The sequence below is a fragment of the Lycium barbarum genome, chromosome 2, assembly GCF_019175385.1.
Source record: "Lycium barbarum isolate Lr01 chromosome 2, ASM1917538v2, whole genome shotgun sequence".
NCBI lineage: Eukaryota > Viridiplantae > Streptophyta > Magnoliopsida > Solanales > Solanaceae > Lycium > Lycium barbarum.
In genome coordinates, this window is record NC_083338.1 from 125893601 (window position 1) to 125965689 (window position 72089).

At 38.7% G+C, this 72089-nt stretch overlaps 1 protein-coding gene across 3 annotated transcripts; it reads left to right on the forward strand.

Annotated features, from left to right (window-relative positions):
* Positions 1 to 462: 462 nt before the first annotated feature.
* LOC132627109 (probable ubiquitin-like-specific protease 2B) lies at positions 463 to 24505 on the forward strand. Of its 3 annotated transcripts, none has more exons than XM_060342232.1 (16): positions 463 to 833; positions 7797 to 8077; positions 8169 to 8256; positions 8350 to 8399; positions 9089 to 9289; positions 9380 to 9455; positions 10213 to 10327; positions 11048 to 11122; positions 13799 to 13930; positions 14198 to 14398; positions 14478 to 14533; positions 14609 to 14705; positions 17414 to 17504; positions 20464 to 20586; positions 22270 to 22677; positions 23672 to 24505. In XM_060342232.1, the coding sequence occupies exons 1-16, from the start codon at positions 737 to 739 to the stop codon at positions 24278 to 24280; spliced, it is 2700 nt and encodes an 899-aa protein (XP_060198215.1). In that variant the 5' UTR covers positions 463 to 736; the 3' UTR covers positions 24281 to 24505. The 3 variants fall into 3 exon arrangements, with proteins under 3 accessions (XP_060198215.1, XP_060198214.1, XP_060198216.1); XM_060342231.1 differs by having other exon boundaries at positions 465 to 833; positions 7788 to 8077; XM_060342233.1 differs by having other exon boundaries at positions 466 to 833; positions 7788 to 8077; positions 10228 to 10327.
* The last annotated feature ends 47584 nt before the right edge of the window (positions 24506 to 72089 follow it).

Here is a 72089-nt window from a genome sequence, read left to right on the forward strand (position 1 = left end):
AATCAAGAAACGGAAACCACAATTTAAATATCTCGAATTATTCATTGATTTGATGCACGGAGTTGTAACTATGGCTTATTTTCTAGTATGAATTTAGGGATCCAAGTATATTCTAGACATGTTTAAAAAATGAAATCGGGTTATTTTTTAAAATTTCTGTTAAGACAGGGGTATATTTGAAAACTTTAATGACACGAGGGGTATTTTTGACCCTTTTTCCTATCATGCAGACCTTATGTCTACCTTAAGAGGTCGATGAGTCATTTCCAGTAGACCCTCGACACAAAGACAAAGAGATAATATGACAAAAAAAGATTCTTTTTCACTTTTTAAGGAAAAGCAGATAATATGAGCAAAGAAAATAAAATTTCTTTTCCACTTTCCAACGTTTTACCCTCTCTTTCCAAAAGAAGGTTTAAATCCAAATTCCAAACGTCAAGGCAACAACATTATTTACTTGAAAAACTCCGTTTTTTTTCTATTGGCCATGCCGTTGTCGAAGTGATATAATTATAAAATTATAATAAACGTAAAACCCCTTTTCCACCAAAAAGTCACGGCAGCACAGCTCGATCAATCAAACCAAACCTCTCTTTTTATTTATTTTAAAAACCCTTCAATTTCACCCAATCTCTCTTTCCCAAATTTGGAAACCCTTATTGTAATCAAATCAATGCTACATTAACCCCCCCAATTTCTACAAACCCTAGTTTGATCCTCCTTAAATTATTTGTAAATGAACGATTCTACTGAAGCTATGGATGTTTTTGAGTTCAAAGCAGAAGAACAACCTCCAGAAATCGAAGCTAATAAGTTTTGCAGCACTCAAAATGGTAAAATTTTAAATAAGTTTTTCCTTTCTTTTGGGTTTTGCAGCATTTTCTATGAAAGCTTAAATTGTAGTTTGCAATATGTTTTATTTTGTACTTTTTGGTTAATGGGTGTGTAGTAACCTTTAGTTTGTGAATTGTTTCTTTTTATTTTTTTATCTTGTTGTTTTTAGCTCATTTTTTGAACGTTTAGGTTGTGTGATATACTCCGTCGTCCCGATTTATGTGACTTGGCACAGAGTTTAAGAATGAAAGAAAGACTTTTGAAACTTGTTGTCTAAAACAATGCCATAGATATTTGTGTGTTTGTATTTACATTTCAGTAAGGGTAAAAGGGGAAGTTTAAAAGCAAATTGTTACTTACTAAATATATAAAGGTGTCATGCTTTTCGGGATTGACTGAAAAGGAAACAGTGTCACATAAATTGTGACAGAGGGAGTAGTGTTTAACAACAACTACCTCAATCACAAGCTAGTTGGGGTCATTTGTATGAATTTTCAATATTCATTTCCTTTCATTTAGATCTGTTTCACTCCATTACTGAATACTTTCGTTCCAATACACAATAATTTGGGTTCCCCGAACATTAGACGTTCTTTAAATTTTCTATTGACATGCAAATCTTAAAAAAGATTCTGTTAGTCAGTGCCTGAGCTGAGTTGGTTCAGTTTATGTTTGAGAATATATTAAACTCATGATCTTTGGTACATGGAATGTAGTAGCACACTTTTTTAGATCAGGAGTTGGCTTGATAGAATGTTAGAGTTCGTGTAGAGCATTAGAGTAAAATCAGCCCCTAATTGGTATAAGCCTTTACACTCTACACTCTTGGTGGCGGCATAAGTAGTTTATGCTTAGCAGCGGACGACCTTAATCCGCCTATCCATCCAAAATTCTTTCTTCTTCTCAGCGTTCAATATTCTTGCCTCTTTGCGGTGATTGTACAAGCAGCACCACTTTTATTTCTTGTGACCATTTTGACGGCATTACATATATGAAAGTGGTGGAAGCACCTCCTTCTTCATGACTGTTGTGGCAGTTCTTGCTTCCTATGTGACCATTTTGGCGGCGGCCCGCTCTTTTCCCAGTGCCCCTTCTGGTGGCATCCACCAGTTTTCGGTGACTGTTATGGTGGCATCCACCAGTTTTCGGTGACTGTTATGGTGGCATCCATATCTTTCCAATGACAGTTTGTACCATGCCTTCTTTCCAATGACGCGTTGTTGGGACCATGCCTTTTCTAGTGACTGCTCTGATGTTATTGCACCTTCTTTTGTGATCTTTTCGGCTATGTCGCGTCCTTGCTTTTTGGTGACCGTTTTGGCAGCATCGTTCTTTCTTGCATCTTCTGAGCATTGGTGCAGCAACACATTTTTCGACAAGATTTTGGCGACCAGAACTTTTTGGGCTGCCCTTTTTTTTCTAGCAGGATTTTTATTTTTTTATTTTGGCATTTCAAAGGGATTTTCTATTGGATGATTCAAGTGGGGAGAGGAAGTTTCACTTGTAAATTAGGAGACCGTCACTTTGTAACTACTTTGCATCTTTTGGATGCCTTGAATAGAATCAATTACTTCATCAAAAAATAAAAAAATAAATTAGGAGACCGTCACCACACTGAAGTGTTGGGGTGGACTTAGGGTCAAAGCCGTAAGGATTTTTTATAAGACACTAATGGGAAAGTGGTTATGGGGATTTTAGGTAGAGCAGAATGCTTTTTGAAAGGGGTGACTGAGAAGAAGTATGGGGCCTTTGAAGGGGGATGAAGGTCCAAAAACGTCACTTTCCTATGGCTGTGGGCTATGAAGGAATATCTTGAAGGGGTGGGAAGAGTTTAACTGGAACATATCATTTAGGGTGGGTGATGCGAGTATGTAAGTTTTTGGAGATATAGGCGGTGTGGAATAGCTTTTTGAGAATCATTTTTTAAATATGTGTAGGATCTCATGTCTAAAGGAGATGCCAGTTTGACATATATGGAGTCTATAAGGGGAGAAATACATTGGTATTTGAGGTTTAGGAGGATCTTGTAAGATTGGGTGGTTTTAGAATTTCAAAGTTTGAATTGCTTAACAAACAAAGAACTGCACGTCATGGCCATGGTGTATGGAGATGGAGCCAGGGGATAACAATGTCTTTTTAGTTATGTCTTATGAGAACTTTATGATTAGGGAGGAGTCAACTTTTTTGTATCTTTCGGTATGGATACCTAGGGTCCAAGAAAGGTGTGTTGGGGTGATCTTGACGGCGGAGAATAGTGGTCTTCAATGTTAATTGCAAAATAAATCCAAACTGAAAATCAAACCAAATTGATTAAATAAATAGATGCCTTTTCTGGTTTGGTTTAAATTTGCAAAAATCGATAACCTTTTATTTTATTTAAAAATTAAAAAATGAACCAAACCGATAAATTATAGATACGAACTCTATAATTATTTATGTATAAAATATTAGTTTTGTTTAAAGAATTTAAATAATTGAATATTTTAGATAGGCCAAATACCTATACGACCCCTTAAACTTGGCTCCGAATGTCATTTTAACACCTCGACTAAGGCCATTACCTATTGAATGCTCCAACCTCAACAAAAATGTACGTATTGAACCCCTTATAGCTGGCCATTAAAACAAATATAGCACGTGCACTTCAAGTGCTATGCGTGGCAAAAATAATGAACGGAGAGAAGCCTTATGGAATTAACCCTCAGGGGTTGGCCTGGTGGTAATTGGCTTGAGCCTTGGGGTGCCCCCTTCCAAGGTCTCAAGTTCGAAACCCACTGGGTGCAAAAAATTTCTGAGGGCCATCGGACTAGGGTAAAACCCTGAATTACCCGTGGTGCACTTGCGGGAAACTCCTTGCCGAGGCCTGTACACCCCCGGGATTAGTCGGGGCTCAAAGAATCCCGGACACCCGGTGCTTAATAAAAAAAAAAGAGAAGCCTCATGGAATTTTAGTCTAGCTAATTTAAAAAAAAAAAAAGGGAAATAAACTTTTGAGGAAAAAAGAAAAAATGAAAAATCCTATGTATTTAAGAACTCCTTCCCAGGCGGGTCATCTTCTTCCCCGACCTCCCTTTGCTTTTTCAATTTCTTGGAATCTCACACCATGCTTTTTTCTAGAAACCCACCTCTGTCTCCCCTTCCTCCTTGGCTATTTAAAGTACATATTTAGGAGATTGTTTGGTAAAATAAATTTTGGTCTTTTGGAGAGAAAAAAATAACCTTCCAATGATAGAATCCCACCTGCTCGTTTTTGATTTTTTGCTCCTTTTTTGGGTGAAGTTTGTAGAGAAAAAAGAAGAAGAACATAACTACTTGCACAAGTTCGGAAAGTAAACGAGCAATTTTGAAGGTGACTGCTTAGGCAACGATGCTGGCTGAGAGAGTTGAAATAGGAAAAAAGTGAGATAGATGAGGGATAGTTCATTAGAAATGGTGGTTGCATATTTCCAATGATATGTCCAAGGTGATGATGCAGAGGTGGCGCCATGGCGGCGACAATCAAGATCGAACATATAAGGAAAAAGGAAAAAAGTGAAAAAGAAAAAGGAAATGAGACAGAAGAAGAAAGAAAAAAGTATTTGCAAAAAAAAAAAAAGAAAAGAAAAAGGCGCATAATTGATTCACGTGCTCAAAATGTAAGTAAAAGTCCTTTTTTGTGTCACGTCTTATGAGGGGATAGGTACACTTTTGTTGGGGTTGGAGTGTTCAATAAGTAATAGAGTTAGCTAAGTTGTTACAATGACACTCGTAGACAAGTTTAAGGAGTTGTATGTGTATTTGCCTTTTTAAATACTTTCTCATAATTTTTTTTAGTTTAACTGCTAATAGGCTAATGACCTTTAGGTTTTAAGCCAAGAACACTCTATCCAAACTTAGCCCATTCCTATAAAGAAAACAATTGTTCAACTATAGCCATATCACATAGAATTGTAGAGCTTTAACACTCGAGGGTGTGGCCTAGTAGTCAATGGAATGGGTTGAGAACCATGAGGTCTCAGGCTCAAATTCCAGCGGAGGTAAAAACACTAGGTGATTTGTTCCCGCCCTGTCCATGCTCGGTGGACGGAGTTACTTGGTAACTGTGTCAGTGGGAAGTAGCAGATACCACGTGAAATTAGTCCAGGTGCGCTCTAGCTGACTCGGACACCGTGATTTTTCAAAAAATGAATTATAGAGATTGAAGTAGCCTGATAGCTAAGATTAGTGCTTTTCCAATTTAAGAAATGGGGTTAAGGCCTAGCTTGGATCGATTGTTTCATACGACTCCTTTTAGCAGCGTTTGTTTTCTTTAAAAGATAACAAAAACTCCCTTCTCCACTTTGAATAATTATTCAGTATAAAAAAGTTAACTCCATATAATGTTGGTCATATTTTTTAGTAAAATCTAAACCGAACAAAATTGAAAAATCAACAAAACCGACAAAGCCAAATCAATGAATTCATATAATGCTTGGTTTGATGTGGTTTTAAAGTTGAGAAACCGACTAATTGGTTTGGTTTTGGTTTTAGATTTGATTAAAAAAATAGACCAAACTAAATCGTGAACACCTCTAGCAGAGAATTTGAGAAAGAGGAAAGAGGAAGTTTACTTGTGTCAATTGCTGTTTCGTGTGTAAAAACTCAGTAGAATGTGAATCATCTTCTTTTACATGGTCCGGTAGCATCTTGTATGTGATGGAAAATATTGAAATGGTTTGGACTTTAGTTCCCCACTTGTGAGATTACACTAGGTATGTTGTTGTTCGTCGGACTTCAGTTGATGTGTTGGTGATGCCAAGTAGTGTGAAAGAAACAATGTTTAGCCGGACTTCTAGAAGACGGAGAAAAGATGAAACATGAGATGTTGCTCCTTTTTCACATATGTAGACAAAGTATTTGATGGAGTAGAGAAGGATTTTGCACACTTGAGGAATAGTCTCTTATCCCTTATTTCTTTTTGGTGCACCCACAAGGTTCTTATATGTGTAGAAGACTGGATTTCCTTTCGTAAAAAACATATTTCTGTAAGGAACCCTCAGGGGTTGGCCTGGTGGTAATTGGCTTGAGCCTTGGGGTGCTCCCTTTCAAGGTCTTAAGTTCGAAACCCACTGGGTGCAAACAATTTCCGAGGGTCATCGGACTGGGGTAAAACCCTGAATTGCCTGTGGTGCACTTGCGGGAAACTCCTTGCCAAGGGCCTGTGCACCCGGGGATTAGTCGGGGCTCAAAGAGACCCGGACACCCGGTGCTTAATCAAAAAAAAAAAACATATTTCTGTAAGGTTACTTTTGATATACTTCTTGTATATGGGTGTTTTATTGCCCTTCTTTTACTTTGTCCAAAAATGTGTAGGCACAACCTTTATTCTAAGTTGAGCTTGTTTATGTTTTGGTGTTATTGTGCACTTCTCATTTACAAAAAAATGGTAGATGCAAGTCTAATAACTATTAACAACATGACTTTTTATCGAATTCGGGAGAATGGGATTGATGACTAAAGTTGGTTGTTTAAGGACTTGACTGGTGTCTTTCTCTTACCTAAGCTGACAAAGCAGTGGAAAACTATATTGCTCGGAGTCTCCAAATTGTCGCACCCATGTCGGATTCTCCAAAAATGCACTACTTTTGGAGAATCCCACATGCACCCGTCGACATTTTTAAAGTGTTCGAGCAATGTAGGTGGAAAATATGAGGTTTCCTCGTTGCGAGAAGTGAATGACGAAGTATGTTTGCATAGGAGCATATTTATCAAATGGATAGTAACATTTACTGCACATTTTGAATTTTATGTACTCGTTGGTACAGAGTTTTGTTACTCTTTAGCCTCATTCGTACTTTGGTCAAATGAATTGATGGGCGTATTTGGTAGGTTGTTCAACATTTCATTGCATCGGCTATCCATTTATCCTTTCTTGCACCTCTATTTGTTTATGGGTTATCGGTCATTAGTCAATTAATTAATACTCCCTCCGCCCCAATTTATGTGGCACAGTTGGAATTTCGAGAGTCAACCAAGTTTTTCTTTGACCGGAATTTCTTTATATGCCTTTTAAATATTTTAGGGGTAGGCCAAAGAAATATTGGGGAGAGGTGATTAGACAGGACATGACGCAGTTACAGCTTACCGAGGACATGACCTTAGATAGGAAGGTGTGGAGGACCCACATTAGGGTAGAAGGCTAGTATATAAGTCTCGTTATCTTTCCTTATTAGTAGGCGCATTAGTGCATTATAATTTCTTGTGCTTTGATTTATGTTATTATTTGCTACTTTCTGTACTTTGATTACTCTATTTTATCTGTGCCGCTTTCGTGATTTGCATTTCCATATCGCTTTGAATTCCTTGATTATCCTGTTTTACTGTGTCGCTTGCATTATTTCATTGCAATATCGTTTTAAATCTTTTAACCTTATCTGACCCCCTTTTTATGCTTCTATTGAGCCGAGGGTCTCTCGGAAACAGCCATCCTACCTTGGTAGGAGTAAGGTCTGCGTACATTATACCCTCCCCAGACCCCAAGATGTGGGATTTCACTGGGCTGTTGTTGTTGTAATTATTGTGATTTGTAGTACTTTTGATGTAGTTTTCAAATATATAAATTTTTATTTCAAAAAACTTAAATGTTCTATGTCCAAATATACGGTCAAAGTTTAGAAGTTTGAATCTTGAAATTCCAACGGTGCCACATAAATTGGGATTTGGGATAGAGGGAGTAGTTAGATTATTCCGTAAACCCCTGATTGTTATAGCCTAAATACCACGCCCCATTGTGGAGAACTTGAGATTCTGTTGGTCTATTTACCTAATTTGTGATGAAATAAGCAGGTTCCTTGGTGTATCAATAAGTGATGTCTTACTGGTTGGTTCTGCCTTAAAAATAAATAGAAGATCAGTGCGTTGTATTTGTGAATTCATTTTGTATTAATTTTGGTTTGACATTTTTATATTATTTTGTTTGTCTATATTCATTTAAGGTGCACCAGGAACCAATGTAAACTCGAAGGAGACTGGTGATGAACTATCTGTAGACACTGAAGCAGCTGACAGTGATTTCAATGGTAATCGTGCTCTCTCAAGTCTGGATGTGGAAGGTTGCAGTGATGAGAGAATGCTGAGATTGGGTAGCATGCCAAAGATTACCTCAACAAACAAAAGTCGGTATCCTGATAGAGAGCCTAACAATCGTATAGGTGCAAGTTTCTTGGAAGGCAGTTCATATAGTGGGACAGCTTCTCAAGAGATTTTCTCTGGATCTCCTTCCAATGTATAATGACAATCGATGTTTTTCTTTGTACCTTATCATTTCGATAGACTATTCTCTTGAAACTGCCATTTGAACGGTGGAATACGTGCAGGATGAATCAGTTGGTGCGGTTTCTGATGTTGAAGAAAGCATAAGTGAGGAATCGGCATCATACTCATCTGCCACTCCAGAAAACCATGGTCTATTCTTATTGCCTGTCATTCTCGTACATTAATATCACAACAATTCTATATTGCTTGGTCTTCTTACCTAGCTTGTTATATTTATTTCAGACATCTTTGATGGACCATTATCAAATCACCGCTTTGACCACTGGGAAATGGTAAATCATTCTTCATATTGTATGTAAATAATGTATAGCAATGAACACTCACTAATCTTGCTCAATTAGTGAGTGAATGATTGAAGGATCTACAGTTGTTGGATCAAAGTGTTGTCTCCTTTGTGTATGCTCTATTTCTATTGTTATTACATTTCGGAACAAACTGTATTTGCATTGATTATATGTAAATATAAATGTCGAAAGCGATAATGATATAAAACCAAGTGAAGTTTTGCAAAAAATTATGAGCGACTTCTGTACTCTTGGAAATATTAACAACACATTCCCATACACTTTTTCTCCCATGCTATAGCGATTGTTCTTTGTTCTCTCTTTTATCATTTAACTTTGAAAAGGAAAAATGATACTGTTTATGAGCAATAGCACTACATAAATAAGTAAAAGATGAATAGTAAAATCTAGTAACACTGCAGTTGAAAAGCTGTCCTGTTGAATCTGTCCTAGTGGAAGGTTTTGGAATCAGCAGGCTGGCTATTTATCTATTTGAAAAATTCATACTGTAGGACTTCTACATTCAAGGATTTTTGCTATTCTTGGCCTGAAGTCTTTTAAAATTAGTTGTTGGCTAATGGTAGTGGAACTCATTTGGAATTAAAGTTATTTAATGACTTGTGCAGTTTAGTATCTTCCATTTTATCCTTTATTTACCAGTGTTTTCTGTTTTGCAGTTTGAAAACAAGCCAATTGTTTTCTATCCCGATTATCTCTATTATCGAGGAACATCCTATGCAGTGACAGATGCTACAGTAACCTTTTCCAGTAATTGTGTTGAGGTCAAAGGCTCAACAATGAATGAGAATTCAGGAGCTTTTTGCATTCTCTTTGAAGTTGAAGACATATTCCAAATTCAACCTCATTTGTCAGGAAGGGTGAGTTTCATTGTTACACATTTTGGAGTGAGTGTTATGTGATGCGTGCAGATGTCACGGGGCTGAAAAGTCTCATTGCTTTGTTTTCAGTTTGATGTGGCTGTGTTTAAGATCCATGTATATAAAAGATCAACAACACAAGGTGAAAATGCTCACGAGACTTCTGGTATGCTGTACTGCTGTTCATGCTCTTTCTCCGGATGTATTCATTTTCTGTTGAACTCCAGTTATATCTATAATTTTATGCTCTTCCTGTTTTGAACTTTTTATTATTATGCATAAGTGTGAATCAGTAATGAGCTGTTTGATATGATTTTTGAATCCAATCCACCCTTCTCTCTTTCACTATATTTTTTCGAATAATGAACATTACCATAAGAAACAAGTTGACTTTGAAAATGAATTGGAAATGTGTGTATTTTTAGAGTTTCTTGTATGGGGCTCTCTTCATTTTTGGAGGTCTTAGGACCATGAGATGCTTCTAACCTGCAAAGGCAATTTTTGTGTAAATAATAAAGGGCCCTTCTAACCTTTCTGCCTTAATGAACCGTCTTAAGATACTGAGACTTTGACTTGCTATAGCTTTTTATTGTTTCAAAGTTTTACTTTGTGCTGCTTCTACTTTTCTTGCTAAAATGTCACCAATACTGTGGGGACCACTAGATTTTTTTTGTTTAGAGCATGGTAAACGTGCTATCAAAGTGAGCACTCTTTGTTGAACATGCCTAACGTTTATTACGAATTGTATATAGTGCTTTTCTTCCTTAGTCTGCTATAATCTTTAGATGCGACATGTCACTGATCACAAAAAAATTGCAGCATGCCGAAGTGGTGGTTTAATGTTTGCTGCTTGTTTCCTTGAAATCCCTATGTTGCTCTCTCCTCTGATAAATACGTCTCGCTTCTGATAATGACTGCTGAAGTTCTTAATGTCAAAGGTATTGAGGAGGTGGAGTTTGCTGTTAATGATTTTGACTTGTCTGAGAAATGTGAAGCAATTCAATCTTTGGATGGCTACAAGGCAGTGTGGAACTACCAGTGAGTGCTTTCAATCACCATTTCTCACTTGTGCTATTGCTTTTGGTTGTAGAATTAATGTGGATATTTAAATCCTCTTTGTTTTTGCTATTTTTTGTTGAATGAAGGGCAGTCTTTTTCTTTTAAAATGTATTTTGATTTGTTATCAGTTCTAATTTGTGGGGAGTTGCCAGTTTAAAAGAAAAAATCAGTTCTAATTAGTGGGGCTAATTTTCCTTGGAGTAACATTTTCTCATTCTTCTGTAGTTAGAGGGAAAATTACTGCTACAGATATACTCGATAATATTTTTTTTACGACTAGAGGTATATGAATAGGGTTCAAAGCATGGCTGCTTACTATGCTCTAGAGTTTCTTCTAGAGTGAAATGCCTGGTTTCATATTCCACTTGCAGTCATTTCTAAGCAGGCTTCGTGAAGTAACATTTTGATATTTTAAGGAGTTCCAGAAATGCTCACTATTGCTTATTATCAGACATGATGACGGTGCCTCGTCCAAATGCACGAACTGAAACATTGTGTTAAGTTTCATCAAGATACTTCTTGCAATTAGTGGCCAAGAACTTAGTCTGTCTCTGATCTATAATCTGAAGTTGATTGATTTAGCTACACTCTTTTTCTGTTCTTATTCCATATATGGACGTTGGACTTGAGCTCTTCTTTTATTATATTATGTTGTAGTTGTGTTATTATGCTCTTATCTCTGATCACCTGCTCTTGTAGCAATGAGAATGAAGAATGGAGGGAGAATTCACATGGGGAAACATCAAATCAGCAACCTAAGAAATATTTTCCAAGGTTAGTGAAGCTGTTTGTTAGACTCTCTGCAGGTGGAGATTTAGGTTCTGCTACAGCAAAGTTCTCTCCTTTCTAATGTGTGTTAATAGGTGTCTTTGTGTCCAAAGTTTTATGAAATTTTGGTGATCACTTTTCGCGGATGCTTATAACTTGGTAAAACCACTGTCTTTTCTCTCTGCTTGTGTGGTATGCAGAACCACGACTTTGGCACACAATATTTGATTTCCATTTTAGGGAAGTTTTCTATTCTCATTCCATCTTTTACTTAGTAAATTATATTTTGGGGTTGGATTCCTTCTCCCCGAAACTCTAGGTAGATTAGCTATAATGGTCAAACGTCTGTCCATTAACTGGCTTTTGCCATATTCCTTGCGCAATAGGTGATCCACGTGGCACCTCCATGTTTATTTTTTATTTCTTTTTCCTCTTATTTGGTGTCTATTCATTGAGTGCTTATCTTTCATCTGGTAACTTAGTCCTGTAGCAGTTGGCAATGGGGATTTGCATGTTCAAAATCTATGCTGCCATAAAGATATTATCCTAGATCACTGAAACAGTTTTTTCTGTTTCGGAAAAAATAAATCATTGAAACAGTTTTTTACCCTCTGTAGGTGGAGATTTGAGAGCTGTTTTGCTGTTTTATTCAGGATTTCTTGTTTCTTATGTGTCAGTGTCTTTTCTTAGGCAGAGTTTAACACATTGGGGTTCATTGTTAATATCTACGCTGTTTTGGATTTAAAAAGATTAATGCAGCAAATGTGAAGATCTTCAAAATGTGGTACTACTAACTTCATCAAAGAAAGAATCACCCAACAAGGTGAACCCATGTTGCTGAAAATCAGATTGGCAACAATGTTTCTGTAGGATCAACCAATAAAAGAAAAACCAATATAGACATAGTAAACCTCCTTTTGTGAGTTGCAAGGTTAAAGGTTTCTGGTAACAAAATTAACTTGACAAGGAAACTTGGTTTTGGCACTGTTTACGTAGTGGAAATGAACTAAACATGGCAAGTGGGCGTTACCACTTAACCCCACGAACTGGTTCAAGGTTCAAGGCTCAGATTCACTGCATTGTAGTGGGACGAGTCTGGCCTGACTCCGCTCCCAGGGGGATGAGTCCTTGTTTGCCGCCTCGTCCACTTTATTTGCTTCACTTCATTTTTCTTCATTGTCTTGTCTCACCCTTTTTTTTTTTCAGTCTCGCCTTTTTTGTAAAATTAAACTAGCGTGTTAGAAGTAAGATAATATTTGTCAAAATAGAACTTAACGAACGCCATGATAGACATACCGATACAAGGGAGGAATTGCAAGAGAGGGATAATGAACATATCAAGACTTGGAAGGGTCAGAAGGAATTGAGAGAACAAAACTTCAAGCCATTCCCGAGCTAGATTTGACTAGAATTTAAAGAAAAAGAGAGTTTTGAACGATAATTGTTGCTCCGCGGAAATTACTTAGGTTCAAATAAAGAAGATGGGTTCAAATAAAGGAGATGGTGTATAATGGACTGTGAGTTCTACCTCGATGGAGTTATATCATTGTCATAGTAGGTCATTAGTGAAGATGACATGTGTTGGTGCATGATTTGGCGTTGACAACATATAAGAGGCATGTGAACATCCTCCAAGGTTTTGGTTCAGTGGTAAGAGCACAGCGCATGATATGTGAGTTAGGTGCACTTACAAGTTTGGACCCTGCCGCAGACAAAGGCTTGATATTTAGTTAGGATACTTAGAGCGGTGGACCCATTATCCACCAACGTTTGAACCTTGCGCTAGTTGGTCCTAAGCATTCCTCAGCTTAAGGGCACGTATTTTCGCACATGTTGATACTGGTGCTGGAGTTGGTGGGGGTGGGATTATGTGGTGTTTATATGGACGGAGTGATACAAAGATCTTCGACTAGAGATGAATTAAAGATTTGGTTCTAGTATGTTCATCAGAGTGCTTTATTTTGGATTCTTCTTTTATTTCTGGTGAATGGAAGAAAATGTTATAGAGAAGGGACTATGTTTTGTGATAAGGATGCAGAGAAGGCATTTAAAAGGCTCTGATACCATGTGGTAAAGGAAGAGATGTGGAGAAAGAAGAGAAGATTTTGGGAATTTCTAGATTGATCATTCCCTCAAGCCGTTGGGGTTCAAATAGTGTATACAGATGCTCTAAATTAGGAAATTATACATAATGATAGTAATTAAATATCCCTAATTGTTTCCCTAATTATTTGTAGTTGATGTGCATGATTTTTTTTTTTATTTTTGATGAGGTAAGGGAGTTGATGTGCATGATATTTATTAATCTAGTTACAAAATTTCAGAATATTTGAAACCTATGACATTGCACTGCATTTATTTGCAAGGATTAAGGAATAGATTTGTCGGCTCTGCTCCTTGACATGTTATCCCAGTTTGCAAACTTAGATATTTTTAAGTTCTGGTTGTAGTCTGTGGTAAAATTTAGGAAGTCATGCCATTTTAACCCTTTTCAGTGTATTTTTAGCTGGTATCACTAGGAAGTGGTTTGAAAGCAAATGACTTCTTGGTGCAAAAAGAAGGGACTTTTGGCTTGTAAAATTTGGTTTTTCTGATTTTAAGTGTTAGCTGTAGCTAGTTATATAAAACAAACAAAGATTTCTCTTTCAAGCGTCTGATGTTGAAGAAATTTAAAATTTACAGTTATGGTGAGCCGCTTGAAGAAGTTATTTATCCTAAAGGAGATCCTGATGCTGTTTGCATTAGTAAGAGGGACTTTGATCTTCTGGCACCAGATACATTTGTCAATGATACAGTTATTGATTTCTACATAAAGTAAGTTCTTCGTTACTATTTCTTATTGTCATAGTAGCGTATACTTTGTGGCCCAAAATGGAGAAACATAGAATATTCTGAAGCTTGTCACCATGTTTAGTGCATGCTTCATGCATTTTCTTTCTTTTTCCTCCCAGAATTGAACTTTTTGTGAATAATATCTGAGGACTGTTGATTTCCATATTGTCTCGAGATTTTTAACTTATCTTGGTTTGCCTTATGCTACCATTCTCATTTAGTATGAATTGAATCTTAAAATACTGACAGGTATTTAAAGAACGGAATTCCACCGGAGAAGAGGCAACAATACCATTTCTTTAACTGTTTCTTCTTTCGAAAGTTGGCTGATATGGATAAAGATCCTAGCAGCGCATTTGATGGCCGTGCTGCTTTTTTGCGTGTCCGTAAGTGGACAAGGAAAGTGGACTTATTTAATAAGGACTTTGTATTCATTCCAGTAAATTACAAGTAAGTTATTAAACTTCTGTTTTCTGTGGAGGTGATCTTTTGTCATTAGTCGTAAGTAACTTATCTTGTAAAATGACAGTTATCACTGGAGTCTGATCGTCATATGCCATCCTGGTGAAGTGGCTAACTTTACGGGCAAGTTCATTCTATATCACCTGACTTCTGCAGTTGCCTTACTGCTTTCCTAAGAAATTGTTTCGTGTTTTTCAGATGATGATACTGCAGTGAGCTCAGCCAAAGTACCATGTATATTACACATGGATTCTTTTAGAGGAAGTCATGTGGGTCTCAAAGATCTTCTGCGAAGGTAGCAGTTTTTCCATTAACCAGATACTAATATTCAGGAGAGTTCTTTATACTAATGTTTGCCTGGTAACATGCAAGAATAATTATTTAACAAGCGGGGGTCACAGGCCGTGATGCTTGAATTGTCACTGGTCGTATCACGACCAAGCTGTATGGATGAGTTTATAAACTAAACTTGTCTTTCCAGACAGTAGATGATGCAATATTTCTATATCGTCTTTAAAGAAGCAGTGAGTGGATGTGGGGTTGAGAACAGTTATATATGTTGCAATTCTTTTCTTTTGTCGCTTCAAAAGGGGCAGGGACAATGGGGTACATGTGTCAGGTGTCTCCTTTTCCTCATTCTCTTAACTTTTGATGTTTGATCATTGAAGTCACAGCAATACAAATGCTTTTTCCGTAAAATAAAATGGAAGGATTTTTTATTGGAGGTTTTAGTAATGAAATCTCCTAAGGTGTCAGCATAACCCAAAATATTGTGATCTTTCATCGATTAATGTTTCAAATCACCTTCTTATACATGTTAATCATTTTTGTTGCGAAAATAAACTTTGGACCTGACTAAATTGCGAAACTAGCTCATGGGATTAGGATTGTCCAATATCAAATAAGGAGACTCGGCCCATTCCCTAAACCAATGTGTGATATTTCGCATCCCTTCACACCAGGTTGAACATTTTGAGTATGAACAACATAACACGGGGCCACAACATTGAGTCAATCAAGAATAGGGATGTGTTTGGCTTTGATGCCATGTTAATCCCCACATTACCCAAGCAGGTAGGAATTCTCTACCTGGCAGGTGTTTTATTAGACCTCCATACGTCGTGTGCTCTGCCTAAGCCGACTCATTAAATGCGCTGTCATAATTTTTTTATCATCTTGTAAGATAAATAGTTTTTCCAATCTTATTTTCCTCTTTTAGTCTTCCTTGAAAACCTTTCAGAATGGAACTCTCATCTTGATAGCTCCACACTTTTGAAATTGATGAATGCTTTGCACCCTTAAAATTTCCCTTTCTGCTGACCCTCTTTGGAGAAGGAAAGCTCTCACTTTTTCAGCTTCTTCGGTTTTCTCTTCATTGTCGTTAAGTTCAAGGGGTGGTGTTCCGTTAAAGAGAAACCTTTTCTTTGGGAATGAAGAAGCAGAAATAATCCCATTTCTGCCAAGAGAAGCATAACCTTCCAAAAAAGAAGGGCATAAGCGAATAGCCAAAAGAAAGAACCTAAGAAAAGTGATGAGAACTTCATTCTGGAATGACATCTGGAAAGGACATGGACCTCTGAAAGATAGACAATTTGTGTTTGAGTCAGCGGCCTAATGCATCTGTTTCTGAAGTCTGGGACCAACATGGATTTAATCTTAACCTCAGGAGATTTTTGAATGATTGGGAAGTGAGTAGAGAAGCTGATTTTCTCGAATATTTGGGACTTTCTTAGGAACTCTTATCTACTCAAGACAGGTTATTCTGGAAGAGGCACAGCAAGGGTGTGTTGATAGTAAAGTCAGCATATTCAACACTGAATCACAGGCAACAGGGATTCAAGTGGCCTTGGAAGCATATATGGGGATGACATGCTTTTCTTGGCTTATAGTAAAGGAAGTATGCTGGACTCATGATAATTTGACTAGAAAAGGGCTGCAGCTGTGTTTTAAATGTAATTTGTGTGATAAAGATTCGGAAAGCATAAGTCATCTTTTTCTGCATTGCGAAGTTACTGATCAGCTTTGGAAGCTTTATCTCAACATGAAAGGAATCAAGTGGGTTATGCCAAAGAGTACAAATAGAGATTTTGGAATGCTGGAGCAAAGCTGGTGACGCTGCTAGACAGAAGAATTGGTGGCAAATGGTACTTGTGTATGCTGGAGAGTGGTAGGAAAGAAACACTAGATGCTTCGAAGGAAGCTTCTATTCTATAGAGAAAGTCAAGATGAACTGCCTGTTGTTACTTATTTTTGGTGTAAAGAAGAATTCTTAGATGATGCTGAATCTTTGATAGATTTCGTAGGAACCTTGTAAGAAGAATAAAGAGAATTTTTGCCTTTTTGTTCTGTAAATATGGTTTATGCACACACTTGTGCTGATGATATAAAATTATAGTTTCCTTTCTAAAAAAAAAAGGGTTATTCATGAAACTGGAGAAAGAGAGAGCGAGTCCCGTTGGGAGACAGGCAGTGAAGCTTCACCTGAAAAAGGTTGCATTATAATGAAACACCCTTGAACTTGACGACGATGAAGAGAAACTGAAGAAGCTGAGAAATTGAGGGGGTTCTTCTCCTACTCTTTTCGTGTGCCTCGATGTCCATTATTCACTTTTATAAACCATTATTGTATCCCACAGAATCATCTGCTTCTCACTTCAGTCTTCATGCCATCCACCCTGAACCAAAGAGGAGTTAGGGGGACATAGACTTGATGATCAGAAAGATGAATTAAAGATTTTTTTTTTTATGTAAATAATCCATTCTTTCCACCGAAAAGGTGTGTTGGTCGGGTTTACTTCCTCAGAGGCTGAATGTTACAAGTTAATGAGCCTTTAGCTGATAGAGAGCCACTTGAAGGTTGTATTGAACGGCCTCAATTTCTATGCTGCAGAATCTAATGAGTTTTGTCATTTCCCTCTTACTTTGCAGTTTCTTGCCTTGCAGTAGCATTAATTGATTGAATTTGACTTCGATGATGTCTTTATTTTCATCTTTTCATAACAGCTACCTCTGCGAGGAATGGACAGAGAGGACAAAGGAAACATCTGATGTTGTCTCCTCAAAATTTCGAAATTTGAGATATATCGGTCTTGAGGTACAACCTGAAGTTTTGTTGTCCATTCCAGCTGTTATACAAAAAACTGTCTCATATGAGGAATTTGAATGTTCAGTAGGAGAAACTAAATTTCAAGTTTTTGAGATAATGTATTTTACCTTCCTTGATATTGCCTTTCTGTGTTCGAGACATGTTCTGTAGTTGGTTGTTAAACTTGAGGTTGTCATCACCCTCAAGGACTCCTTAATATAAACGTTTTGATACACTGCTAGTAACGTTTGTAGTCTCTTAAAGGTGAAGGTTGTGAAAGACAAGCTAGGTAGAATGGATAAAAGTCACGGAGGGAGAAATGATATAGAAGTAGAGAAATGGTATAGAAGTAAGTGCATGGGATGTATGACAGTTTATTGGAAAAGAATCACTATGAAGTTGAATTTTGGTTCTAAAGTTCTGTTGTTGGTAATATCATTACAATCAGTTCAATTGTTCATTGTCCAAACCCCAACCATGTCAAAGGTGGTTGTTTGGAAGAATTTGCACTTCCAAATTACGTAGGCTCCACATGTTACCTTCTCAAAACAAAAACAAAAATTACGTAGGCTCCAAATTTTTTATTTGTGTATCTATGGTCTTTAACATAATTTGGGATAATAGTTTACTTATAAAAATTTAATGGAAGATGATGCACTGAATTTTGGTACAGATGTTATGTTTTCGGTAGGATTACTACTATCTGTCCAAGTCCATGACCATGTCTAACCATGTCAAAGGCTGTGGTTTGAAAGAATTTGTACGTTGAAAATTACAGTGAAGTCTAATGTTGTAATTTTGTGTCTTAAGATCTTTAAGATAACTTCGGGTAAGACTGTTACATATTCTAAAGAAAAAGTCACTTATGTTTAAGCTATTAATTTCAAGCAACTTCTTTTAGGTGTTGTCATTTGTCAAATTAGATTAAGTTGGGCTGGTGTCCATAAAGGTTCAACCAAGTTGATGATTTGGTAATCATTCTTGCTGTTCCGTGTTTGGTACTTAGGTCTCCTCCATTAGTATTTTAGTAGGATCCTTTTACATGATCTTTTTGATGAATGAAGAGCATATTTCTATCATCTTTATTGCAAAGGAGAAATGTAATTTACGAGTCTGGACAAAAACGCATATACCTTTTGTCCCAGATTATCTAAAGATATCTGGATTGCTTCTTCTGGTTATTTGAGAAGTGTATCCCTTTTTCTTCAGAACTTTTTTGGTATCATATTACCATATAAAAAAGATCAGACACACTTCTAAATGAAGCAGAAGTTCAAATAATTATAGGAGCTGATTCAGAAAGAAGTTTCTCGTTGCCCTGAATTCTGTGCCGCATCGGATGGCCGGAATAGCTCGCAACCCTTAGTCGTGCTGTAGGTGGGGGTCGCAATGGACTGGTAAGGGTCAGAGCCATGCAAAGCTTGTGAACAAGGTCAGTTCGACTACATGCTTGGTCAGTTTTCCAGTGAGAGCGGTGGTGATGAAGGTCATCTTCCTTCTGGGCATGCAGGTTCGGCTCAGGCAGCTCTAAAAACAAATGGGAGTGAGCAGGGTAAGGCCCCTAATGGTGTGGGTATGGACAATTCCTTAGTTTCTGAAGCTGATGCTGTCCCAAGACACTTCTCCGGGCGCCGGAGAAGGACAGTAATCAATCCAGGATGATTGTTTTACTTCCTGTGTACTTAAGAAGGTTCTGGGGAAGGGGATGTAGGGGGTGGTTGCAACAAGGACAGTGCTATTCAGTCACTGTGAGTTACAGGAATGGAGGAGTCATTGAACAAGGACCAAGAGCTGTTACAGAGAGAGCTTGTAATGACATGACAGGTACGGGAGGGGCATCCGACGATGACTCAAAATGGGAGACAAAATATTGGTGTATGAAAGAAGAAATAAAGAGACAGGAAAGGGGAGTGAGTAGGGAGAGGGGAGTAAAGGGGCGAAAGATTGAGAAGTTGCTGCTGGATAGTATGATCATTAGTTGGAACTAAGGGGGATGAATGACCCAAACAAAACGGCCATTATCAAGGTAGGGAGTAGAGCCGGGGGGGGGGGAGGTTGTGTTATGACTATATACCGAGCACGGGGAAATCATGTTACTTTGGGATGAAAGGAAGATGGAGAGTATGGAGGTGAAGAAAGGTGAGTTTATGTTAGCACCAGGATTTAGGAACATTGGGGATGTGGATATGGGGTTGTGTATGGTCCTGTCGGGGGAGGAGTCAGAGGTGGATTTTTGGGAAGTTGATTTTGTCCCCATTTTTAGACCTAATTGCCTTTCGATAGTTATTCTTGTATAACTACTTCTATGTAATAAATTTGCTGTTTTAGTTAGTGCTTTGAACACCAAGTGATTTAATAGATGATAATCTAGAGCAAAAATAACCTGTAGAATTTGTTAAGAAAATAATTTACTCAGCCTTTTCCAAATTATAAAATTACAATCTTCGAGATGACTTCCCAAACTTTGTAGAATGCACCTAATGTGACTGCTTCTTAAATAAGAATTTCCCCCCTTACCCCCCTTAATCTATGCTTTCTGGAAATGGGTTAATACTAGACTCCTTCGGACTAAAATTATAACTCATTATAAACTTAACTCAATTTGGACATACTTCAATTCGAGTACAGTGACCTCTTAGTTTCTATTATTCATTCGTTTAGTATTCTAATTGGGGACATAGGACTACCGTTTACAAAACCTGTTAGGCAATATTTTGGGATTGTGGTGTTGTAGACTCTTAGAGAGGTGAGCAATACTTGCTTTTTCACATAGGATGTGGGTCATGCTACCTGTATTTGGGCATGTTTAGTGTGAACTGTGAAGAGAAATTTGACGGTGATGCAGGGGTTCTTGAAACCTCAGTTACTGGTTCAGCTGTCAATTAACTGATAAAAGTTAAGGTTTTGTAATGTTTCTAATGTTGGGGTGAGCACCACCTTACTTACATTTTCTCTTCATCAATGGTAGCTACCTCAACAACAAAATCTATCAGACTGTGGTCTTTTCTTGCTACACTATGTGGAGAAGTTTTTGGAGGAAGATCCTGCTGGTATCAGTCCATATAGGATAAAAGACTACCACAATGAATTTGTAAGTGCAGTGCTTGATTTGCATTTCAGTGTTATGTCTTCGAAGTTCTCAACTTGTGCCATCTTTTATGATTTTGAATCATTTGTATATGAATGGATGGATGGCATTAATATTTTGATTTCCTCTACTCTGATTTGAAGCCTATCATTGTTGAATCCTTTAATCAGTATCAGAAATGTGGAGTCAGAAATAGAAACCTTCTTTAGTGGGGCATAGTTTCAGACCACTCGGAAGAATTTTATGTCTGATCTGCAGTAATGGCCGAAGAAAATGTTGAGCTGCTTTTACATCTCTGCTACAGTGCTTCCTTATTGGTATTCGATACATGTTCACAGGCGTTACCAACTGTTTTTTTATTCATGTACGTGCACTTGTTGCACAATTTGGCATTAACCAGTAACCTGTTCATGCAATTAATATTTGTTTTCTAGTGATCAAAAATTTGGCTTAGCTGCGTTAGCGAGTAAGTAATGTTACTATTCCCTCTTATGGCTTGTTCAGAGTCTGCTCATTACCTTTTGTCAGGGAATAGGTGCATTACCACCCTATGTTTTTGAACGGCCATTTACCCCTTCTGTAATTCCTGTGACAAAACACGCTCGGAAATTCAATGAGACCTGTTTCTTAGTGGTTTTGAAGGACGGGATACCTATTTATCAAAACCCCAAGGAGAGTAACTCCCCTCCAATTTCCTTCTCAAGATGGGGTGATTCACTTAGACAAAACAAAAAGAAGTAATTAGTGTGATGTTGCATCGAGCATGCTGCAGCTTCAGATTGCTTCTTCCTACTTTTGCTTTCACGAGCAATTGATCCTGAAAAGAGATTGTACATTCTTATAACAGTACCATGGTTATTTAAATAACATTTTTTTTTTTGGAAAATCAATTCACCAGTGCACTTCTTATTTTCTTTCTTAATCGGAGTATACCATTTTCGTTAGTCAGCTGAGCATTAAAATAACATACTGGACTTAATTATTTTATTGGTTTCACCATCGATGACCACATATTCTCCCAAATTATAGGGAAGGAAGAGCTAAAGAGAAAAGATAAATGAGGCAACTTTTATGGATGGAGGCTTTTTATATATCAGCCATTTTGAAGTATTTGTGTCGTGGCAATTAAACAACTTCCAGGGTGAAGAAAGGGGAATCTAGAAAAGATTTCGTTTCCCTGCTGAGAAAATGAAGCACAATCATTTTTTCCCAAATTGAGGGGTCTGGTCTAAACAGAGCTCTCTGCTACCTCCATATAGCTGATATTGAGTAGGGGTTACCTTGTTTAATCTAGAATTCATCCCGGTTATGGAAGTCCATATTCTTAGATCTCTGATTGGTATACTAAGTGACAGACGAAAAGAGATGAAGAAAAACGACACTTGACGCGATTTTTTGACCCTTGAATATGCATGTTGGGACGATCTGCAAAATTTTACTTCAAATCCTCATGAAATTTTTCTTGCTGCTCTATATATTCCTTTCTTCTTCCCTTCTGCTAGCATCATTCTTCTCAGTTCTCTTTGATTATTTTTTTCATATGCCGTTTGTGTTAGTTTCTTGCATTCTTTTTTCTTCCTGTTTTTCAGATTCTTGTTTGCGTGATTTAGTGGTCTTGTTTCTTTGAGAAAAACTTAAGGTAAATGATGAGTTTTATACCTAAAAGTTACTTTCTTTTGAATTCAGCTCAGCATAAACTGGTTTCAACCTCATGAGCCTTCTATAAAGCGCAGTGCAATCCAAAGACTGATCAGTAACCTACTCCAGAACATTTCTCTAGAAAATTCTCCCTCTTGTGTGAGTAATAGTTTCTTTCCTGAAGGTGGTCTCAAGACAAGCAATGATGATGAAAATGCTGTAGAATTAGTATCTGAGCAACTTGGTTCATCAAAGAGTTCAGACGATTTACCACATTCTCAAGCTAATGAGATAGACCCATTTCCTACTTCCTCTCTCACGGGTGTTTGCGCTAGTGATTCAGGCTTTGGTTTAAATGGATCTTTCGAGTCTGAATCTGATGAACCATTGCTTGACATGCGCTTTGGTCATTCAGCATCTTTTAACGAGTTCAGGAGTTCGTTGCCACCAATACAGGTATGTTGTTATATAGCCGCAACTAGTTTAATAGTTCTCAAAATGGTAGACATAAACATGAAGATAAGTATTTATGGACAGTTATGGTAATATTATAGTCTTCAGATCACGAAGATCATCATTGCCCTACTTCCTTTCATTTTTCCCTTTCGTTTTGGTTCCAAAGGAGAAAGAGGGAGGGAAGAAGGGGTGCTGTCTTCTAGCAGCACTATATTGAAAATTGATGTCATAATAAAGTTTCTTGCTACTCAAGTAAAACGTAATTTCCTTTTGGCCAATTGGGAAGTTTGACACTTTTTATGTACTAATGCTTCGTAAAAATCCTTCCTAGATGTACTTGTATCCATTGATCAAATTTTTTTGTGTGTGTCAGAGAGGGAGGGAGAGAGGAACGGTTGGGATTTCTGCAGGGAGGTGATGGGAGGTGAAGGGGAAATTCTGTTATGCATACGGACTTGGAGGATGAAAACAGCAAATTATTTTTGAACACTCCAACCTGGCCACTTTTCTTATGTGGCATAGTAGGAAGAATTGGCGTAGTTTGGGAATTAGGTTTGAACAAGTGCTGGGGTGAGATTTATATTTGAAGCAGGTGTTGTAGAACTTCCGAGAAAAATAGTAGTTAGAGAGAACCCAATTTCCACTATACCACTTCCTTTCTGCATCTATTGGAATATAAGGTTCCCTTTTCTGAGAATTCCTTATAATGGAGTTGTTCTGGTATCCTGGTCATTTATGATACCTTAACTAGTTCACCTTTTCGATGGATTAATCTGGGTTGCTTCTCGTTGACCTCTCCTGCTAGCTTTAATCATGCATGGATGTTAGCCGGCTCTCTTGGTTGGATCTCGGATTAACTGATTTTGGTTGTACCAATTCACTTTGCCAAAGGGTCTGATTCTGTTTATATGCATTTTTTTGCCATAAATCAAATTGGTTCTATTGTTTTTTAACTCTGCTACAAGTCACTGAGTTGTTGATGACCTTAAAACAGGAAGAGGTAGAAGATGGAGATCATCTTTTGTACACGGCAACTGAGACTGGCCTCCAGCATCTGGGTGGGAATGGGTCTGAACCCTGTGCCCTTTCCTATTCATCTGGGTCTCTTGCTGCGGAAACTTCCTGGATCCCAGTTGTGTCAGTTGTCCAAGATGTGGACGGGGAGGAATTGGACTCATCACCAACTACTTCAGTCCATGACACTGAGAATCCATTGGAAGTTGAGGTCGTAGAACCATGCAAAGTGGATCGAGATAAGAGTTCAGATGAGAAAATAGATCATCTAAGCTCGACAGCTGCCGATAATATTGACTGTTTGGTTGATGGACATGCCACTTCTGGCGAGCTGCTGGATATCACTTTGGCACAATGCTCTGTCGAGACACATGATAACAGTGGTACTGGTCCTTTCACCTCTGGCCAGGAGAACCTTCGTGATGATATCCATGGAAATGGCGACCTCGCCTGTAAAAACTTGCTGCTCATTGGTCGTGGTTCTGGTTCAGAGGATCCTCAACAGAATGTGAAAAGGAGGCGGCTTACACCCTTGGACGAAGGGGAAGTAGCATTTAGAAGTAGCGTGTCACATGATCTGCATTTGTAGATTGACCTATGGGAGTTTTATCAAGCATTCTTTGCTCTCATGGCACTAGGAATACAAGATTATTTGTTAGCTGACCTTATCCTGTGAATAGCTTTTAGTGGGTTGTCTGTACACCCAACATCTAAATTTTTGTAAATGCTAATAGCTGCCTGATATACAGAGCTATTTGGACGGATCATAACGGTACTCTTGTTTTAGTTTCTTATCTATGTGACACTTAACGTATTGCTCGGTTGCTTTCGATAATGCTTTGGATGTATATAATTTGGATACAACATACTAAGTCTAAAAATGATTTTTTAAAATCTTTTTTATACTGAATACGCAAAGAAATGCAAAACTGTTCGAGCCTCTAATTACCTGCCATTTACTCAGCGGAAAAGGGCCAAATATACCCTTGTACTAGTATTCATTATATTTTTGGTCTAAATATAACTCTATAGTTATACTTTGGGCACATTTTTGGAAGATGTGTTAGCATCTTACTCCATTTGAGGCCAATAAATCTGCTGCGGAATGATTCCCACAAACTCCTTGAATGAACTTCTCTCATTACGTAATTCGTTTCCCCCGTGTCCTAAACATCTTGCCAACGGACCATAAAATGACCTTCTATATAATTGACCATTATACATATAGTATCGAGTCGCTTTTGTTCGCAAAGACTTGCCGTCGCGTAGATAATCTATGTACTTGTTGCGTTAATCCCAAGTTAAACTCATTGAATTCACTTCATCATGATTGGCATCCAGCGCCGAATTCAACAACTGAACCACCTTACTAGAATTAATTCCCCTGGCATCAGTAGAAGATCCCAGGTTCGCCAAAGCATCCGCTTTCACATTCTGCTCCCGTGACACATGCTCTAACGTCCATTCCTTGAAACAACGGATTAGTGCCTGGACTTTATCCAGATACCTCTGCATCCTGTCATCCTTTATATCAAAAACCCCATTAACTTAGTTAACCACCAAGGGCGAATCACTTTTAGCTTCAATGATCTCGACTCCCAAGCGGCGAGATAATTCCAAAACCTGCAATTATTGCCTCATACTCGACTTCATTGTTAGTTAATTGCACTATTTTAATTGCCTGTATTATGACATCCCCAGAAGGAGTTTTAAGCACTATGCCCAATTCAGACCCTTTCATGTTGGTTGCCCATCCGTAAATAAGGTCTAGATCCTGGGTGATGCTCTAGAAGAAATTATAAACTCTTTTCCATTTCAGGCAACATCCCTCGGCTGAAACGACAACGAAATCAGCTAGTACTTGGGATTTAATAGATGTCCGAGCTTGTATTCTATATCGTATCCACTAATTTCAGCCGCCCACTTAGCTAACCTACCCGAAAGTTTTGGTTTATGCAATATGTTTCTCAACGGGTAAGTTGTGACGACGCAAATGGGGTAACACTGAAAATAAGGCCTCAATTTTCGAGCAGCCGTTATTAGTGTCAAAGCTAATTTCTCTAGATGAGTATACCTGGTTTCGACACTTGCCAAGGTCCTACTAACATAATAAATAGGGAATTGCTTACCTTTTTCTTCACGGACCAACACCGCACATACAACCACTTCGGATAGAACCAAATATAAGAGTAGCTGCTCATCTGCTACCTGTTTAGATAGTAATGGAGCACTTGAAAAATACATTTTTAAATCCCTCAAAGCTTGCTAGCATTCTGGGGTCCACTCAAAATCCTTCTTCTTTTTTCAAAAGCGAAAATAACCTGTTTCTTTTTTCCGACGACCAAGAGATAAAACGACTTAACGTGGCCATCCTCCCCATTAGCCGCTGAACAGCTTTTACATCTTCTAACACCTTCGGGATTTCCTCCATGGCCTTTTTTTGTCGGGATTGACTTCAATACTTCTGTTTGACACTGGAAATCCTAAAAACTTGTCGGAGCAACCCCAAAAGCGCATTTTTCTAGATTTAACTTCATGTTAAACTTTCTGAGTATCTCCAAAGTTTCCTGCAATTGATTCAAGTGGTCCTTCGAATACAGAGATTTAACGAGCATGTCATCAATATTAACTTCCATGGTTTTACCAACTTGATTTTTAAACATGCGATTAACTAGACGCTGATAGGTTTCCCCAGGATAGATCCAGTATTTAGTAATAAACAAAGTTTTTTCTTGATCATCAGGGTTCATCATTATTTTATTATACTCGGAGTAAGCGTCAAGAGACTTAGCATATCATGCCTTGCCGTGGCATCAATCATGCTATCAATGTGCGGTAAAGGAAATGAATCCTTCAGGCATGCTTTATTTAAATCTTTAAAGTCTATGCACATTCTTATTTTATTCCCTTTTTTTAGGTACCACAACTACATTCGCTAGCCATTCGAGATACTCTACCTCCCTAATCGATCCTATTTTTAATAATTTGGTTACCTCATCCTTAACAAACTTGTTCTTGTACTCTGCAACAGGTCTCCTTTTTTTCTTCACCGGAGTAAATCTTGAGTCCAAACTGAGTTTGTTAGTTGTTACTTCCGGCAGGATACCTTTCTTGTCTAAATGGGAACAAGCAAAGTAATCAATATTATCTTTAAGAAAATTAATCAATTAAGAACTCTTGATGTTGAATTAATTGGCAACACGATTTCCCCTTTCATTGTCTCGTTTGCCATGTTGAATCCATTAAGAACTCTTGCAGACGTTGTCAAGTTGTCCAGCACAGATAATTGATCAATGATTTTCTATCGAATTATGTTGGCCGAACTGCCTGGATATATTAAAATACGCTTAACTTGAAAATCAACAATCATTACAGACATCACTAACGCATCATTATGAGGCAGAGTGTCGCCATCAACATCTTACTCAGTGAACACAATTGCTTCCTCTAGAATGAAGTTCCGGGATCTTTTCTCCCTAGTTATTGAAAATTTGGTCCTTTTCGTGATAAAAGCGTTCCTGCAATCTCTGTTCCCCCCATTATCATATTAATAACATGACTTGGCTCAATCAGATCCGAATTCCTGTTCGAACCCTTATTCTTGCCATAGTTATCTTTGGCCCTATCCTCAAGAATCCCTTAAGTGGTCGTTCTTAAACAACTGTGCAACTTTATCCCTGAGGTGACATCAATCATCAGTCTGATGCCCATGGGTCCCATGAAAATAAAAAATGAGATGCGGGTTCCTCTGATAGGATCTGATCGGATGGGTTGAGGCCATCTTGTATCATCGATCTTCTCAAGATCCGCAACCAACCCGGCCACATCGATATTGAAGCAATATTTTGATAGCCTCGGATTCTCAGCACCATTGATTGTCCTGATCTTTTGTTGTAATCTCGTGCCATCCAGACCATCTTTATCAAAACTTGTCCTTTCGTACTGGCGACTGCGACCCCGTACTTACCCTGAATGCAATCTTTCATATCGTCTATAAAGTTAGTACATTTCCTTCCACGATCTGGACTCAGAATCAACACTTCTTCTAGGCTTTCAAATTCAGAGTAGTTGATCCAATCGGTAACCCGAACGGATCATCTTCCACTCGTATTTTTGATTCGTACCTATTGTGAACATCCACCCATGTTGTGGCGGGGAATTCTAATAAGTTCTGCTTCAATTTTAATAAAGCGCTTGAAATTTTTGGATTCAATCCCTTAGTGCATGCCTCTGCTGCCCATTCATCCGGTACAGATAGTAGCAACATCCGCTCCTTTTGGAATCTTATAAAAAATTTCCATAGCAGTTCTGTATCATCTTGAGCTATCTTGAAGATATCTGCCTTTCTCGCTGACACCTTCTTTGCAACAGTATGTGCTTTGATAAAAGCATCCGCAAGCATCTCGAAGGAATGAATCGAATGCTGTGGAAGCAGTGAATTCCATGTCATTGCTCCTTTGGACAATGTCTCATTGAACTTCTTAAGTAAAACTGACTCAATTTTGTCCGGTTGCATGTCATTGCCTTTAACAACACAAGTATATCAAGTCGCATGCTTTATAGGATCTGTGGTGCCATCATACTTAGGTAGATCCGGCATCTTGAATTTTTAGGGATTAAATTAGGCGTTGCACTTGGTGGAAATGGTAATCGAACATATCGCTTTGAATCTGGCCCCTTCAGTACCGGTGGTGCCCCCGGAATTTGGTCTATCCTGGAATTAAATGCCTTAAATTCCTTTTCATTTCGATTAGATCGGCTATTCAACTATTTTTCATTCTTTTCTAGCTGACTGGAAAGAGCCTTCAGACATTGCATGACTTTGGGTACTGCACCGCAACCATGACCACTGCTGCTGCCTTCTCCGTGCTACACAACCGCATTTGCCATTTTTGCATCAACACCACCTTTCCTTGCTTGTAAATCTGTAATCACCTTTTGTTGCTTCTTCAGCAAGTCGAAGATCTTCGCCAACCCTGGATCAGCAGCTCTCGCTTTTTACTCCACGTCATCATTATCATTAGGGGGTCAAATCATTTCATGTGTGTTTCGATCCCATAGGGGAAATCATAGGCTGATCATTTCTTGCCCTAACTTCTTCTGTTGCCGGATGTATCTCCTGTGCATTATTGTTGTTTAGCACACCATCGACTTGGTTTCCATTATTCGGCATGATCTCGTTTTACTTGATTTCATAGAATTGTGAGTGATTAGTAATGTAATTAGAGCAACAAAATAATAACACAATTATCCTTTGCCGCCACGGTGGGCGCCAAACTGTTTACGCCTAAAAAGTTCAATTAAATTTGTTAGTGGATTAACGGATACGTGAATTAATTTATTATAAGTGGGTAACAAATAAAAGCAATTAGTGATGAAATCAAGTAAATATAAAGCAAGAAAACAATAAAGTAAGTCTGGGTCGTATGAGCTTCCGAGAAGATCCTTTATTGAGTATCTCTCTGGTAGAACACTTGGCCTTGAAGAACTTATATTAACTCGAATTAAAAAGATTTGTAAGAGAACAATTTTTCTTATAATTAGAATGGAATTGTATAACTGTGTGTAAGATGTATATGTTTCAGATGTTTATTACACTGAGCTTTAAGTTCCTTTTACAGTTGATAAAGGTCAACTTTGAGCTGTAAATCCAGCATAATAATGGGCAATAATAACCAATAAATGCTACTTTTAATACAGAAATGTAATGTTCAACTCCGAATTCGGACCGGTTATGTAACATTAGTTGCTCATAAATGACATGCATCAGTTGATCCGGGCTCACATGAAATTACTCCTTTTGGATTAATCAAGCTTCACTCCATCTGCCACGTATCCTTCTTTCTTCACGCCACGTGTCAAGCTATATTTCCGATGTATACAATCAAGGAAAATAAAGACGGTTAGGGTTTGGAAGGAAAGTGTAGCTGCTAGTTGGGAGCAGGGGTGGTATGCCCTGTACAAGGTGACAATTAAGTTTATGTTTTCGTATAGATCCTGGCATGGCTTTGATATCTCTCTTTTTGATCTCTTTCTATATTTAAGCTTGTTTGGGAGTATTTTTTTCTTGCCTTTTGAGTTTGAGAAACCACATTGTGATCGAATCTGGTATATATATACTACTTCCGTCCTAATTTAAGTGTCTTAGTTTGATTGAGCACAAAATTTAGGGGATAAATGATATTTTTGAATCTTATGATTCTAGATTAAAGATGTGTGTAATGTACTAATATGTTCTTTGAATCTTGTGGTTTTAAACTTGTTATGTAGGACGTTTGAAATGTCAACTTACTAAATATAGAAAGGGACTACCATTTTCGGACAGACAAAAAGAGAAAATAAGACACTTATATTTGGAATGGAGGAAGTAGTATATATCTCATTTTCTTTCATTAAAGAGACGACTTCAGTATGTCTATCTTTTGTCCTTAAAACTGAAAATGAGGGTAATTTAGTCATTCAAAATATAGGCTTTCTGGTTCTATATATTTATTCATATATGCTTAAAAAAATGGAGGTATGTATTTACAAGGTTAAAGTGGGAGCTTTTAGTTGGAGATGTATTCTTGAAAAACTGGAGAAATGATATTAGCTGCAAGCGACGAGGAGTGCTACCTAGAGCACAATAGTTAACCTTACGATTTCTCCCATTATGAGGAAATGTTTTTAATGCGTACATGTATGGTTTTCACCATACTTTTTTTCTAATGTGTTTCACATTTACTCAACTCTTTATTGTCCTTTGCTTGACCATTCCTCCCGCATAATTGGCAACACGATTTCCCCCTTCATCGTCTCGCTCGCCTTGTTGAATCCATTAAGAACTCTTGCGGACAGTGTCAACTTATCCAACATAGACAATTGATCAACGATTTTCCAGCAGGTTATGTTGGCCGAACTACCTGGATCTATTATAACTTGAAAATCAACAATCATTACAGAAATCACTAACGCGTCATTATGAGGCAAAGTGTCGCAATCAGCATCATCCTCAGTGAACACAATTTCTTCCTCTGGAATGAAGTTTCGAGATCTTTTCTTGCGAGTTATTAATAATTTGGTCCTCTTCGTGATAAAAGATGGTCCTGCAAATTCTGTACTCCCCCCCCCCCCCCCCCCCCCCAATTATCATATTAATAACATGACTTGGCTCAATCTGATCCGAATGCATGTTCGAACCCCTTGTTCTTGCCATAGTTGTCTTTGGTCTTATAACTCAAGAATTACTTTAAGTGGTCATTTTTTGTTCCCGAGGTGACGACAATTAGCGGTCTGATGCCCGTGGGTCCCTTAAATATCATAAATTAGGTTCGGGTTCCTCTGGTTAGGATCTGATCGGATAGGTTGAGGCCATCTTGTATCATAGATATTCTCAAGATTCGCAACCAACCCGACCACATCAATATTGAAGAAATATTCCAATAGCCTCGGATTCTCAACACTGTTGATTGTCCCGATCTTTTGTTGTAATCTCGTGCCATCCAGACTATCTTTATCAAAACCTGTCCTCTCGTACTAGAGACTGCGACACCACTCCTACCCTGAACGTAATGTTTCAGATCGTCTATAAGGCTGATACCTTTGGTTCCACGATTTGGAATCAGAATCAACACTTCTTTTAGGCCTATCATGGTTTCGATTCTAGCTAGTTGATCGGGCCGCAACCCAAACTGATCATTTTTCACTCGTATTTTTAATTCGTACCTATTGTGAACATCCGCCCATGTTGTGGGGGAATTCTAATAAGTTCTCTTTCAATTTTAATGAAGCGCTCGAACTTTTTGGATTCAATCCCTTGGTGAATGCCTCTGCTCCCTATTCATCCGGTACAGATGGTAGCAGCATCCGCTTTTTTTGGAACCTTCTAACAAATTCCAGTAGCAGTTCTGTATCATCTTGAGCTATCTTAAAGATATCTGCCTTTCTCGAAGACATCTACTTCGCACCAGCATTTGCTTTGATAAAAGTGTCTATAAGCATCTTGAAGGAATGAATCGAATGCTCTAGAAGTAGTGAATACCATGTTATTTCTCCTTTGGATAACGTTTAATCGAACTTCATAAGTAAAACTGACTTAATTTCGTCTTGTTTCATGTCATTACCTTTAACAACGCAAGTATATGAAGCCATATGCTCTTGAGGATCATTGGTGCCATCATACTTGGGTAGATTTGACATCTTTAATTTTTTGGGATTAAATTAGGCGTTGCAATTGGTGGAAATGGTAATTGAACATATGTCATCGAATATGGCCCCTTAAGTACCGATGATGTCCTTGGGATTTGGTCTATCCTGGAATTAAATGCTTTATATTCCTTTTCGTTTTGATCCAATCGGCCATTCAATTTTTTTTATTCTTTTCTAGCCGACTAGAAAGCGCCTTAAGATATTGCATGACTTCGGGTGATTCACCACTACCATGACCATTGCTGCTGCCTTCTCCGTGCTCCACAGCGGCATTTGTCATTTTTGCATGAGCACCACCTTTCCTCGCTTGTAAATCTGCAATCATCTTTTGTTGCTTCTCCAGCAAGTCGAAGATCTTCGCCAACCCTGGATCAGTAGCTCTCGCTTTTTCCTCCATGTCATCATTATCATTGGGGGTCGAATCATTCGCTGTGTGTTTTTGATCCCTGAGGGAAATCATAGGCTGATCATTTCTTGCCCTAACTTCTCCTGTTGCCGGATCTATCTCCTGTGCATTGTTATTGTTTAGCACACTATCGACTTGGTCTCCATTGTTCGACATGATCACGTTTTACTCGATTTCATGGAATTGCGAGTAATTAGTAATGTAATTAGAGCAACAAAACAATAACACAATTATCCTTTGCCCCCGCGGTGGGCGCCAAACTATTTACCCCAAAAAAGGTTCAATCAAATTTGTTAATGGTTTAACGGATACGTGAATTAGTTTTTTATAAGTGAGTAGCAGATAAAAGCAATTAGTGATGAAATCAAGTAAATATAAAGCAAGAAAACAATAAAGTAAGCTTGGGTCGTATGAGTTTCGGAGGAGATCCTTTATTGAGTATAGTATCTCTCTGGTAGAACACTTGGCCTTGATGATCTTATATTAACTTGAACTAAAAAGAATTGTAAGAAAACAATTTTGCTTATAATAAGAATGAAATTGTATAACTGTGTGTAAGATGTATATTTTTCAGATGTCTATTACACTGAGCTGAAGCTTCTTTTACAGTTTATAAAGGTCAACTTTGAGTTGTAAATCCATCATAATAATGGGCAATAAAAACCAATAAATTATACTTTTAATACAGAAATGTAACGTTCAGCTCCGAATCCGGACCGGTTACGTAACGTTAGTTGCTCGTAAATGACCCGTATCAGTTGATCCGGGCTCACATGAAATTACTCCTTCTGGATTAATCAAACTTCACTCCATCGTTTGACTCCATCTACCACGTATCCTTCTTTATTCACGCCACGTGTCAAGCTATATTTCTGATGTATACGGTAAAGCAAAATAAAGGTGGTTAGGCTTTAGAAGGAAAGTGTAGTTTCTAGTTCGGAGCAGGGGTGGTATGCCCCGTTCAAGGTGACTATTGAGTTTATGTTTTCGTATAGATCCGGGCATGGCTTTGGTATCTCTCTCTTTGATCGCTTTCTATATTTAAGCCAGTTTGGGAATGTTTCTTTCTTACATTTTGAGTTTGAGAAACCACTTTGTGACCGAATCCGGTATATATGTATATATGTATGTATGTATATACACACACACACACATATCTCCATCCATCCCAATTTAAGTGTCTTAGTTTGATTGGGCACAAAGTTTAAAGGATAAAATGAGATTTTGAATCTTATGATCTTAAATTAAAGATGTGTGTAATGTATTAATATGTTCTTTGAATCTTGTGGTTTTAACGTTGTTTTGTAAGACGTTTGAAATGTCAACTTACTAAATATAGAAAGGGGCAATCATTTTCGGATAGACCAAAAAAGAAAATATGACACTTAAATTTGGGATGGAGGAAGTAGTATATATCTCGTTTTCTTTCATTAAAGAGCCGACTTCAATATGTTTGTCTTTTGTCCTTAAAATTTAAAATGAGGGTAATTTAGTTATTCAAAATATCAGGCTTTCTGGTTCTATATATTTCTTCATATATGCTTGAACAAATGAAGGTATGTATTTACAAAGTTAAAGTGGGAGCTTTTATTTGGAGATGTATTCTTGAAAAAGTGGAGAAATGATATTAGCTGCAAGCAATGAGGAGTGCTACCTAGAGTACAATAGGTAACCTTATTTTATGAGGAAATGAGCTATGTGGTCCTCTTACAATTGAATAAAAGAAATGGTCTTTTTAGATCTCTGATGTATTTTTCCCAGATATCTTATGTGCGAAAAATGAAGATCACTTGTAAAAATTCATAAAACTAAAAACAAGTTTGTAAAGGAATAAAACAATGATTTCTCCCATTATGAGGAAATGTTTTTAACCCGTTCATGTATTGTAACGACCATTTTGGTCGTTATTGCTCTTTTGACCCATTTACACTCATTGACCCTTCCTCGAGCCCTATTAGTACGATCTTGACCCGTGGGTATGGGTGGTACGGTTTCTGAGGTGATCAGACAAGATTTATGATATCTTTTGTGAAATAGAGCCTTAAAGTGAGAAACGTTTGACCAATAGTTTACTTTTGAGTACACGCACCTTTTTCAAAAATCGATCAATTTCGTGAGGTCCGGATGGTCGAGTGTGATTTAGTGGGTTAGTTGGTTCGATTCCCAAAGCACTTGAGGGTTTCAGGTTATTAGTTGGAAAGTTAGTATTTGGCCATTGGGTGTTGACCCTGTCAAATAGACCTCTGCTCGGAATTCCGAGACCGCGAGTGAGTTCGTAGCATGTTTTAATGTATGAATGCATGTCTGGTTTGTATCTATGAGGTCTCGGGCGATGGTCAGGTTTATAGATCGAGTTAGTGAAAAATCAGGAAATTCTGGTGTCTGTCGTAGCGGCACCAGATGCGCCGCAGCGGATTCACCACTGCGAGGGACTGGTGGGAAGGAGATTGTGATAAGTCCCCATAGCGGTTGGTAGTCCGCTGTAGTGACCTCGAGATAGCAAAGGAGGACCGTTGTGGTGGGCCCGCTGTAGCGAACGGCTTACCACTACAGCGAACGTCGGGGACCAAAATCCTATTTATTAACCCTTCATTTCCTATCACTTTATTTATTATTCCTAAGCTTCTTTGAGGCGATTTGAAAGAGTTCTAGGCTAATTTCTTTTGTGGGTAAGTTCCCTAACCTAGGCTTCATTCCTTTATCTATCCTAAGTTTCAATCCATGCTAGAATTTCTATAGAACTTAAGAGGAAAGATGGGTTTTGATGTCTGATACGCTCAAATTACACCTATTAATGGCGTAAATCGGACGTTGTCAAATATAGTAACCCAAACAAGGTTGGGGTCGAATCCCACAGGGAATATGGAGAGAAAAGGTTACTAATCGTATGCGATACTAGTCTTTAACGACTTTAATCCTATTCCTGATAGTTTGAAATGTTTGTTGAATAATGTAATTGAATACTTTAACTTGAAATGTAATTAATGCAAGAGAGAGACTAAGGTTGTGTTCCCCAACTTGATTAGATATTATGCTTCAGGTTTCAATGTGATATATTTCTAATGGTTGTTCTATGAATATGCACTTGATCTGTTAAGGACTTCCTACTGTTTCCCAACAGTTAAGCAGTATTTCCTCTTTATGATTCTTCCGAATATAAAAGAGTTTCAATCGAAGAGCGACTAATAATGCCAATTTAGACTTGTTCTTATTTCTAAGTTAGTCTATTAAACGAGGGTTAACGCCTCGAGTCATTGTTATTCAATATTACCAATATTAACTCTCTTTCTTAAGAAAATTTAATATAATGGCTTCGGCTAATGCTTGCAATCATTACCCAACGCTAACGCACAAAGATAGAATAAATAATAACAACCATTGTGCATATATCAATAGTAGAAACCCATTCACATAATATCCATCATGGGACCCACAACCTTAGTGTTAAAATTAGATACTCATAATTTTGGCTAACAAAGAAAGCTTACAAGTTAACATAATATACTTATGATGCGAATACGGTATGAAATAAAGGTGAAGTTGTTGCTTTGAATGCTCCAACCACTTCTATTATTAAAGACCTAGAGTTAATGCTCGTAAAAGAAATCTGAATTCTGAAAGTAAAACCCTACTTTAAGTATTTATAGGGACAAAAATCGCGCCAAGTTTCTGGACAAAAACACCCTTACGCGGCATCGTTACGGACCGTCCTTTGGTCCGTTCCTTTGTCATGCTGATGTCACGGTCATTATGCAACGGACCGTAACTCAGGTTACAGTCCGTATCTCCCAGCGTATCATGTCCTCAGTCTTAGTGGCCAATGCGGTACGCCACGACGTTACGCCCCGTAACTCAAGTTACGAACCGTCCTTCTGGGGCGTAACTTGTGACACTACTTGGCAACTTTCTGAAAATTTTCCTCAGCTTACGACACACGTTACGGCCCGTAACATGAGTTACGAACCGTCCTTCATAGCAGCACGTATCCTCTTTGGTACGGATCACGTTACGGTCCGTAACACGAGTTACGGACCATCATTTGGCTCCAAGTTGTCCATTTTTTCAGCATTTCTTATCATTTCCGATCCTTATTCAACTAACCCTATAAAACACAAAAAATAACATAAGAACGATGTAAAAACACTTAAAAACAAGCAACACTTATAGTTATAAAGGAATAAAATGTGCCAAAATTCACGGCACATCAACACCCCCAACTTAAGCTTTTGCGTGTCCTCAAGCAACTACAACAAGACTCACTACTAACACACGACATCTTAGAAAAATAAGAATGACTACGGTTGTTTTGGCATGTGTTTCTAGCACGGACTCTTCAATCCAAGAAAATATTTAGGCTCTTATCCATCTCCTATTTGTGACACAAGACACACATTTCAGAAAAATTGCAATTCACCATGCAACCTCAATAATGACACAATCATAGTATGAGAGTCTCTACACACATGAATTTTAACTTCCGGAAAGGGGGGTAGAATGTTACACCTCGGAAAATTTCCCGTTGGTACGCAAGTAAATGGACTAATGATGTGCGAGAGGAGTGTTAGTGTATAATGTTTCATGATCAAGGTGCGTAAATGGACGAGAATGATTAGAATGAAAAGTCGAGAAATGAGAAAAATTGAAAGTTGGCAAAACTGCCCAGTGGTCGTATAGTGCAAAATACGGACCGTAAAGTGCAATACGGTCCGTAAACTTGACGTCGTAAACTGGCATGTCCAACTTCAACTTTCTGCCAGCTGAGGAAATGGCTAAAATACGACCTGGTAGACGGACCGTAAAGTGATTTACAGCCCGTAAACCATGGTCGTAAATCACCATGCATGCAGACCAAAGTTTCTGGTTCTGCTTAAGCTTAAAAACGACCACGAGGGACGGTCCGTAAACTGAAATACGGACCGTAAACCTCCATGGACGACCACTGTTCACCCAGCACGGATTTTTCAATTCATTAAATATGAGGATCAAGACTTGTCTTATTTCATTTACAACATTACACCACTTCTCTCTAGAACTTCTCTCTACATTTATTTTATGAGTTTTCAAGGATTATAAGTCATCCATAACATTAAGACAAGTAAATCAAGGATAAGGGAATCATCGAGGATCATCCAAGTCAAGAAATCCAAGTGGAGAAAAACTAGGGTTTTGCTCAAAGAAGAGTATTATCAACCAAAGCTTGTTCCTACAATTTCTAAGGTAAGATTCATGATTTTTACAAGATGTTTGAGGTATTGGAGAATTAAAATACATGGATTGTAGGAAATGTGGTCAACTAGGTCATGAATGATGAATAGTGACATTTTGAGAAAAAGTTTGAATTGAGTTATGAATGTTGTTGTGTTGTGATATGAATGTGTTATAAATGGTATTAAGATCATGAACTAAACACTTTAGACGAATGGACGAAGATGGGTGTTATAATCATGAATGTGGGTGAATTAGAGGCAAATTGAGGAATCTAGATAATGTGGTTAATGTGAATGACTAATGGCCATTGTTATGATATTAATGAAGGTATAAACGCTAGCATTGGAAGGGAACGTGCAAGTGTAGAATAGTTCGACGGAAAGGTATGTAAGGCTAACCCTTCTTTCATAAGGCATGGTTCTTGGCCAAATTCCTAAATTCCTCTATATGAGTATGTTGTCTTCACATGGTTGACATTCCGAGCTCATAAGCTCACGACCCTCGATATGTACTATGCTTATACTACGTTCCTCGTATGACGAGTAAGTCTATAATGTAGACGTAACGATAATGATGAGGATAGTAATGATGATGAGAGTAAAACGAGACTAGAGATGCTTACGAGCTACGATATATGTGTATGTGTGCCTATGAAGGGCTATAACAAGACCCCGACCTTATGATGCCGCGTAAGACTATATGTATATGACTACGTATAAAGTATGTATACGATTACGAAATGCGCGCACACCTCTGCAGAGGGTACAGATAACCCTGATGCCTTGGTAGGGCCTGGTATGTATGACCTTGAGCCTTGGTTGGCCAAGTATGTATAAGACACCGATCCTATGAGGTCGGGTATGCTATGTAAATGCTATGTATATGAAATGACTATGTATATAAAATGAATATGAATGTGAAAATACTATCTATAGGAATACGAATAAGGACATGTATACGAATATGAGCACAAGTATGGTACGAGTATTATTATGGGATACGAACGACGATGTATGCAAGTAAGCGACATGATGATGATATTACTGTCTCCCCTCCTATGCTATCTTCATATGATATCTATTATGCTTCTATATTGATGTTGATCATGCTTTACATACTCAGTACATTCTTCGTACTGACGTCCTTTTGTTTGTGGACGCTGCGTCATGCCCGCAGGTGCACAGGGAGACAGATTTGATCCTTAGCTGCCTATTCAGAGATTTCATAGAGAGCTCCATTTCCTTCGGAGCCATATCTTTTGGGTACTCATTCTTTTGTATATATAAGTATGGGCATAGCGGGGTCCTGTCCCGCTAATGTGATATGTTATACTCTTAGAGGCTCGTAGACATGTGTGTGTGTGGGTAGATGTGTTTGGCCTTGTCGGCCTATGTTTTGTATATCATTTTGTTGGCTACGTTGGCCCATGTATATTGACGTGGCATAAATGCCTATGATGATATAAATGTGCGGTTGTCCATATGGGACTAGTTGACGAATGAATGGAAATGCATGTATAATTATGTGGATCACCTAGATGTAAGTATAAGAGTAAGCTCAGAGGGTGCTCGGGTGGGTCAGCACCGGGTGCTCGTCGTGGCCCTCTGGCCGGGTCGTGACAAAAGTGGTATCAGAGCAGTTCAGTCCTAGGATGTGTCTACGAGCCGTGTCTAGTAGAGTCTTGGTTATGGGTTTGTTGCGCGCCACACTTATAAACGAGAAGCTGCGGACATCTTAGGAATATATGACCTTCTTTCTTCATAAGAATCGTGCGATAGAGCTATGATGTAAGAAATTCTTGTTCCTAAATCGTGTGCTGTGTATTTCAGAGATGCCTAAAAATAAAAAGGCTACAGCAGCCCAAAAGGGCAAGACGGTGGCAGAAAAGCGGGCTGAAAGAGCACCGTCACCGGTAGTAGAGAAAGATGAGTCCCAGAGTGCGGCTCAATCTCAGTCCTCCCAGACAGTGCCTATTACTGAGGAGCACGTAGGAGCCTCAGCCCCAGCTCCAGCTCCTCCATCGAATGCTTCGGGCCAAGACGTAAGAGAGGCCATTAATTTGTTGACTCAGTTGGTCGAAGCCCAGACTCAGAGGCCAAGCGCAGGGCAAGGTGACAGGACTGTTAGTGCAAGGGCCCGTGACTTCATTGCTTTGAAACCCCCAGAATTCTTTGGGTTTAAACTGGAGGAGGATCCCCAGGACTTTATTGATGGTATGCTAAGGACGCTCCGGTTGATACATGCTTCAGACACCGAATCGGTGGAGCTAGAGTCATACAGATTGAGGGATGTCTCAATCCAGTGGTATACGGTTTGGATGGCTTCATGGGGAGCCAATGCACCTCCACCGGTATGGCAAGATTTTGTTGATGCTTTTCTCCGTCATTATATGCCTCCGGAAGTTCGGCGAGCTAGGGCCGATAAATTCTTGAATTTGAGACAAGGTAGCATGAGCGCTACAGAGTATAGTCTCCACTTCAATTCCTTGGCTAGGTATGCTTCGGCCATGGTAGCGGATATGGGCGATCGGGTGCACAGGTTTGTGAAAGGCCTAGGGCCACACTTGATGGATAAATGTTTGACTGCGTCCCTTCAGGATGGCATGGATATTGCACGCACTCAGGCACATGCTCAGGAATTAGAGGAACACCTACAGCAGCGGAGAAATGAACGTGAGCAGGATAGGGGCCATAACAAGAGGGCTAGACCTTCGGGTTCGAGGGGCGAGTCCAGGGGCGGACACAGACAACAGTTTCCCAGTCATTCAGGATATTCTATGACCAGTACACCTCCACAGTTCACGGGGTAGAGATTTGACAGATCTACTCGTTCCGAGACGAGTCAGGGTTATTCGGGGTCTCAGTTTAGAGGTGATTCAGGCCAGCCAAGGCCACCCGTACCACGATGTTCTCAGTGTGGAAATTTGCATTGGGGTCAGTGCCGATCAGGTTCAGACGCTTGCTATTCATGCGGTCAGCCAGGCCATATTATGCGTGATTGCCCCTCAGTACAGGGTAGAGGTAGGACCCAGCCATCAGGGTCGGTAGTCGGATCTTCGACATCTGTACGCCCTACGGGGCCAGGTTCACATGCGCCAGTCGGCCATGGTAGGGGTAGAGGCAGAGCTCCCAGTACTAGCGGTCCTCAGCACCGTATTTATGCTTTGGCTGGACGCCAAGATCTTGAGTCTTCTTCTGATGTGGTCACAGGTATATTATCGGTATTCTCTCATGATGTATATGCTTTGATTGATCCGGGCTCCACATTATCATATGTTACTCCATATATTGCGGGTTGATTTATAATTGAGCCGGAGTCTATCAATCCTTTTGAGGTGTCTACACCCGTGGGCGAATCGGTAATAGCTAGCCGAGTATATAGGAATTGTGTGATTGTGATTTGTGATCGTCGTACCATGATTGATTTGCATGAGTTAGAAATGGTAGATTTTGACGTTATTATGGGCATGGATTGGTTGGCTTCTTGTTATGCCAATGTTGATTGCCGAATGAAGATGGTTCGTTTCCAGTTTCCGGGAGAACCAGTCTTAGAATGGAAAGGGAATGCGGCATCACCAAAAGGTAGGTTTATTTCCTATCTAAAGGCAAGGAAGATGATCACGAAAGGGTGTATTTATCACCTAGTGCGAGCTCAAGATGTAGAAGCTGAGTCGCTGACTCTTCAATCAGTTCCGGTAGTGAACGAATTTCCGGATGTGTTCCCGGAAGAGCTTCCAGGCCTTCCTCCCGAGCGAGAGATAGATTTTGCGATTGATGTGTTGCCAGACACTAAACCCATATCTATTCCTCCCTATAGGATGACACCCGTAGAGTTGAAAGAGTTGAAGGAGCAATTAAAAGACTTGCTTGAAAAAGGCTTCATTAGGCCTAGTTCATCCCCGTGGGGAGCACCCGTATTGTTCGTCCGGAAGAAGGATGGCTCTTTGAGAATGTGCATTGATTATCGGCAATTGAATAAAGTGACAATTAAGAACAAGTACCCCCTCCCGAGGATTGATGATTTATTTAATCAATTGCAAGGTGCCAAATGGTTTTCAAAGATTGATTTGAGGTCCGGGTATCACCAAGTAAGAGTTAGGGAGAAAGATATCCCTAAGACAACTTTCAGAACAAGATACGGTCATTTTGAGTTCCGAGTGATGTCGTTTGGGCTAACTAATGCACCGACAGTGTTTATGGACTTAATGAACAATGTATTCAGACCTTTTCTGGATCTATTCGTGATTGTATTCATCGATGATATCCTAGTGTATTCTAGATCCGAGGCAGAACATGCGGATCACTTGTGTATTGTCCTTGGAGTTCTTCGAACTCGAGAGTTATTCGCGAAGTTTTCCAAATGCGAGTTTTGGTTGAACTCAGTGGCATTTCTGGGCCACATTGTTGCAGCTGACGGTATTCGAGTGGATAGCCAAAAGATTGAGGCAGTGAAGACTTGGCCAAGGCCCACGACCCCTACGGAGGTTCGTAGATTTTTGGGCTTAGCCGGTTATTACAAAAGATTTGTTGAGGGTTTCTCTTCTATTTCTGCACCGCTCACCAAGTTGACTCAGAAGTCAGCTATGTTTCAATGGACAGATGCTTGCGAGCGTAGTTTCCAAGAGTTGAAAGGCCGACTGACTTCAGCCCTAATCTTGACACTTCCAGAGGGATTGGAAGGATATGTTGTTTATTGTGATGCTTCAGGCGTCGGGCTAGGCTGTGTATTGATGCAAAATGGTAAGGTGATTGCGTATGCTTCTAAACAATTACGGAAACATGAGCAGAATTATCCTACCCATGACTTAGAATTGGCCGCGGTGGTCCATGCTTTAAAGATATGGAGACATTACTTATATGGTGTCCACGTGGATATTTATACAGATCATAAGAGTCTCCAGTACATCTTCAAGCAGAAAGAGTTGAATTTGCGGCAACGACGATGGCTAGAGTTGCTAAAAGACTATGATGTTGAAATCCTGTACCACTCCGGAAAGGCAAATGTTGTGGCTGATGCTCTTAGCTGTAGGTCGATGGGAAGTCTAAGTGATGTACGACCAGAAAAGAAAGAGATGGCCCGTGATCTTCAGCAGTTAGCTAGCCTAGGAGTCCGAGTGGTGGATTCAGGTAGCAACAGAGCAATATTCATAATTCAGCAGTTTCATCGCTAGTAGCGGAAATAAAAGAGCGACAATATGAGGATTCCATGCTAATGTAGTACAGAGATACACTCCCTCAGAAGGAGGAGTCATCATTTGACATTTCGGAAGACGGAGTTCTCCGATGTCGAGGCAGGTTATGTGTTCCCAATGTGGCAGGTCTATGCCATCAGATTTTGAGAGAAGCTCATTGTTCCCGTTACTCCGTTCACCCCGGAGCGACGAAAATGTATCATGACCTTAAGACTATATATTGGTGGAATGGGATGAAGAAAGACGTAGCAGAATTCGTAGCTCAGTGTCCTAATTGCCAACAAGTGAAGATAGAACACCAAACGCCGGGTGGCTTATTGCAAGCTATAGAAATCCCAACTTGGAAGTGGGAAGTGATTAATATGGATTTCATTACAGGGTTACCCCGTTCTCGATGTAAGTATGATTCCATATGGGTGATTGTGGATAGACTCACAAAGTCAGCTCATTTCTTACCGGTCAGGACGACCTATGTGGCGGAAGATTATGCCAAGTTTTATCTTAAAGAGATAGTGAGACTCCATGGCGTTCCGGTATCTATTATCTCCGATAGAGGAACTCAGTTTACAGCCAAGTTTTGGGGGTCTTTCCAAGAAGGTTTAGGGACCCAAGTGCGCCTTAGTACGGCATTTCACCCCCAGACGGATGGGCAAGCTGAACGTACTATTCAGACTCTTGAAGATATGTTACGGGCATGTATGATAGATTTTGGAGGAAATTGGGATGACCATTTGCCACTCATTGAGTTTGCTTACAATAACAGTTACCATTCTAGTATTCAAATGGCACCGTATGAAGCTCTATATGGGTGAAAGTGTAGATCCCCAATTGGGTGGTTTGAAATCGGAGAAGCCAAGTTGATAGGGCCAGATTTGGTCCAGCAAGCAATAGAGAAAGTCAAGCTTATACAAGATCGGTTGTTAGCGGCTCAAAGTCGCCAGAAGTCCTATGCAGATAATCGTCGAAGGGACTTAGAGTTTCAAGTTAAGGATTGGGTATTCTTGAAAGTGTCGCCAATGAAAGGCGTTATGAGATTTGGCAAAAAGGGGAAGCTCAGTCCCCGGTATATCGGACCCTATGAGATTATACGCAAAATAGGCAAAGTGGCCTATGAGCTAGATCTACCTCCAGATTTGGAGTCAGTCCATCCAGTATTTCATGTCTCGATGCTTCGGAAGTGTGTTGGAGATCCTACGAGGATCGTCCCAGTGAATGATATTCAAGTGACAGAAAAGTTAACTTATGATGAAATGCCCATTGCCATATTAGATAGGCAAGTACGGAGGCTTAGAAACAAAGAAGTGGCCTCAATTAAAGTTCTGTGGAGAAATAACAATCGAGAGGAAATGACATGGGAAGCAGAAGAGAATATGCGATCCAAATACCCACATTTATTTCAGCCCTCGGAAGAAGTCCAAGATGAGACGTCAAAACCATAAGGTATGCATGTTTTCCCTTTTATATACATTCAGGTCGTGTGTGGCCAAAATTCTAGTGTTGTTTTATTATTGCCCTGTGAGGCATTGTTATTGTGGGTTGTTGTGACAGGGTGGTAGTGCCACATTACAGAGGAAACTCTGGCGAAATTTTTATAGAATTCCCTAAGCCTTTAACATTCGAGGACGAATGTTCCTAAGGGGGGTAGAATGTTACACCTCGGAAAATTTCCCGTTGGTACGCAAGTAAATGGACTAATGATGTGTGCGAAGAGTGTTAGTGTATAATGTTTCATGATCAAGGTGCGTAAATGGACGAGAATGATTAGAATGAAAAGTCGAGAAATGAGAAAAATTAAAAGTTGGCAAAACTGCCCAGTGGTCGTATAGTGCAAAATACGGACCGTAAAGTGCAATACGGTCCGTAAACTTGACATCGTAAACTGGCATGTCCAACTTCAACTTTCTGCCAGCTGAGAAAATGGCTAAAATACGACCTGGTGGACGGACCGTAAAGTGATTTACGGCCCGTAAACCATGGTCGTAAATCACTATGCATGCAGGCCAAAGTTTCTGGTTCTGCTTAAGCTTAAAAACGACCACGAGGGACGGTCCGTAAACTGAAATACGGACCGTAAACCTCCATGGACGACTACTGTTCACCCAGCACAGATTTTTCAATTCATTAAATATAAGGATCAAGACTTGTCTTATTTCATTTACAACATTACACCACTTCTCTCTACATTTATTTTATGAGTTTTCAAGGATTATAAGTCATCCATAACATTAAGACAAGTAAATCAAGGATAAGGGAATCATCAAGGATCATCCAAGTCAAGAAATCCAAATGGAGAAAAACTAGGGTTTTGCTCAAAGAAGAGTATTATCAACCAAAGCTTGTTCCTACAACTTCTAAGGTAAGATTCATGATTTTTACAAGATGTTTGAGGTATTGGAGAATTAAAATACATGGATTGTAGGAAATGTGGTCAACTAGGTCATGAATGATGAATAGTGACATTTTGAGAAAAAGTTTGAATTGAGTTATGAATGTTGTTGTGTTGTGATATGAATGTGTTATAAATGATATTAAGATCATGAACTAAACACTTTAGACGAATGGACGAAGATGGGTGTTATAATCATGAATGTGGGTGAATTAGTGGCAAATTGAGGAATCTAGATAATGTGGTTAATGTGAATGACTAATGGCCATTGTGATTTTAATGAAGGTATAAACGCTAGCATTGGAAAGGAACGTGCAAGTGTAGAATAGTTCGACGGAATGGTATGTAAGGCTAACCCTTCTTTCATAAGGCATGGTTGTTGGCCAAATTCCTAAATTCCTCTATATGAGTATGTTTTCTTCACATGGTTGACATTCCGAGCTCATAAGCTCACGACCCTCGATATGTACTATGCTTATACTACGTTCCTCGTATGATGAGTAAGTCTATCATGTAGATGTAACGATAATGATGAGGATAGTAATGATGATGAGAGTAAAACGAGACTAGAGATGCTTACGAGCTACGATATATGTGTATGTGTGCCTATGAAGGGCTATAACAAGACCCCGATCTTATGATGCCGGGTAAGACTATATGTATATGACTACGTATAAAGTATGTATACGATTACGAAACGCGCGCACACCTCTGCAGAGGGTACGGATAACCCTGATGCCTTGGTAGGGCCAGGTATGTATGACCTTGAGCCTTGTTTGGCCAAGTATGTATAAGACACCGATCCTATGAGGTCGGGTATGCTATGTAAATGCTATGTATATGAAATGACTATGTATATAATATGAATATGAATGTGAAAAGACTATGTATAGGAATACGAATAAGGACATGTATACGAATATGAGCACAAGTATGGTACGAGTATTATTATGGGATACGAACGACGATGTATGCAAGTAAGCGACATGATGATGATATTACTGTCTCCCCTCCTATGCTATCTTCATATGATATCTATTATGCTTCTATATTGATGTTGATCATGCTTTACATACTCAGTACATTCTTCGTACTGACGTCCTTTTGTTTGTGGACGCTGCGTCATGCCCGCAGGTGCACAGGGAGACAGATTTGATCCTTAGCTGCCTATTCGGAGATTTCATAGAGAGCTCCATTTCCTTCGGAGCCATATCTTTTGGGTACTCATTCTTTTGTGTATATAATTATGGGCATAGCGGGGTCCTGTCCCGCTAATGTGATATCTTATACTCTTAGAGGCTCGTAGACATGTGTGTGTGTGTGGGTAGATGTGTTTGGCCTTGTCGGCCTATGTTTTGTATATCATTTTGTCGGCCACGTTGGCCCATGTATATTGACGTGGCATAAATGCCTATGATGATATAAATGTGCGGTTGTCCATATGGGACTAGTTGACGAATGAATGGAAATGCATGTATAATTATGTGGATCACCTAGATGTAAGTATAAGAGTAATCTAAGAGGGTGCTCGGGTGGGTCAGCACTGGGTGCTCGTCGTGGGCCCCTGGCCGGGTCGTGACAGTTACTTTGAAACCTACAATCCTTACGCCCTCACATAGACCAAAGAATGTCCCAACACACATTTACAAAATAAATGGGACAGAAGACTAAAAAGACAGAAGGACACTCACAATGAAATTTGCATACCATGCGTGCACATACTATAGGCTTGCCTTTATTTTCCATGCCTTCAACTTTGAATAGTTTGATTGTGATCACATTAGGACTTTTTGGGCTTGTAACATTGGCTTAGCGACGGGTAGGATGAATATTTCGATAGCGGTGACTCACCCTCCTCGACACTTCTTTTTGACTTCATTCACCATTTGTCCTATTATTTCTGACCCTCCATCATCAGCGTGGATTTATTTAGAACTTATATGTCTATCTATCTATCTATCTATCTATCTATCTATCTATATATATATATATATATATATATATATATATATATATCCACACTGAATCATGCCCCTTAATAATCACGATCACCCCCAACAGGCCTTTGGCCTCATTTTTCGCATTTTTCACTTATCAACCCCAACTTAGGCTTTTAGCCTCATTTGCCATTCTTCAGTATCAAGGAGGGACTTGGTGCCAAATGGGTTTATTCACCGAAGGGAAAGAGGTTAGTTCACGGTTAATTAAAGAAAAAGTCTATAGGCTCAAAATGGGAGACTAGGGATCATTTTCTGTACGGGCTAGGCTCATTTAAGATAAACAGGATTTGGGGTTAATACAAAGAAAGCCTAAGATCACTTCACAATCAAACTCTCCTTAGAATTCACGCACGACCAACCAGGCAAGTTCTAGATTACAAGCATCATAAGCAAATAGAAACTAAGAACTCATAACACAATGGCATAAGGATTGTTTAAATACTCTGACTTCATTTCCGTTTGAAGATTTCACCTGCATGAACATCCTTTATTTGAAATGTCATTAAAAGAACCATACATGTCAATATCAACAACTCATTCTTGATGTACATCACAAATTATTTTTCGGAGGGATATCATTGAACTGTAAAAACCACTTTTATACATGCTAGAAACACGGACCACCACCACTTAAGTCATTATTACTTCATTCCTAACTAAACATCCTAAACATTCCAGATTCAACATAAAAATGACAATATTCATAATAAAAATAATACCAACAAAAACAAAAACAATAGCAACTGTCCTAAACACATACTTACTATCACAATTTGGGATAAAAACAAAAACAAAAACCATAAAAAATAATATCCAACATACCAAAGCAATACCAACAATACAAATAAAAACAACAATTACCCACACCCCCAACTTTCTCAAGGCATCTATGTAATGCATCAAAAGAACGGAGGGCCTCCCTGGAGCGCACTAGGCGCTCGGATCTGCAGCAGCATCATGAGGTTGAGCAATGGTGGTGTCAGGCTGGCCAACACTAGAAGTCCCAGTCGCAGTGGGTGGTGGAGAAGTATGGTGAGTCGGCTCAATGGGATGGGCTGAGCTAGAAGTCGCTCCAGTGGTGTCAGAACTCAGCTGGGACTCATGGCAGATCTTCTTCAAAGTACGCCGCTCCTCCTCCTCATTCTGTGGGCGCAAAGCAGTAAATGGATCAAAACTCTGGAGAATGGGCTCGAGATTGTCATCATCTGGCGAGGCTCTCCTGTGCTTCGCTTTGGCCAAAGAGTGGGTATCCTCTTCCAACTCCTCGTCGTGCTCCTCCTCACCCGTGTCCTCGATCTCATCATCCCCAAGTAGAATCTGAACCGGCTTGTATAGGCTCTGTACCAACTCCGTGTGTACTTTAGGAAGCTGGTCCGTCACAACAGCCACTTCCCGGGCCTTCAATTTCTGCACATCGTCCTTGACAGACCGCAACTCACTCCGAATAGTGCCCAACTCCATAGCAGGGTGTGTCCTAGTCAGCTCATTCATTTTGTTCTCAATACCATCTATCCGAGAATGGATCCGTAGGTGGTCATCAACCATCTGTTATTTGATTGGCCGCAACGCTGCATCAATAACTCTCTTAGTGTACAATTTCAGCTCAGTCATGAGCTGCTTGACCTGCATATAATTGTTCCCCCGGAAGTTGTTTGAACTCAAAGATCTTGTCCCGAAGCTCAGCCTTTTTTCTTGGTGGGAACCACTTTTTCAGAAATATATTGGCTAACTCGTTCCAGGTATGAATAGTATTGCTAGGGAGCTTTTCATACCATTCCCTTTCTTGGTCAGCCAAGGAATATTTTAAAACCCGTAACCGCAGTGCATCAACAGGAACAACACCTTGGGATTGTTGAGCACATACATGCAGGAAGTTCTTCAGGTGTCGGAGTGGACAATCCTCCAAAGAATTTCGGAAATAGCCTTCAAGTTTCAATAGCTGATAGATGGAACTATCAATTTTGAAATTAGCATTTCTAGTTCTGGGAGGCACCACGGCCGAAGCATAATCAACTTCATTGATGAATTCCGCAAATACATTCTCATCCTCCTCCTCTTCTGGTGCAGGAGGGTTCACTTGGAGTTCCCCTTGGTTTCCTTGATTGCGATTTGGTCTTCCTGCCATGTTCACCTGGTTCACTACACAACAAACAAGGTGTGATGGAATAGAAAAAGTTTTAAAGAAGAGTACACAACAATTAGTAATTTCTAAACTGTATTCCCCGACAACTGCGCCAAAATTCTATACGCTCAAATTACACCTATTAATGGCGTAAAACGGACGTTGTCAAATATAGTAACCCAAACAAGGTTGGGGTCGAATCCCAAAGGAAATATGGAGAGAAAAGGTTACTAATCGTTTGCGATACTAGTCTTTAACGACTTTAATCCTATTCCCGATAGTTTGAAATGTTTGTTGAATAATGTAATTGAATACTTTAACTTGAAATGTAATTAATGCAAGAGAGAGACTAAGGTTGTGCTCCCCAACTTGATTAGATATTATGCTTCGGGTTTCAATGTGATATATTTCTAATGGTTGTTCTATGAATATGCACTTGATCTGTTAAGGACTTCCTAATGTTTCCCAACAGTTAAGCAGTATTTCCTCTTTATGATTCTTCCGAATATAAAAGAGTTGCAATCGAAGAGCGACCAATAATGCCAATTTAGACTTGTTCTTATTCCTAAGTTAGTCTATTAAACGAGGGTTAACGCCTCGAGTCATTGTTATTCAATCTTACCAATATTAACTCTCTTTCCGAAGAAAAGTTAATATAATGGCTTCGGCTAATGCTTGCAATCATTACCCAACGCTAACACACAAAGATAGAATAAATAATAACAACCATTGTGCATATATCAATAGTAGAAATCCATTCACGTAATATCCATCATGGGACCCACAACCTTAGCGTTAAAATTAGCTACTCATAATTTTGGCTAACAAAGAAAGCTTACAAGTTAACATAATATAATTATGATGCGAATACGGTATGGAATAAAGGTGAAGTTGTTGCTTTGAATGCTCCAACCACTTCTAATATTAAAGACCTAGAGTTAATGCTCGAAAAAGAAATCTGAATTCTGAAAGTAAAACCCTACTTTAAGTATTTATAGGGACAAAAATCGCGCCAAGTTTCTGGACAAAAACACCCTTACGCGGCATCGTTACGGACCGTAACACAAGTTACGGTCCGTCCTTTGGTTCGTCCCTTTGTCATGCTGATGTCACGGTCATTATGCGACGGACCGTAACTCAGGTTACGGTCCGTATCTCCCAGCGTATCATGACCTCAGTCTTAGTGGCCAATGCGGTACGCCACGACGTTACGCCCCGTAACTCAAGTTACGGAACCGCCCTTCTGGGGCGTAACCTGTGACACTACTTGCAACTTTCTGGAAATTTTCCTCAGGTTACGGCACACGTTATGGCCCGTAACATGAGTTACGGACCGTCCTTCATAGCGGCACGTATCCTCTTTGGTACAGATCACTTTACGGTCCGTAACACGAGTTACGGACCGTCATTTGGCTCCAAGTTGTCCGTTTTTTCAGCATTTCTTATCATTTTCGATCCTTATTCAACCAACCCTATAAAACACAAAATATAACATGAGAACGATGTAAAAATACTTAAAAACAAGCAACACTTCTAGTTACAAAGGCATAAAATGTGCCGAAATTCACGGCACATCAATGTCTATTTCATTATTTGAGTTTTATCCTTTATAAAGAAGAATTTTTGGTGGATTTGACTAATCTAAGTACGGAATTTGATGATTTAGTAACTAATACACTTGAATCTTCCGTTATTGTTGATGAAATTGAAGATTGAAAGTTAGGGTTTTGTAACACCCCGTAAACTTGAACTAGGTGTGAATGTGTAAAAATCTAGTATTTAAGATGATATTATATCTATATGAAACCATTCTTGATGAATTCGGGTGAAAGATGGTCGTTTTGAAGTCAAACCAACTAGTGAAGTTCGTAAGGCCTCTTAAATTCGCCTAAGTTTTGGTAGGTCTGTCTTATGGGCGATTTTCATGAAAATGTGTTGCGAATTTGGAAAAACTTCCTTGATGAAAGTTTTAGATATTTGAAATATCTTTCCAACGGTAGGTCTCCCAGCCCAAAAAAAGCTTCGTACAAAGAGTTATTCCTATTTTACCGAACACTGTGCAAAACCGACACCTGCCGCTTGTGAGGGCGCGTACGATGGCCCCGCGCCGCACGACGATCGCACAAAAACCCCTTCTCTGACTGATGATCTGAGTATGGTCGTGCACTACATGTGCGTCGCGCGACTATCGCATAACAAGGTCGGTTTCGGGTCAAAAAGTCGGGTTACGCGTTTTAAGTTATATCTAAGGTTTAGGGTTTATTTCCCCAGCATCCCATTCACAAAAAATTACCCTAAAGTCAATAAGAACAAGTCCCAAGCCTCAAGAACCATACAAGGTAAGTGTTATCATGATTCTAGGTTGAATTCAAATTCTTAATCCCTTTCTAACATGATTTTATGACTAAAACCTATGGTTTGCAACATAATTCTTCCCAAAGTGATTCAAGCTAGGGTTTGGGTGTTCTTCATTAGAAAAGTGATTTGTTAAAACTTGTTTAACAAATTAAGGTATGTCTCCTTTTTTTTAAAACCTTATTTTGGATGTATGTCTCTTTTGAACATACTCTTTCTATCGGTTTTTACGAACTTTTTGGTTGTGGTTTGTATGTCTCTTTTAAAAATCATATTTTTGATATAAGGATGATTTGTATGTCTCTCTTTTAAAAACCCTATCATGGATATATGTTTTCTTCTCAAAAGTTCTTTATTTAATAAAAGGGGTGAACTTCTCATACAAAAACCTAATGTATGCCTCTTTAAAAGTAAAATCCTTTTTGAATATAAAGGTAATTTATATAGCTCTTTTGAAAACTCTCTTGAAAGATTGATTCTTTATAAAAGCATGATTTGAATGATATGATGAATTGGTTGTACACTATTGAAATTTATTACATGTTTTGATTAATGGTTAATGTGTGTGCGGGGACAAGCCCACATTAAAACTTGATTGTATTATCCTCTGTATACGTATATGAAATCATAATCATTTTCTTCTATAAGAGATGATCAGTGATGATGGTTAATTGTTGGTATTGATGATTTTACAAAGGAACTATGACAAAGGAATCTTGTTTAAAGAAGTGGAAACGTTTTCAGGATTATCTATGAAACTATGGATTTTCATAATGGCATAATGAACCTTAATGGTAAATGGTGATGTGACTATCTTGAGATGAATTGTAATTTGGCTCTTATGCTATGAACTCTGTTGATGTAATTTTGCCTAGCCATTCAGGAGGATGAATGGTCACCGAGGATTTCATATTCCGGTGTATATATGCCTAGCTACTCGGGAGGAAGGGTAGTCACTATGGATCCTAGTGTATCATTGCCTAGCCATTCGGGAGGAAGAGTGGCCACTACCGGGTTCGCTACCCGGGGTGTGATTCAAGCCTAGCTATTCGGGGGGAAGGATAGCCACCGCCGGGTTTGCTACCTGGGGTGTGATTTATGCCTAGCTATTCGGGAGGAAGGATAGCCACCGCGTACTACATAGTCCGGTGTGATTTATGCCTAGCTATTCGGGAGGAAGGATAGCCACCGAGAATTATATGTTCCGGTGTGGTGCGCTATGCGCGATATGATTGATTCTTGGGCCTGTATTGGCATGTGTGATATTCTTATTCTCTCATGGAACTGTTGTTGACAATCATGATCAATTTGCAAGGCATAATTCAAAGTTATAAATTGACAAAAGGCTTTGTAATCGGTTTTGATAATTCTTATTGAGGTACATATGCTGAATGCCTGTTTTTATATTGATTATTGTCTTTGTAAACTGTTTAACAAATGATATTAAGAAACATAAAGTGGAATGATTGTTTTTATGCTATCTTTTCAGAACTGATTTCTTTTATGTATTATTATATTTTATGTTTATATTACTTGTTGTTCCCGAGGCACTCACTGAGTACGAAAGTACTCAGGCATACCATTGTTGTTTTTGATGGTATGTTAGGTAACAGAGAAGTGCAGGTTCGTGATACTCTCGACGCTTAGGAGAACTTGCTGCTGTTGATTTGGTGAGCCCACATCCTTGTTCGTGGGACACTTTCTGTTTCAGTTAGTATTCTAGATTTCCGGGCTGCATCCCGAAGTTAGATGATGGTTGTGTCTCTTAGAAGCTCCATAGATAGTTGTCAGAATTGTGGGTGGATTGTCAAAGTCTCGTACGACTTAATGGGAGGTTTCCACGTTTATGGCTATTTACTTATAAAGACTTCCGCTGATTTAATCCATGTATTCATGATTTGTTACATTTACTTTATAAACTGTTAGAGGCGAATGTTGAACCTGGCGGGTTCAAGCGTCATTATTGTATCGTCTAGGTTCTTCCGATGTTGTTCATGACGTCGGATGCCGGTCACGTCTAGGGTGGGTTTTGGGGCGTGACAGGTTTATACCTAAATTGGGTGTTTTGACTTGAATGATAAATTGACCTATTCTTGAGTTAATCTAGTAATTGAATAGTAGAATTGAACTTCTAGAATGCTGGGTTATTGATTTCACTTTCGTAATACCCATTTTACCCTTGTGGGCCAGTTTCTCCCTTTTTCCATAGTTGATTTTTGATTCGAAAGATAGCCTAGCGATATGGTTATTGTTCTTCCCATTTTCTGACTTAGAATTCGATTATGGATAGACTTTGAGTATTTGGAGGCTCTCCGAAAAGGCAAGGCAAAGGTTTGATTGCCCGTGGCTCCTGCTCGATTACCAGGTAGGTTATGGCTTGCCTTATGGTTAGACTTCGGTTAGCGAAGCATATGTAGAGATAGTGATTGTTGGAGAAAGCATGTTGCGCCTTCGAGTATGAAGTTAGGATGAATTACCTAGGTTGGTACTGTTGTTTGATTGTAGGCTTGTTGCCTTGTTGTGATCTATTGGCTTGTTTCCACGTGTGTCATATTAGAATTTATGCTTAGTTGTCTTATTATGATTGTGAAACTTCTATCTCTCACTTATTGGGTATTATCTTGTATAGAGGAAAAAACTTGACTTATTACTGATATTGAGAGAAGTGTCTATGTCTGGCATGATTGATCTGATATGTTATCATTATTCATTGATATTATGCATTGTACTCATTCTCATCTTTCATGATACTCTGATATGAGCTGAGCTTGGTATTGTTCTCTGATTGTGGCTTGTTGCCTTACTGTGATCTTGTCACGACCTAACCCATCGTGATGGCACCCACACTAACCCCCCCGTAGGCGAACCATCCCCTAGCCAAATTCTCATTTATTTAACCAACTATAAATCAATAACAATGGAAATAATTATAAAATGGTCTAGTCATGCCATAATAAAATAAAAGTGCGGAATTCTAAACTATTACAACCTCAACGATCCGAAAGTCATCGTACAAAGACTCTAAAACATAAAGCTGTCTAAAGAATAAATAACTATTTGAAATAGCATAAGTGTCTAGAAATGAAATAGGCATCAATCAGGAAAGATCTTCAGGCGGCATGGCATGGATAGGAGCTCACTCTCTGATCTGAATGGGAAATGGTCCTCAGGCTAAAGGTGAGGTCTGGACGAAGTCTCTGGCACACAATCTGCACTCAAAAAGGGTGCAGCAAAGTAGTATTCAGTACAAACACTATGTACCGATAGATATCATAGGCCTGAATAAGATTAGTATCATGCATACGTTCATAACATCAACAGAATAGGAAAATAGGCACAACAACCAAAATAATCAAGAACAATCATAAACCCATCACAAGAATAAAATAAGTCTAATGCAATGCAATGCAATCAATGATAGTATCTCGACCAAACACACATGCTAAAGGCAAATTTTGCACAATAGTCATGACCTGCAGGGGACCCATGGTGTTCATGTACCACTCAGTCCGGAGTTCAAGACACTATGCCACAAGTCACAACAAGACTCAGATAAATCAACTCAACAACAACATACATGTATACGGAGTGTATAGATGTCAACTCCTTCCTCCCCACATCACAACAAATACACCTCATGGTTTCAGTACATAAAGTAATGTCGACAGGCCCATATAATCAGCAATCATACCAACCTAAGTAATATCCAATGTCACGACCCAACCAGAGGGCCATGACGGGCACCCGGAGCTAACACACCGAGCACCTCTAAACATACATCTCATAGTCATTTCTGGGTGGACCATAAAGTTATCCATGGATATCATAATCTATGAGGACGTATATCACAATATAACGGCACATATCTATATAATCTTCAACAATTATGCCCATTGTCACCAGTCGACAAGGCTACTAAAATATTGTACAACAATATGAACCGGTAGGGTGATGAAACGTCCAACTATACACACATGTCTACGAGCCTCTACATAGAATACTTGTGACCATCAGGACCAATATCAAATAGACGGCAGCTCCGAAGTAAGTGGAGTGCTCCTGAGAATCCGCTGATAAAGCACCTACGGATCAGGTCCGCCTACATGTCTACCTGCGGGCATGAACGCAGCGTCCACAAGAAGAGACGTCAGTACGAATAATGTACTGAGTATATAAAGCATGAATAATAACATGATTAAAGCATGAAGAATAACATAAGATTAGAGAACCATTTATATCTCATAATACCTTTTAAAACATTCGTCATACTTATTTACCCTTTTTCTAGAAGAAACACTTCTTACATCCACATGCTTACATATGCAATAACTTACAGTACAATACAACATCGTATCCGGCCATATAGGCTCAGTATTATCCGTACCCGACCCTTTCGGGACTCGATAGTATCCGTACCCGGCCCTTACGGGACTCTGTGTCACACATGACTACATATATACATATACAAGAGTACCTAAATAAGGCACATCATCATCATCATCATTACCACCATATCTTTTCGTAGGGGATCAACTATCGAAAGAGAGTATAAAGAACGATGAACTTGGATTGCATTAGAAATGGAATTATCGTCATCGCTATATCTCACCTCGAAGGAACATGTATTATGAGGTGAGATCAACAACAATGAATAAAATCGAGAAAATCATGAAATAAACTCAATAATCTCATAATAGCATTAAAATCATAAGCTTTGGATTTGTAGAATTAAAATCATCATCATCATGTTTATCATAGAAAAAATCTCATCTTTAGCATCATAAGAAGCTTTTAAGAATCATGAACTTCTCACTTTTGGAAGTAAGAAAGTCATGAAAAATATGTATGGAATCATAACATAGGAATCATGCCTTTTGAAAGAAAAGGACTAGCCTTAACATACCTTTTCGGTTGCCTTAACCTTAACTATTTAATGTTGATCCTCCCAAGCTCGTAAATCTTATACTTGAAGAACTTTAGCCACACCAACTTTCTTCAAGACCAAACTCACCACAACATCAAGTAGAAGCAAGAACAATCACTTTTCATGGAATAGTTTGGTGTAATCTTGTTAAATTCTTGATTTAATGGGCTATAAATGTTTGGGGGTGTGTTAGGAGATTTCTAGAACTCATGGGAGTGTAAAATGCCAAAAAAATGGGGTTGATGGGGCGGTTTTTATACCCCTTGAAAGTCGGTGGAACCGACTTTCCCAAGTGGGACCGGCGGAAGCCATTTGGTAGCTTGGAGGGTCATCTTTAAATGGCCATATGTACATCCCATGGCTAGTCAAAAGGTTCATCTTATGACTTACGAGATCGTAATTCATCTTGTGCTTCATTGTTACGTACATCCCATGGCTTGTACCTACCAAAACTTCATGGGCCGTCTCCGATACTCCATTAATACGGTGAAGTACATGACATGCTCATGCTCTGAAAGTGCGAGGTGTAACATCCAACCAGACGTCATGTCTGAAGACCTAATTATGCTTTCTCCCGTCAATTCTACTACATATACAATCAACTAATCAAAGTCTAACTCAAGTAAATCGTAACCTACCTCAGATGCAAAACTGGAACAATTGCAAGCTACTCCGCTAGAGTCTTCCCCTTTTATAATGCCTCGGATCGCTCAAAGTCCAGCAATATAATGCTAAGTACGCAACATACCATCTAATCAAAATGAGAATCAACAGTTATGGGGAAAATGATCCAAAATACTCATAAATTTTTCGAATATGAGAAACCAAATTTTAAGGATGAATTTATCCTACACTCAATCTCAACAATCATAATCTTCCAATTTATGGGTTTTCTAACCATTTACCCCCTTTCAATCAGATTGGCAAAACCCCTATTTTGAGTGGATCCCTAAGTGTCAACATATAATTCTCATAATAAATAAGCAATTTCCATCCTAAAAAGTGATAACCTACACTTGTAGATGATATAAGTAGTGATTTAAACAATACTCCACAATTTTCAATAAGGGTTTCATGCAATTAAGGTTCTAGAACTTCCGTCCATCATTAATGAACCTTAAAACTATTCATAAGAACTTAAAGGAGAAAGGTAAAGGAATGAAATGGTAGTTTAGAATTTACCCTTAAGGATGATTCCACCAAGCTATTAAATAATCGCCTTTTTCTCTCTTGGAAACTGTTTTTGGAGTTATGTGACTAATGATTCGAAATCGGAAATATAAAAGTGGGTTTTTGCCTCCTATCAATCGCTGTAGCAGCGTGACCTACCGCTATGGAAGACCTCATTAAATGTTACGACTCGCCATAGTGGTCAAGACCGCACCACAGCGGTCTACCACTAGCTATGGCGTGCTCTCTCCAAGACCCAATTACCCGCGGTGACGGACCCGCTGCAGCGGCCACCAGAACCAGAATCTTCTGATTTGTCATCAAGTTTTCCCAAAATTCCGACTTCAATCTGAGGCCTCACCTACACAAACTAGATATGCACACATATGTAAAAACACGCTGCGGACTCGCCCGCGACCTCAGAATTCCCAATGGAGGTCTAATTTGCTAAATCATCCCCCAAACAGAATAAAACAAATCATCAAACAAGTGCACAAAATAAAATCAAATGCCTTCATTTTAAAATTCTAATTCTTTAAGTTTTTACTAGGCTCGATCCTAGTCTCGAAATGAACCAGCAGGAGTAAAATGGTCAAAACGCACATAACGACCTAGTGGGCCGTTACAGATCTATCGGCTTGTTGCCATGTTTGTGATACTAGACTTGATATTGAGTTGCCTTATCGTGATTGTGAAATTGTATCTCTCATTTATTGGGTATTGTCTTGTAAAGAGCCAAATCAGATGGCAAACCCCCATTTTGAGTGGAACCCACACCCACACACACACACACACACATACACACACACACACACACACACACACACACACACACACATATATATATATATATATTGGATCGGGCTTTTCGCCGCAGCAGGTACATGGAGTTCACGGGTCCCCCATCGGTCATGATTGTCGAAGCGTGGAGGTATTCCAATGACGGAGCATGTGTGTATATTGCTTGCATTGCATCACACATGCATTCATATTTCATCCATCCACATCCCTGGTTTGGTTGTTGCACTTATTGTATTGCATGGTGCATTTCCGCATTGATTTTTCTGGGTTGATTATTGACTTCAGTTGTCGCGTGCCTGATTAATACATACTTGGGGATTGATTAGATTCGAGGATTAGAGAATTTCTCCTAGGATATGACTTAAGGTTACGGAGATCTATTGTTGGTTATACTGGTGTTTGTGTTTATTCTGGAAAACTTGGCAGACTTGTATTAGGTGTTTCACCATAGGCTATGATTCGGCTATTTGATCCTTCTATACTTGAGTTCTTATTATTGGAATGTGTTGTGTCTATACTTGATTGTGAGCATGTCTATTCTTTAGTCTCTTAGTTTATATATGTGAACTAACTGTTATCGGCCCTATGATGCCTACTCATTACGTGTTGTTTGTATTGATGCTACCTTGCTACACTTATTTCTGAGGTGTAGAGTGTGTGACAGATTCCATTTCTGATCCTCGAGAGCGTTCCCCGAGACGGTATTGTTGGAGACTTAGGGTGAGCTACTGCTAGATCTGCAGCTCGAGTATTCATTCTTCGTATACTTGTAATATTCTTCCAGATAAATATTTTGATGTTATGAGCCTTGTATGGCAACATTTCAGATAGTTCTTATTATATTTCAGACCTATTTGGATTATTAGTAGCTCTTGTGCTGACTCAGACCAGATGCCTTGGGTAGAAGATGTATTCTGCACTTATTCTCTTTTAATTGATATTGAGGTTTATTATTATTTACATTGTTCTTCTGCTGTGATAGTTTGCATGTTAGGTAACGGCAAGGGTTCAGTCCTACCAAGGTGGGAAATGGTAGGTAATCCGCACGACTAAGCGATTTTAGGGTCGTGACATGTATGGCTTGCACCATACTTTTTTTTCTAATGTGTTTCACTTTTGTTCAAACTCTTTATTGTCCTTTGCATATTCTTTTACAGCCCTCCCGCCCCCTCCGCCTCACAGATCAAGAATTGGGGTCTCATAGTCACTAGCCAATATGCTTTTCTCTCATGCATGCCTTTCTTCGTTCATGGTTCAATATTTATTCTTGTAACATAGATCTTTTATATCATTAAGAATTATTTATTTCGTAATAAAAACTCTTACTATTATTTAGATGAATGAATTTAATAGCTCTCACTTGATAACGTAACACCTCGTAGATTCAAGTTAGGTTTGAACTCATTAAATGCTTGTGGTTAGACCCCAACCATAAAATTAATGTGTATTCACATGTAGAAGTAAATATCTAAGCGTGTATGTACAAAATATCGGAGTTGAAAGGAATGAAAGAAACAAAGTAGAGAAGAAACTGGGTCGAGATACGCCAAAATATGGATCGTTTATCACTATATATCTATCGCATATCCAACATCGTAGGCTTCATAAATTGACATATGACCAACATACGGACCGTATGTCCAACATACAGGTTGTATGTGGTGGCCGTCTGTTGCATGTCGGGATAGAAACTTATAAATATGAAATTTCTAATATCTTAAACCCTACTTCATTATGGATGAGTTTTTGAGAGCTATTTTGGCCATCATCTAAGGTGGGTTCCCTTATCATTCTATTGTCAAATTACATCATATTAACAATGATTAACGCGAGATTATCATCCCAATCTATAGGTTGTTGAAATTCAACCCAAAATCAATTGAAAAGTAATTTTGAGGATTTCTTCAAAAGTAAGAACTTTATTTCTTCTAATGGATGCTTCTAATTACTTAAAAAGGGTAATAGGATGATGCCAAAGTCTTATAATTCGTTGGGATTGAACCATATTATGCAGAAACTATTCTAGGCTTGAACCCTAGTTTCACGAAAAATGATAGAATTTAGAATTCGATCAAACACAATATGTACCACTCCAATTTAATGAATGTGGAGTGATTGTTTAGGCATTGGCACGTGCATTTGGGGATTATAATTAGCGGGATTTGAGGTATGTCGAATCCTTCAAACATACTTTCGAACTTGCTTCTCAACTTGCGGTTTTGAATGAGCTTCTATGCACACGTGGACAAGCTTGCATGGTTACTTATGTTCAGAACCAATCGGTAATTGTTAGAATGATAATCTATTATTGTTTCTTCACCTCTTACTTCTGAAGTACAGTGTTATATGAAATTTGGTTTTTCAATATCACAATTAGTAAAAACAAAATGTCTGAAGTCAGGCTTTGCCAATGCCACAATTTTAGTACAAAAAATGTTTGAAGTTGGCCTAGGTAAGGCCACAATTTCTGTAAAAAAATTATGAAGTTAGGCCTTGTCAATGCCACAACTTCAATTAAAGATTGTCTGAAGTTGGTCTTAGCAAGGCCAGAACTCAATAAAAAATATATGTGATTAGGCCTTGCCAATGCCACATCTTCAAACATTATGCCACAACTTCAGTAAAAATGTCTAAAGCTGGCCATATCAAGTCCACGACTTCATGAAAAAAACATTCCGAAATTGATCTTGAAAAGCCAAACAAAATTTCAAGGCAATTTTTTTTTATTAAGTTCGAAATCAGATGCGAATTTTCAACTTCAGTCGTGTATGTCTAAAGATATTTTTTACTGAACCGAGTAAACTAACAAAAACTTTTTAACTTCGAGTATAAATTAAATGGTGGTCCCAAAGCGTGTATTTTCACACTTCTCTCGATAAATATTATTGTATTTAAAGTATATTCATAGAATTTACTATATTAGCTTATTTACTTCAAAGATTGAACATAAATGTCCAGACTTAATTTTCTCTGCTACATATGAAATGTTATTTTTGTTCATAAAATATTTCATATTAAAATCTATTTATATATATAACGTTATAGAAATTTATCAAATGTTTAAGATTGAACATAATGTCAAAATTTGAGATTATTTTGCTACATTATATTAATAAGATTGGTATGGAATTCTCTTAAGCTATATTTGTCCTACTTTAATGCATGCAGATCTCCACTTATAAAATAATATTTTACTATATATATAGATGAACTGATATAATGGCATTCTCTTCCAACTCCGTATCCTAATTCAGCGCAAACTATCTCTAGATAGCAAAGTGAAAAGTAGAATTGATCTGCACATCTCTCTATTCCAATAGAAAATGTTAGCCTTCATCCATGATATTGGGGCTATCACTACCAATAAGGGCCTGCTTCCATAATAGACTTTGAAACCATTGCCTTCCCTTTCGATGTTCGATCCCGGACACCATGACTTGCCTTCAAACGGGCTTCACCTTCAAAGGAGAGTAATCGATCTGCGGATAGCAAGGCCAATGAAGATCAAATTTACCTAGGGTCTGAGTCGTGTCTTGTCCTTGATTCCTCTCATGTCCTTCTTTCCTTCGCTTAGGGACTCACTAGCACACTCCTTGCTGCTTTTGTGCTTGATGGCTTCTGATAAAAACTAATGATAGAGATCCTTCTCTAAAAGCTGTTATTCAATCCGTCCCTGAGAGTGAGAGGAGTCATAGGAATTCACATTGCCTTTTATGGCTTGGAATTCTTATTGTATAGAATAAATGTATTGAGAAATGCCTTTCTTTTCTTACATTAAAATATTCTCTGCCTTTTCTCAGCTTGACACCTACTTTAGAACCATCCTTTCCTAAGTACGACAAATCTTCTTTGTAAACTAAGTCTAAGGCACGCTTGATAGCAGGAAGCTAGTGACCTCTTCCAGCTCATTAACTAGAACTTGTACGAGGCATCACAGTGGGGATAGTCTTCTGTCTGATTCTTGGGTCCAGGTCGAGCCTCTTTTAAATTAAATCTCTGCCTCTCGTCTAAATCGAGTTGACCTCGAATTGAGATTAGGTTCAACTCTTATTGGTTCGTCGAGAATGTTCACCTGAGGTCTTTCCTCAATCCAAGAATGTTCAGGAAAATGACTTCAACTCGAAAGTCGCACAAATCCAAAATTTCTACCCTTGGGAGTGAGTCCCTATGCCGTGGAAATCCTTTCTACCTAAAATGGGTGAGGATTTACCTATCCTTCATTCATAACCCATTCCCGCTTCGGCGAAAATAAGGGACTTTCTTCTGATTCCTTATCCTCACAACAGAAACTGACATCCACTCCCCCTCCAAATAAGACTTCGGGAACTATAAAGAGGTTGCTTGATATATCTAGCCATACCATCTGATTTGACAGGGCATGCTTATTTGGAGGTTCAGGGTCTGGTCTGCCGCCGGACAACTTTCTTGACTTATGTTATCTTCGCTTGTAGCTGAACAGTTTGAGCCTTCTCTGGGAATGGAAAAGGATGGTACTGATCGATTTGTATGCCGACAATGCTTTCTATTTTTGCACTTCACTATCCCAAACATCTTTCTATGACACCCTGCCCGACATCATCAGGAGTAAGCCCCTTTTTCTTATGTTTTTCAATCGCCTTTGTTTATTGTGAATCCGTTTGACATATATGCCTTCACTCGGGCCTAAAAAAAGCAAAGAAATATTGAAGTGACGTTCAATCGCGTGGTCGCAATGCTGCCTCCACGTAAGCCCTTCGGTCACCATGCCGACTTTGGTCCGCTCGAAAGGACATAACCTTGGCCAGCCTTCCCCGCTACCACTAATATCATAGCCCATACACCAGCTAGAGGGTACCTTCCGCTCCCCAACTGAGCAAAATGGAGCAAATTCGGTTGAGGCCCGGGAGATGAGGGAAAGGAGAGAGAAGAAAAGGGAAGATTCTGCTAAGACTCAATTCCCCCTGCCAGAGCTCCCCGAACCTGAAGTGGAAGGAGAGGGTAGTTCAAGCCACTTGACTCTAAGGAAAGGGGGTGGTCTAGTGAGTAGAAGCATTAAATGATTTGGACAATTGTCGCGCTAGGCGGAGCAGGTAGCCTACAAGGAAGGTTGGGGCAGGTAGAATTGAAATCTTAGATCAAAACACTATGTATGGATGGTATGAACTGCCCAAATAAGAATTCTTGAACAACAAATAACCAGTTCATATATTTCATGACCAAGAAGTAATGGATTCTCTTTAGGATAGGACCTTGAAAGACGAAGGAAGGATGGAATGCCAACAGGCGTCTATTATATTAGATTTACCCGATAGTCCCCATTTTGGGAATGTCCAGTGCCAAAGTTACTGAATGGGTAAGTCACCAATCCTTGGACTATGTAATGTACTTTATCTGCTAGGTTGAGAGCGGGCATTTTACCAGAGGTTTCTAATCTATCCTTGTGTGATTCCTGTTGAAGCATATACTCAGAATGGGTGCAAGGCGGACTGATTTTAAAGCGGACTTCCCATTCATTAGACAGAGAAGATACCCAAGATTTCGCGATCCGCAGCCGAATTTATTCCAATTCCAAGAGCTCGGAATTGAAATCAGTATTGATATACCGATTCGATCTAAGCTCTCTTATTGAGAATGCTCATTCAATGAATGAGCATTCTCAATATTATGCCTTGAAGAGGACTCGAACCTCCACGCTCTTTAGCACGAGATTTCGAGTCTCGCGTGTCTACCATTTCACCACCAAAGCATCTTAAAAGTGAATTGTATTCCATGATTATGATATCTATGTAGTGCTGATGTATGGCATATATAACAAAGGTGGATCTATTGATCGGTCATGTTATATAGGCCTGAGTTGGACATCCAATTGCTTCGATTTGGATTATCTGGAGAATGTAATGCCTGATATATATCAAAAAGATGGACAATCAAACCTATTTATCGATTCACTCAAAGAGGTGAATAGGGGTCCCAATAGAGATATGTAAAAAGCAGGTTCGATTACGCGTATTCCTAATCCTAAATGGAACGTAACGATGTAGGGATGCATATGTAAACATATTATCTATCTAGATATGCCTGAATGACCTCTTCTCATAATGAGAATGTATATAACCCTATTCCGGCCTGGTCCAGTATAGAATGAACTTATAATCAAGGAATCGACTCGATCATCAGATTATAAGTTCATAACCCTAGCCCATTCCCATTTTGGGCGAAACAGATCTACTAATTCTTTGATTCCAGTTAGTAAGAGGGATCTTGAACTAAGAAATAGACCCAAAAAGCTAAAAAAAAAAAAAGGCTATCCTGAGTAATTGCAATAATCAGGTTCATTGATATTCCTAAAATAGTAGATGCTATATATATATATATATGCCCTGATTAATTTATTTTAGACGAATTTTACTTCTCTTAGAAGTCGTTTGGATTTTAAATTTGAAATTTTATGTTTGTTTGTGACATTATGAACAAATTTTAACTTTAACTTGAAATTCTACAAACAATGCTGCAAATACCCTTGGGAACCACGAACCGATTCCCAAGGCTTAAGATGAATAGAACTTTTAAGAGGTAGCATCTATCAGGAGAACATGATAATCTCCATACAAATTCACTCATCCTAAATATTAGTTGGATAAAATCAACTCCAATTCTTATTTGTTCGATGCGACGGAGAAGGCTCAGAGTATTAATGTCATTTGAAATTGAAGCCCTAACTCCTGTACCCAGCCCAATATTTTTTTTTACAAAGTCGTGAGATTATGTCGCTACGAAGAACAAATAAGGAAGCACTAGAGGTCAGCTCGACCATCATAGTCATTACTGCTTCGTGATTAAAATGAAGCAATACCATCAAGTAGCAATCACCAGAAATATTGAACCAAAAAAATTCTTGCGAAGATGGTTTTCCTTGTATATAAGCCATATAATGTAAAAATAACGATATAACCAATTACATACCCCACAACCTCCCACAGCCTAGACAGAGTCATTTTTGGAGACAATGCTAGGGCGAGAATAATGTCTCGGGTATTTAGTGGAGTTATTTTTTTTTTCATATTGGAAATTTATTATCTAGGGATATTAATGCAGATGTCCATGCGCTCAAATTAACTGTTCATTTAAAAATAAAATGTATTACACCCCGTACTGAGATTTTCTTTAAAAAATACACAACAAATATCTATGTTGTACACATTTGGCCTTTGGGATGTATAATTTACATGTTTTGTATCTTAATAGTATACATCAGTGCTACTCAACTATATTTCAACTTTGAGACCCATAATATAGGAGTATAGTAATATTTAGCCTCATTGTTTGGTTCTTTACACCCTTCTACTCGATCATTGCATATTTACAAAACATATAATATAATTTTCATGTTTTTAATATGTTTTGCATTAATTTCCTTGAGGTAAACACAATGTATATGAAACCATAAAACCTTAAATCTCTACTTAAAGGAAAAATAAATATTTAAAAACAAAGAAAAAAATCATATTTTATTTAAAAAACTTATACTATTGTATACATGGATTATACTGCTATTTTAAAGCATATCAGCTTATATATATATTAGATATACAGAGGAAAAAATATAACACATGCACATAAAGATTTTCAACTTTTTTAGAATCAAATCAAATTTCCTTTCTTTATAAAAAGAAAGATAGTAATTTCAAGCTATGCAAAAAGCATCTTCAAAAGTGTTTAACTATACACCCAACCATCCATCCTAGGCACAGGATTACTCTTTGGCTTGCTATACTAAAGAGGTTGGCTAACAGTTGATAGGCTCCTCATGTTTGGGATTCAAGTGCCACCAACATGTGTCTTCTGCAATAATAGAGTAGAAACTTTTGACCACCTGTTCTTTAGATGCCCCATCACAAACAGCCTGTGGCAGAGAGTTGTTGAGGTGGTTGAATGTTTTTAGAACCATTAGTGAGTGGATGGATGAAGTGACCTTGGGCCAACAATTTTGCTAGACAGAAGTCTAGGAAGAAGTGCAATTATATGTTGTGTGTTTGCTAGGTGTGTGGCAGTTTTGTAGAGGGAAAGAAATGGCATCAGATTCAACAAGGGTTTGCTTCAACTTTCAACCAAATAGAGTATGTAGGAAAATTGCTATCCATATCCACATTCAGGGCAGAATTATTTAGAAATGGCAAGGCCCTTTGATGACTGTCAACACCATGCCTTGATCATGTAGAAGGCTAGACAATGGCTCCATCACACAGGGCCCTGCTTTCCTTTTAGCTTAGTTTCAGTGATGAATTGTAATAATTATATGCATCGCTTGTTTTGCTGTTTAGAAATAGCAACTATGATCTGCTCATATGTTTGCTCTAGGTCTCTTATATTCAGGAAATAGGTGGTTTATACCTATTTGGCTTTGTAATTCTCAAGTTGGTTAATAAATATTTTATTTACCCAAAAAAAAAAGACCAAAGATTTTTAGGCTGATTTAAAATTACAAAAAGTATAAAAATTAAGTACTATTATAGGAAACTAAAACTCAAAATCTGATATATTAGATTGAACACTAAAAAAATCTTAAGAATATCTTGACATTTTAAAAAGTTGTATTGTAAAATTTACGACATATTTTATAACCGTGTGAAGTGCAAAAAAGTTCACTAGTTTTAATGATAAGATGAAAGTAGGATTTAGTGTTTTTCTAATAACAAATGTAAAATTGTAAATTAACAAACAAAAAAACAAATACACGTAAAGAGCACCTAACCTCATGACCATCTTCCGGCAAGGATGTCATGAGAATCAATCCTCCAACAAGCCTCTACTTACTAAAAGAACTGATGTAACAATAAGCCACACCTAATAGCCTTTTTGGACTGTCTAAGTTGTGCCTATCCTAATTATACAATTTTGTTTAATCTGTGTACTCAATCTATCAATATCTACATGTGTCCCCTCTGATATTGTCCAATTCCTTGCTTGCCAAACATGGTATATAATTGCCTCGCATAGAGCTGCTACCACTTCTTTATAAAATTGTTGCCAATGTCTTCTCTTGATTCTGGCCAGCACTTGTTTAGTTTCCCCAGCTGGTATTTGCACTCCTGCTCATTGTACAATAGCATTGAAGATCCTCTTGTCCAAGCACAGTCAAATAGCATATGGACTTGTGTTTCATTGGCCTGAGCATCACATAAGCTACATTTAGTGTTGTCTACTGGAATATTCAATCTTTGAAGCCTATCCTTGTGAATAATCTGCCCTGCACAGCAATCCAAACAATGAACCTATGTGTAGGTTGAAGTACATTGCTCCATATTAAATAAGCAACTCTCATTCTTCTTTGGTAACCCAACATTTAACATAGGTAGCAGAAATGGAATATTTCCTATTACTTGTCAGAACATAGGACTCTTGCTGGGAATACCCACTCATATGCATTCAACTTCCTTCAATACCAACTACCCTTCTCTGTCCCAGTTTATATGATATACCATTCTTTTTAGTTTGTCCAAAAAAGAAAGAAAGAAAGAATTTTAATTGAAACTTCTCCTTTTACTCTTAATGAAATGAATTAAAGACACACAAATATCTATGACTTATTTTAGATCACATGTTTCAAATATCTATTTTTTTTCTTAAACTCCGTACTTATTCAAACTATTTCACATAAATTGGGACGGAGGGTATCTTGTGGAGGAATGTGTTCCCAAATGTTGTGCTTGTTTTTCATATACACTCCATGCACTCATCTGACCCAAAGAACATCTTTATTGCTTGCTAATTGCCACAACAATTTACCAATAGAAGTTATAGTCCACAGTCAGGGGCGGATCCAGGGCTACCCGAACACCTTTGGTAAAAAATTAAATTGTATATATACGGTATGTTTTAATTTTATGTACGTATATAGATTTTGAATACCCTGAACAAAAGATAAGAGGTTGATTTAGGGGGTTCAAATATCACTTTGAGGTTCCAAGTTCAAATCTTATGCACTACATTTGTATTTTTCGAACCCCCTTAACGAAAATTCTAGATCCGCTACAGTCCACAGTTAACTGCCTTTTATAGTCCTCCATATTTCTTTGACACACACGTTATCCCATACTACTAGTGTTGACTTCCTCTTATCCTGTGTGATACGATGCAGATCCCCCCAACAACAATAACAACAACAACAACCTGGTGAAATCCCACAATGTGGGGTCTGAGGAGGGTAAAGTGTACGCAGACCTTACTCCTACCAAGGTAGGACTGTTGTTTCCAAAAGACTCTCGGCTCAATAGATAGCCTAAAAAGAGGTCAGATAAATCCAAGAAATTCAAAGCGATATGAAATGAAAATAATGAAAGCGACTAAGCCATGATGAAGCAGTTTGCAAAGGGACAGTATCTATCACAGATAAAAGTAAGATAATCAAAGTACAGAAAATAATAGATAGTAGCAGAAATCAAAGCACAAGAAATTATAAATGCGACTACTAGTATGAAAGGATAAACGAGACTATCTACTAGCTTTCTACCCTAATGTGGGTACTCCTATACCCTCCTATCTAAGGTCATGTCCTCGGTAAGCTGTAACTGTGCCATGTCATGGCTAATCACCTCTCCCCGATACTTCTTCGGCCTACCCCAACCCCTTCAGAAACCATCCACGGCCAGCCTCTCACACCTCCGCACTGGGGCATCTGTGTCTCTCCTCTTCACATGCTCAAACCATCTTCAGTCTCGCTCATGTCTTCCACCGAGGCCACTCCCACTATGAATTGAGAATAGTATTGAAATAATAATCTGAAGCCTTCCTGCGTAAGCAATTGTTTAGAGTAAAATGTGGCAATTCTACTAGTAATTTTCTCTGTGAGGTGGTGACACTCCATTTTGCTCCACTTCTTAGAGGAAAGTGGTAGTCCAAGGTACCTTATAAGGAATGTGCCCAAGGTGAACCCTGTCCTCTACATTAGGTGTTCCTTTGTTTGCTCACCCCTACCACAAAGATACTTGACTTGTTCATGTTTGCAACTACACCAGTGACAATGTTGAAGTGTTGCAATGCTTCCATGAATCTAGCTATTGATTGACCGTTCCCTTTACAGAAAATCATTAAGTCATCTGCAAATATCAGATGAGTTAACCTGACCGGTTCACACATAGGATGATAGCGAAAATCAGGCAAGTCACTCATGCATTTCAGGGTCCTTGACAAATACTCCACAATCGGAATAAAAATGAGTGAAGACATGGGATCACCCTGTCTTGATCCCCTCTTTCCTAGGATTTAGTGTTCAATCACAATTTTTTCAAGATTCTTGTAGAGATGTCCATTTTATACTGCTGTATTTGCAAGAGTTCTACTAAAGCTGAGTTTGTGACAAATGATCTCTAGGCTTTCAAAATTTGTACACGGTTATAGCTGAAGAGGGATTAATTTTTCCTTTTAATCAGAGAAATCACTTAATGAGAGCGAGACCCGTAATAAATCTCCTTCCTCCGAAAATCATAGAATTATCATTTTGGGAATCCATTTACAACAAACTTAAACAAAAGGATATCAACAAGTTTGCGTTGGCTTACAGTTTCTTTTTCATTTTGAAGTGAGCCAACTCTTATCGAGCCCACCAGAATATCCCAAAAACTCCAAAAGGCAACTCAGTATTCAAACATCTGAATTAATTTGTTTTGTCCAACAATAAGATGTCAACCAGAAATCCTTTCCTTTTCAGGAGAGGTGATATTTCTTGTATCAAAGGAGTGTCAGGTTTATACATATATCACAAGAGCTTGAGGTACTTGATGACACAAAATAAGTTAAACCTGCACGGGTATTTCTCACCAGCCCTGTAGTGTTTTTTTTTTTTGGGAGGGGGTGGCTTCTTGAAATTCATAGTAAAAATGGTAGGCTCTGGCCACCTTTGTAATATAGTTTAGAAATAGCCAATTTTCAGTTACCAACTTTTTTACCCTTGGTTATTTGAGTGTAAACACAGGAAGCTTTTATATTCTCTTATCTCTTCCTCTTCCTCAGGACCTCAGGCGTGTCATCTAAATTTTAGGCTCTCAATATGTTGTGCTCTCTCTCACTGTGAAACTCAACCCTCAATCCTTAACTCTCGTCTCCATTGTTCCCCTCCCCTTCTATGTTCTCTCTTTAGTTTTTGGCGCTTCTTTGTGTTGAACATGTGTTTGATGATATTCAATGGCATGGATTTTGAACTTTATGTCATGATTTTTCTTGCCCCATTAAAGTCTCTGTTTCCCGGCAGTGGTTTTAATTACAAGGTTGAAATGCAAAACAATAGCAATTTTAAAATGTTATAGACGCACTGAAAAGTTGAAAATGCAGGCTTTAAAGTCTGAAAATGACAACCAAAATCAGAAGTTTGAGAAGAAAATTCCATCGTTGTCTACTAATGTGAACTTAAACTTCAACCTACGTGTGAAACTCTATAAAACCTTGAGTTTCAGTTGTAGAACCACGAACCAAGAGGCGGAGTCAAAATTTTGACTTTATATGTTCTGAATTTTAGAACGACGACTTTAAGTGTTAATAACTAGGTTCTAAACTAAATATTTGTACATATTTAAATAAAATTCAGATAAAGAATAAAATAAGAACTTTAAAAAATAAGTAGGTAGTGAGCGGGGGTGGTGGAGGGGTGGGTGGTTGTGGGATGAGGGCAGCGGTAGTGGGTAGTAGGGTGGGGGTGAGTGGTTGTGGGGGTGCGGTTGGGTGGTGGTGTGGGGTAGTAAGTGGTGGAGGGGTGGGTGGTGTGAGGTGGGTGGTTGTGGGATGAGGATGGGGGTAGTGGGGTGAGTGGTTGTAGGGTGGGGTGGTGTGAGGTAGGTGGTAGGGTGGGGTGGGGGTAAGTGGCGTGGGTGGGGTGGGGGTGAGTGGTAGGATGGGGGTGAGGCGAATGATGGAGCGTGGGGCAGTGGTGGGGTAGGGGTGAGTGGTAGGGTGGAAATGGGAGTGGGGTGGATGGTGGAGAGTGGAGCAGGGGTGAGTGGGGGTGAGTGGTAGGGTGGGGTGAGGTGGATGGTGGAGGGCAAGGTATAGTGGGAAAATGAAATACGTAACCACGGAATAATTTCATAGCAACGCATGAGCAAAAGTTACTAGGGAGAATGAATTAAAAGGGACAAACAAGTTTGTCCATTGAGTGGAGTCCTTCAAGTTTTATATATTAGGTAGGAGTGACAAGTAAGTGGTTAGTGTTAATGAGGTCAAACCTCATTAAAAAGACTTTTCCCAACAGCCCCAAAAAAATAATTAAAACTCTGGGTCTGAAAATAATTAAAACGTAGATATTATTTATTTGTGCTTAAATAGATTGTTAAAAACACTACTTGGAAGGAGATTTGGTGTAAAAAAAAAAAAAAAAAACTCCATTGTAGGGTTTGTTGAATTTGAAATTTTGGATCTAAAAATTGATTATTTTTTCAAGTGGGTGTTCTTGAAAATCACTATAAACACCTGAGAGAAGCTAAATATCAAATTTGAGATTATTCAACGATGATTTGAGTGCTTTTCGAAAATAAATTTTATAACCAACAAATAAACTTTTGCAGCCGCGAACAACTATAGGAGTTGTTGAACAACTACATTAGTTGTTGGACAGCTATTAAAGTTATTCCCACAACTATGATAGTTGTTTCAGTATTTAATAATCATAATCTTTAAGTTA

Bases quoted from the DNA above. Each gene is read 5' to 3' on its own strand.
- LOC132627109 (XM_060342231.1), top strand. From the start codon at position 737: ATGAACGATTCTACTGAAGCTATGGATGTTTTTGAGTTCAAAGCAGAA. The intron at 11,123-13,798 runs GTTAGTGAAGCT...TAAAATTTACAG, and splicing joins CCTAAGAAATATTTTCCAAG to TTATGGTGAGCCGCTTGAAG. The intron at 14,399-14,477 runs GTAAGTTATTAA...GTAAAATGACAG, and splicing joins TTCATTCCAGTAAATTACAA to TTATCACTGGAGTCTGATCG.